The sequence below is a fragment of the Physcomitrium patens genome, chromosome 3 (assembly GCF_059467195.1).
Source record: "Physcomitrium patens ecotype Gransden chromosome 3, ASM5946719v1, whole genome shotgun sequence".
Classification (NCBI taxonomy): domain Eukaryota; kingdom Viridiplantae; phylum Streptophyta; class Bryopsida; order Funariales; family Funariaceae; genus Physcomitrium; species Physcomitrium patens.
Window position 1 is genome coordinate 18,044,481 of NC_143412.1, and position 70,008 is coordinate 18,114,488.

At 35.2% G+C, this 70,008-nt stretch overlaps 7 protein-coding genes and 1 long non-coding RNA gene across 15 annotated transcripts; 3 read left to right on the forward strand and 5 right to left on the reverse strand.

Moving 5' to 3' along the window:
• The first annotated feature begins 13,291 nt into the window (after positions 1-13,291).
• Positions 13,292-20,727, forward strand: LOC112280213 (putative transmembrane GTPase FZO-like, chloroplastic). The gene is made up of 13 exons (XM_024515438.3): positions 13,292-14,077; positions 14,429-14,602; positions 14,966-15,527; positions 15,880-16,481; positions 16,754-16,822; positions 17,068-17,265; positions 17,600-17,731; positions 17,918-18,004; positions 18,114-18,554; positions 19,034-19,201; positions 19,610-19,867; positions 20,123-20,238; positions 20,415-20,727. The coding sequence occupies exons 1-13, from the start codon at positions 13,829-13,831 to the stop codon at positions 20,692-20,694; spliced, it is 3,336 nt and encodes a 1,111-aa protein (XP_024371206.1). The 5' UTR covers positions 13,292-13,828; the 3' UTR covers positions 20,695-20,727.
• Positions 20,728-21,261: 534 nt separating this feature from the next.
• Positions 21,262-23,287, reverse strand: LOC112280214 (uncharacterized). The gene is made up of 5 exons (XM_024515440.3): positions 22,966-23,287; positions 22,490-22,613; positions 22,110-22,351; positions 21,670-21,771; positions 21,262-21,512 (listed from the first exon to the last, which is right to left on the reverse strand). The coding sequence occupies exons 1-5, from the start codon at positions 23,070-23,072 to the stop codon at positions 21,380-21,382; spliced, it is 708 nt and encodes a 235-aa protein (XP_024371208.1). The 5' UTR covers positions 23,073-23,287; the 3' UTR covers positions 21,262-21,379.
• Positions 23,288-24,473: 1,186 nt separating this feature from the next.
• On the reverse strand, positions 24,474-27,353 carry LOC112279508 (protein Dr1 homolog). 6 transcript variants are annotated; one of them, XM_024514018.3, is made up of 6 exons: positions 27,233-27,353; positions 26,224-26,356; positions 25,729-25,818; positions 25,421-25,515; positions 25,076-25,144; positions 24,474-24,806 (listed from the first exon to the last, which is right to left on the reverse strand). In XM_024514018.3, exons 2-6 carry the CDS (start codon positions 26,270-26,272, stop codon positions 24,642-24,644), a joined length of 468 nt encoding a protein of 155 aa, XP_024369786.1. In that variant the 5' UTR covers positions 26,273-26,356; positions 27,233-27,353; the 3' UTR covers positions 24,474-24,641. The 6 variants fall into 6 exon arrangements, with proteins under 6 accessions (XP_024369786.1, XP_024369785.1, XP_024369787.1 ...); XM_024514017.3 differs by having other exon boundaries at positions 27,172-27,353; XM_024514019.3 differs by lacking the exon at positions 27,233-27,353 and adding an exon at positions 27,025-27,149.
• A 1,086-nt stretch (positions 27,354-28,439) lies between these two features.
• Positions 28,440-30,389, reverse strand: LOC149989542 (uncharacterized). 2 transcript variants are annotated; one of them, XR_016502212.1, is made up of 3 exons: positions 29,913-30,045; positions 29,400-29,452; positions 28,440-29,253 (listed from the first exon to the last, which is right to left on the reverse strand). It is a non-coding gene; the product is annotated as an uncharacterized LOC149989542 (long non-coding RNA). The 2 variants fall into 2 exon arrangements; XR_016502213.1 differs by adding an exon at positions 30,251-30,389 and having other exon boundaries at positions 29,228-29,452; positions 29,983-30,045.
• On the forward strand, positions 29,603-32,570 carry LOC112279857 (uncharacterized). The gene is made up of 3 exons (XM_024514592.3): positions 29,603-30,303; positions 30,519-31,396; positions 31,688-32,570. Exons 1-3 carry the CDS (start codon positions 29,739-29,741, stop codon positions 32,294-32,296), a joined length of 2,052 nt encoding a protein of 683 aa, XP_024370360.1. The 5' UTR covers positions 29,603-29,738; the 3' UTR covers positions 32,297-32,570.
• LOC112280167 (uncharacterized) lies at positions 31,562-35,302 on the reverse strand. The gene is made up of 6 exons (XM_024515318.3): positions 34,530-35,302; positions 34,146-34,218; positions 33,684-33,747; positions 33,427-33,456; positions 32,538-33,215; positions 31,562-32,144 (listed from the first exon to the last, which is right to left on the reverse strand). The coding sequence occupies exons 1-5, from the start codon at positions 34,713-34,715 to the stop codon at positions 33,032-33,034; spliced, it is 537 nt and encodes a 178-aa protein (XP_024371086.1). The 5' UTR covers positions 34,716-35,302; the 3' UTR covers positions 31,562-32,144; positions 32,538-33,031.
• A 147-nt stretch (positions 35,303-35,449) lies between these two features.
• LOC112280165 (tRNA-dihydrouridine(16/17) synthase [NAD(P)(+)]) lies at positions 35,450-37,984 on the forward strand. Its single transcript, XM_024515315.2, has 3 exons — positions 35,450-36,319; positions 36,648-36,754; positions 37,061-37,984. Exons 1-3 carry the CDS (start codon positions 35,543-35,545, stop codon positions 37,869-37,871), a joined length of 1,695 nt encoding a protein of 564 aa, XP_024371083.1. The 5' UTR covers positions 35,450-35,542; the 3' UTR covers positions 37,872-37,984.
• Positions 37,985-39,148: 1,164 nt separating this feature from the next.
• On the reverse strand, positions 39,149-42,475 carry LOC112280166 (ras-related protein RABH1e). Of its 2 annotated transcripts, XR_002969254.3 has the most exons (7): positions 41,894-42,475; positions 40,903-40,973; positions 40,635-40,723; positions 40,411-40,522; positions 40,201-40,291; positions 39,605-39,812; positions 39,149-39,418 (listed from the first exon to the last, which is right to left on the reverse strand). XR_002969254.3 is itself a non-coding variant. In XM_024515316.3 (6 exons), exons 1-6 carry the CDS (start codon positions 42,014-42,016, stop codon positions 39,666-39,668), a joined length of 633 nt encoding a protein of 210 aa, XP_024371084.1. In that variant the 5' UTR covers positions 42,017-42,475; the 3' UTR covers positions 39,149-39,665. The 2 variants fall into 2 exon arrangements, 1 of the variants encoding a protein (XP_024371084.1); XM_024515316.3 differs by having other exon boundaries at positions 39,149-39,812.
• Positions 42,476-70,008: the final 27,533 nt, after the last annotated feature.

Below are 70,008 nucleotides of genomic sequence, written 5' to 3' on the forward strand. Positions count from 1 at the left end.
CAATTGGATGCCTATAATAAAGTTTAAGCAAATAGATTGAATATAAATTGTAGAAGAGAGTAATTTATTATAATCAAATCTAGAAATCTAGTTAAAATTGCACACAATTATCTATGCTTGAAAGTAATCAACTGCATTGGACCTCTTTAGTTTTATTTTAAAAATCTACTTACATGTAGTTGATTGTTAGTGGAGTAGCTAGTGTATAAAAATCCATATATTGCTAATCAAATATGAATTAAATTCATCTTTATTTTTTTTATCATTTAGTAGCCTTAAAAGAATCAGCTTCTTATGCATATGTAATAAATTTTAAAGGCATATTTGATATGGTAAAAAGAGCATATTTAATATGGAAGAGTTTGTTTGCTTTGTTGTAAAGACAAAATAAAGTGAAGTTATAATTGATTACTAAATCTTATAGCAAAGGAACTCTTCTACAATGTAACAAGATTGTTGAAGGAAAATTAAAAGAATAGACAATGATAGTGAGCCAACATTAGAAAAGCTTAATGTGCCTTGATTATGGAAGAGCTAAAGAGTTTGTGAATAGTAGCTAAGATATGGTATGACTTCTAAGTTGGACTACGAATCAAGAATGTACCAATGGTAGGATAGAAAGACAACTATTGATTGATTAGCCGAGAGTAATTGATGGCATACAAAGGTAATTACAAGGTGACCAAAACATAGTGGTAGTCATAGAAGTGAAAATATATATATATATATATATATATATATATATATATATATATATTATAAAATCATTGGAATATAATAATACCATCATAGATGATAGCATATTAAGAAAAATAATAATCTCAAATTGACCAAAATTAATATAAGATACTTGTGGTGGAATTAAAAGAAACAAAACACAATAGATTAAAAGCTTGATTCTATATGAAAGAAAAATAAGGACAATTGAAACAATATGTGACAACTTAGTTATTTGATAAAATAGAGAATTAGACTAAATATTGGTATTAATGAGGCTCATAGTACCAAAATGGAGTAGATTTTAAATTAGGTATTTTTTTAGAATACATCTTATGAGATCAAAATTTTGCCATTGCTTAGCTTTTTGAATTTGTAGCCTTTTGTCACAAAATATAGCCAAGAATAATACACTAGTATAATTATCATTAAATTTTATCTAAAAAAAAACTAATTTTTTTGCAAAGTATTTGCTATCAAATACTTTGAGGTGAGCAATATCTAGTTTTTGTGATTGTGCCAAAGTTTGAATAATGTTTTATACTATAAGATGGCTTTGGTAGGATTTTGATTTTAGAGGTAGGTTGTACAAGTACATGACTCTCTTCAGTTCAAATTTGCTAATTTTTCTTTGTAAAACATCCATTGAGTGACATTGAATTAGACACTATTATTTTGTTCTACAATATTATTTTGCCATGGTATGTAGGTGGTGGTGAGTTGGTGCTAAATTCTATTAATGCAAAGATACTGGTCAAAGTTGGAAGAAAGATATTTCTTTCTTAATTTGACTAGAAAATTCTAAGCTTGTGATTAATTTTATTTTTGATTTAAATATAGAAAAATTAAAAAATATAGAAGTATTTTATTTTTAATAAAAAAAAATATAACATAGAAAAAAAAAATTATTAATAAAGGTAACATAATATTTATAACCAAATAATTTTGATGTTCCTACTTATCTAATGAAATCAAAGTGAATCAATTTAAAAGAATAAATAACACAAAATATAGATATTTTTAGAAATTTTATAACCATTTATTTGTTGTAAATGCATATAGAATATAAGTAAGGTAACACTTTCTTGAATAATAATCTTGTAACTATAGAGCTTTAAAAAAATTATTTTAATCTATTTAAGTTGATATAACCTAGTCTTTGATGTTAGAAGTAAAAATTCTTTTTAGACATAGTGATGTAGGTGTGATTAGAGAATATTTTTGAAAAATAAGTGGCAATGTGTTGTGGTTGTATTTTCTTTTTTGATTGATGATAAGACACGACAATTTTCATTGGAAGTTTGTAGTAAAGTCAAATGTAGATCTTAAGAAGTATTAGATTGTTCAGCCTTAGTAGAAGAGTTATATAAACAATGGTACATACCTTAAGTAGCAAAGAGGCAATAATTCTTCTTTAGATATCAAATCAATTAAAATTCGTTATTAAGATATAATTCATTTTTACCAGATAAGAATATTTTAAAATTAATATATATATATATATATATATATATATATCAAGTGATATATGGCTCTTATTTTAATAAACCATTATTTTATTTTATTATTTTTTTTTTTATTGACATGATTTCTCAAAGTAAAATATTTATATAAGGTATAAATTGTTAAAAGTATTTTTTTTGTAGTTTTTGACTTCTATGTTGATTTTGACTTCTTATTTTCATGAAAAGTTGTTATTATATTTGTGGCAGCTTTAAATATGTTTTTTAAAGCAATCCAAACTCCAATGCTTCATTTTCTTACAATGAAGGCATAGGTGGTTGATTTAGATCTAATTTTTGGATTCATATGGTCTTTTGTCAAGTGCTCCAAAGTTAATTTTGATTGTCATTTATCCTTGCTTTTGTGTCTTATAAAGAGTCCTTGTAATTTTAAAGAGAAGTTTTTATGGCTATCTTTTCTTAAAAAAAGAATGCAAACAACTTTTGTAGGATTGTTATCTTTATTGTTTGCAGTATTTGAATCATTGTGCCATATTGAAATGGTATAGACTTTATTAAAACAAAGATTTCTAATTGTCATAGAATCATCACTTCCATAGAGTGCCATTTTTAGAGTAATGTTTTGAAGTTTTATAGATGTCATATTATTATTTCTCTTGCTTTCATTTTTAATATTATATTTTTTTATATGTATACTTGAATTATAATATTATAAATATAAATTATATTTTATAGGATCAACTATGCTTATATGCAAGATTATGGAATTATCTACGCAATCTTAGATAGCTACAAGTATAATGTGATCCTTCTACTTTTAAGAGACCATAAATACTTCATTTTTTAGTAGAAATTTTATTGTTGTATTTAGATCTATGATTAAAATTGATTCTTTTTCTATGCTAAAGATTAACTTTCACATTTCTTCTATTTTGTACTTCATTTGTATCTTTTGTGTTTAGATTGTATATTAAAAGTTATTGAATTTTAGCTATTCTTTGGTGGTGAGGCTTTTTGTAGCCATGCTTGTAAAAAAAGGCTTATTGATGCTCCATCTTCTATGCAAAAAATCTTCAATATATTCTCTTTTTTGTAAACTTTAGTTTATTATATTTTAAAATATTTTTCTAAATTTTAAAATTATAATTTTGATATTGTATTCAAAATTTTAAATTTTTATTGTTGCATATCAAAATTTTAAATTTTGATATGCATGTTTTAAAATTTTTATTTTGAATAAAAGTTTTAAAATTTTAATATCATATTAAAAATAAAAATTTTAAAACTTACATATCAAAATTATTACATATCAAAATTTTAAATTTTTATTTTTAATATGATATTTAGTAATTTTAAATTTTTATTATAATTTTTATTATTTTAAATAAAATTTATAAATTTTATTTTTTTGAAAAATACATAATTAGATATTATAATAATAATTAATACTATTAATTATTTAAATAAGAAGAATTAAGTAGAAGTAAGTAGAAGTATATAAATTTGATAATATCTTGTAGAAAAGCTTCTTAGAAGCTTCATAGATGCAAATTTAATTTTATATATGTCTATAAGTAATTGATAGGTTGAAAACTTAGCCATCAAATTGGCCATGTATTGAATATGTTGTCAACTTGTGGTACAAGTTGACCATTCAACGCACATATAAAAAACTTACTTCACAAATTAGACATGTGTCTTACAAGTTGGACACATATTATAAGTCTTATAGAATGTTAGTATATAGCTTCTAGTTAGATAGTATATACAAAGACATGAGTATGGCCTTCTTCACTCTTATCAAGATCTTTCTTGTTTTTAGTCTTATTTCACAAGTCTTTAGTCTTTTTATCATTAGCAATAGCCATTTTAATTTTAATATTATACCATCTTCAAGTGATTATTTACTCTTTTTTAGTGACAAAAGAATATATTAATCTTTTGGTTGTTTTGTGATTCATGTTTTTAAAAGTTTGATAAGAGTATTAATTTATTATTCTTATCTTATTTTAGAATTGTGTGAATTAATTCATTTATTTTATTTTGCTTTAAAAATTATAAACTATTCACCTTTAAACTAATATTTTTTATTTTTTATATTAATTTTTTTAAAAAATAATGAGCTATTTATTTAGATAAATTTTTTTATTTGATATTAGAGGTTGAAAATTACCCTCTTTTGATTAGACTTATGAATTTGTTAAAATTGTTTGTTATGGAAATAGAAGAAAAAATTATAGATACTATACTTGATAAAAGTGAGAATAGATTTGTAACTATTATAAATCTTCATGAGCTTGTTAACATTCTTAGGATAGAAATTTCACGTATTATCAATATTAATTATAGAGATATTATTCTTATATTTATAGAAATAATTGAAAAATATTAATAAAAATCAAATTCCTATATTTATAATACCAATCACAATGAGCTACAATATATGTTGTTAAATTCCAAAATTATACTTGTAATGTGGATTAGAATGACAAAGCCCTTATCAATTAATTTTAATATGGATTAAAATATAATATCAAATATTTATTATTAAAAATGCCAAAAAAATCCATTTAAAACTTTTATTACTTAAGCCATTACATGCAACAACTAACTTTTTAAAAGATGTTTAGAATAAAGATTTGGATAGAAAGGAACAAGTCAAGACAAGATGACGACTTTTAAGTTTTTAAAAACTTATTTATAAAGACCAAAACCTATATAAATTAATATATTATATTTTAAATTTCTCATTAAGCAAAAAAAACTTTATATTGCAAAGAAGTATTGTGTTTATTTATAAAGAACTTAAGTATACCACTCAATATTTTTCAAAGAAATATTAAAATTATAAAATAAAGAGCATGTTTGTTAAAGAGGACAATATTTTGAAAAATAAATTTATTTAACTATAATAGAAACTATGCGATTAAAATCTTGTACAACATCCAATAAAGATCATATTCTTTCTTAAAATCCCTCACCTTGCTTTACAATAGGTGTTTGTGTAGGACCAAAAAACTACAAAGTCTTTGTTTTCTAAGGTTCATAAATCTCAGCTTTTTTTATAAACAAAGATTTTATTATATTAAAAAAAAAAAAAAAAAAAAACATCTTTAGTAAAGAAAACTAAACATATGCATGTTGAAGTCATAAATGGTTGTTTGTTATTTTCTAAAAATGTCACTTATAAAACCATTCTTATAAATGTTGCAACAAATAGTCATGATAATTTAGTAATATTTTATATTATTAAATCTTCTTTTAATCTAGTAATGTTAGGTTTATGGCAATAAGAGAAGTATAATATTCAAATAAATTGGATTTTTTGTAAACTTAATTTTTTCCATAGGAAAGTTAAGACTTCTATTATCCAAGTAGAAAGTCATAAGTTTAATACAACCAAATTTTTATTAGTAGGTGCAAGAATTTTTATGCATGTTAAAAAAATAAAATAAAATAAAATAAAATGTTATTTATGCCACACCCATTTTTAATGGTAGTATGAACTAAAATAAACCCCCAATAGTTAGAAGTCTCTCCTAATTCATGACAATTTAATTATCTGTTAATTCTATTATTTTATTATTATTATATGATTAGTATTCAACAACCCTTAGAACTCTCTAATTGTGAGCTAAATAAACCCCTCTAGTAGGTGATCTATTCTAGTTCACAACTATTAACTAACTAGTAGTTGGTTACATAAAATGCTTTTTAACTCTTACTAAAAACGTTTTTTAACAAAATCTTTGTTTATAACAAGCTGAGATTTAATTCTTAATAAACCAATATTCATCTATAATTGTCATCCAATTTGATTTAAATTCATCCTTGATTTCATCCAAAAATCTAACACCATTAACCCTAATCACCTCCTTAACCTAACTCGTCCTAAGCACTTGTATCCAACTGGTGATTTCTAACTGGTAATGAACGTGAGGAAGGGCCGCCACTCCACTGGGCGCTCCTTCCCGTATACCAGCTCTGTCGTAAGCTAAATTGCCCTGGGTTTGAGACTGAATGCTCCTTCGATTCTTGAATTCCAGATATTGAGTCAACTTCTCTGCATCTACTACATTCGGTAAGTTGTGCTGATTGGCGACTACAAAATCGGAGCTCTTGCAATCAAGGTGTCTGCGAGGAGGTCCACGGTCTTAGTTGTAATCTTGAAGTTCCTCCAACGGAACGCCGGATGTGTCGCAGTCGGATATGCACAGAGCCTTGCGCGGAGGCAGACCAACCTTGGTCCTCGTTGTCTCAGGAGAATTCAATAACTACTACTCTGTCCTTCGGACTAGACGGACTCTCTAATCTCAATTTCCGTAGATCGAAGTAGCAACAAAACTTGCTGTTGTTCACTGCTGTGTCTGGTCTCTTCAAAATGGTTCCTCTCCATACCCTCCCTGGTTCTTTCGGACTTCTACCGGAGATGGATTAGCCCGCTCTGTCGGTGGTCTTCCACATCGATGACCTGATGAACTTCAGTTGCAAGGAACTTGGAGGTTCTGTAGTTGGAGAGGAATTGCAGAACTCTAGCGCGATGAACGAGAGTTCTGTTAATGGGGGCGAGACAAGCAGTTCATCTCTGTTGAAGTAGGAAGCGATCTAGTAGGTCCTGCTCTTCGGGACATTGAAGTGAAGACAAACCTCTGTGTACAATATGATGGTATCGCCGACCTCGAGTGGCTCTCTACGTTCGTTGAAGACTCGTTCACAGAAAGCGAACCCAACCTCGGTGTTGGAGACCAGTAGAACCTCTTCAGAATTCCCTAGTCCAGATTGCTGTCGACAACAACTAAGGTCGCTGCAGTCGAATTCGGATTCCAGTCATCGACATCTTCTACTATGGTATTTTTTTTCCAATTGATCAGGGAGATCGGCGTGAACGTGTTGATCGTGATCTCTTGCTCTCTCTCCTTCCCTCGTCTTTTTCCTCGTGCTGTGTTGTTGGCGTTCGTGCTCACTTTGTTCTTGCTCTGATTCTGGCTCTGACCACCATTATCCGTCTTGCATTGCTTGAAACCTCGCGAATCCTCGTCGTCTTGTTTATGAGCATCCACCGTGTTATCGTCAAGCCTGTCCTTTGATGACACGATTGGGAGCAAGGCCAGGACATGCACCAGCCGGGACTTGTTGGCTCCTTGAATGCTGCAATGCAGCACTTCGAGGAGGAAGGAAAACAAAACCGCCGGAGAAGGCCGTCCACACGCAAGACGATGCCGCCTCCAGCGAGAGCAGCACCTACAATGCACAGCCTCCACAAGGCGCGGAGCTTCCAAAATCTAAGATTAAAAAAAAAAAAAAAAAAAAAAACACACACACACACACTTACACACACAAACACAAAAAAGAGCGAGGGTCATGGGGTCAAGCACCTCTGCCTCGGAAGGCAGAGGTCGGCGATAGCCGCCGCTCGAGAACCGTCCTCCGATACTCACCAATCCGTACGCTATATACCAAGTATGTTACATGTATTCCATATCCATATTGTACCACATATGTATTATCCAGACATATACATACCATATCCAGCCAATATTTTGACTATATTCAGACCGTCTTATACTATCTCCATATCGTATTAGTATCTCGTATTATTGGTGTATTGTATCTTGTAAGGTATTCCATATATTATCCATTATGTGGTAAACTATATACCGTATATCTTATAGTATTTGGATCCAAATTATATTAGAATTTTGACTATTTTAGTTTCTTTCTAGATGCTAAAAAGATACCCATTTGATGCCTCCAAGATGCCTTACACATGAGAATTTCTACTTGATTTTCTATAATAAACCATATTTTCTCTACTAACACTATTTTGTTTATATCTAAAATCCCCTTCACTAATTTTCATCTAACAATTGAAATTTTGATACTTTAATTGCATTTTTTTATTCTAATACAACCTATGAGTTGATTTGATGACTCACATGTAGAAAGATTTCAAGTGGCATTTTGAACCATTATAAAGATTATCAAGATATTTTTGAAAAGAAGATTGTAAATATTCTTTCAAAGCATTGTTTTTATTATTACTTAATTGATTTTCAAGAAAGAGCTCAATCACCATTTGGACCAATCAATAGCTTATTACAAAACAAGTTGGCTACACTCAAAGAATATACAAATGAAAACTTTGTCAAGAATTTTATATACCATTAAAAATCTCTAATATGAGCTCTTATGTTATTTGTGAAGAAAAAAGAAGGATCACTATGTATAAGTGTGGATTATCAAGGACTTAACAAGATCTTCATAAAAAATAAGTGTCTTCTATTTTTAATATCAAGACTTTTTGATTAATAAAATTAAGCAAAGATATATACAAAATTAGATCTACAAAGAATATATAATTTTGTATATATGAAAAAATAAAAAATAAAAAATGAATAAAAGATTACATTTTGAATCAGATATGAGAATTTTAAATACAATGTTATACTTTTTAGACTCACAAATGCACCACCTTCTTTTAAACATCTAATATATGATTTTTTTTGAGAATTTTTAGATTTTTTTGTTATCTAAATGACATTTGAATCTACTTCAAAAACTCAAAAGAGAATAAACTTTATTTTATTGTGTGTTAAAAAAATAAAAAAATAGAGGACTATATGCCATGATTAAGAAGTGTGTTTTTCATTCAACTCAAGTTGACTTCTAGAATACATCATTTCAATCAATAACCTTGTAATAGATCTTAAGAAATTTTAAAATAACATATATTAGAAAGTTTTAAAAATAGTAAGAGATGTCTAATATTTTTTAAGATTTTTCAATTACAATTAGATTTTTATCAAAAACTTTTTTCAAGTTGCAATGTTACTTATATGTTTGACTTGTTAAGACAAACTTAAGTAGAATAAAGAAGCTAAAGCATCATTTGAAGCTTTAAAGGTAACTTTTCTTACAATCTAAATCCTATGTTGCATTAATTTTTTTGATGCAATTTTTATAGAAACTAATATAATAGACTTTGCTTTAGATGTGATATTGTTATAAATAAGTGTAAATGTTAAACTTCGTCTTATAGCTTTTTATTTAATAAATATTTTAGCAATGAAGATCAATTATAAAAAAATCTAAAATAAGTTTTTTTATATTTATAGATTTATTTTAATAATAGTGTTATTATCTAGAAGGTATTTCTAGTTTAGTGATTGTTTATAAAAATCACAAGTACCTCATATATTCTATTTTAGCTTGTATTCTAAATTATTGCCAAAATTATTGGAACATATTTTTGTCAAGATTTGAATTTAAGATAACTTATTGACCAAAAAAGTAACAAGATTTGTTAAATGATATTTTTAAACATTCTAATTTTTCATCAAAAGAAGGAAATGAAAATTTTGATCAAAAATAAATAATTCTTTTAAAGTTATAGTAATTTCACCTTTGAATAATGAAATTAAAATAGACTATTCATTCAACCTTTGTTAATTAAGTTTAATTAAGTATATCCTCAAATCTTCTTGTTTATAATATTAAAAATTATCCTTTTAAATTCATGTTATTTTTAATTTTGAATTGAAGAACAATGTATTCTATTTTTAAGGATGCTTATATGTCCTAGAAAGTGAAGCACAATTATATGTTTATTACAATTTTTTAACTACAAATCATTTTGGATACAATACTTTAGAGTTTATATCAAGACATTTTTGGTGGCTTCAAATGTAAAAGAAAATTCAAGATTTTGAACAATCATATGATGTTTATTCATGATCAAAAATTCTTTGTCATTGACCTTATGAAATTCTATAGCCATTATCTATACAAGAACAAACATAGTCTTTCAATTCTATAGATACTTAAAATATACAAAAAAAAATAATAATTTCTTTAAAAAATATGGAATTAAATTCTCATTGATTATTACTTATAATTTAGAAGGAAATCCAAAAAATTAAACATAATCATCCACCAATTTTAAAAGCATTAATTAAAGCTTGTTATAGAAGGATAAAAAGATGGTCTCAGCTTTTGCCATTTGCATGAAGGATTAATTGAACAATTTATAGTTCAATAATAAAATATATGCCTATTAAACTTATAACAAGTCAAAAATATATTATGCTAATTGAAAAAAAACTATTAACTTAGAATGTGCTTTTATAGAAAGTTAAATTGACAAGAGAAGAATTTTTAGCTATTAAGATTTAGCAACTTGAGAAAAAACCAGAAGATGTGTATATAATACTAAAAAGGTTGAAAAAGATAAGATTACAAGATAAGGCTTATATTCACAAAAAACATCAATTTAGATTTAAGGCAATTTAAGAAAGTAATTAAATTTTAGTATATAATTATAGCTTAAACACTGAACATAATACTTTAAAAAAGTTTTCTAAACATTGTTTTGGACCATATGTGGTAATAAATTTTCAATAATAATGCTAGTTGGATTGAAGCAAAAACATTGAACAAATTTCAAATCTATTTTTAAATATATTTTTTTAATTTTAAGTAGAAGTAAATAACTAAATAAAGAATTATTGTAGCTAAAAGATCAATATTAAGGTTGGAGAAGGAAGAGGGTTGACATACAAACAATTAAGGATTTTTTTTCTCTCAATTTGTAAATTAAATTCTTCTTTAAATTTTTGTACTTATTTTTTATTATTAGATTATAATGTGTGTTAAATTTCAAGAAATATTAATGATTTAATCAATAATTATCAAGGTTTTAAGACTATCCTATGGTTGATTGGAGTTGATTAGATTTCGGTTAAGATTTTGTTAGATTTTGTAGAATATCTCTCGGATTTATTAAGATTTAATTATAGTTTTTTAGGATTTATTTTAGATTTTCTTAGGATGTAATTAAGATACTTTTAGGATTTACTTAGAAATTATTTAGAATTTCTTTATAATATCTTTATAGGTTTTTCAAAAAAAACTTTAAAATTTCATTGTAATTTCTTTTGGATTTTTTAAAAACTTTCTCTAAGGTTTCTTTATGATTTTTTAAGGATTTATTTGTAAGGATTTTTTTATAATTCCTTTATGAATTCTTTAAGATTTTGTAAGAATTTCTTTTGATTTTTTATTTTATTTCTTTGATATTTTTTTATGAATTATCTAATGGTATTTTTTAGGATTTGTTAAAGATTCTTTAAACTTTAATTAAAGTTAGATTATAATTCATAAGATTTAATTAAGGTTTAATTAGAATTTTATTAGAATTTTTAGATTCTTTGATTGTTGCAAATATAATTTATCTTCAACAACTAGATGCTAGTAGAGACTATACATGCTCCAATTGGAGCGGTATCAGAGCATACTTTACATCTTTTTATTAGGTGCTCTTTACACACTCATCAACAATGATATTTACTGCCTCGGCATTGATCACATCCTCAGACATTGTATCACATTAATTCAAGTCTTTCTTGTCCTTAAGACTTGTAATATGAATCCTTTGAGTGGCATGTTTGTTTAGATGTGTACAATGAAGAAAAAGCTAATGCCAAGATATGACTCAGAAGGTTGATTTTCCAAAATCCTCAGAAGTGAAAAGGATGAGCTTCCATTAATTTATTTAATAATTTGAATGGCTCACACAATAGCAGGTTACAAGTTATTTTCTTGGTCAATTTGTCTTGGTTGTAACAAAATTTTATGTAAAAGATGTATTTGTGTAAGATAATTTGTAATTCAAGTATTGTACTTGTGATAATTTAAATACACAACAATTTTTATTTAAATATTGTATAAATACCATGCAAAACCTTTTATTAGTTCTTTTGGAATTCATACATAAAACAACATAGGATAACAGTAAAACTACCAAGTTTTCAATTTAAAAGAATTTAGAAACCAATAATTTTTTCTCTTTAATATTACTTGATAGAAAAATAAATGACTTAAAATTGTCTTATTAAAATATATATAAGAATGTACAAAAATAACCAAAAGAGTACTAATACTAACAAAATACAAGTATACACCAAATATGTACACCAAATACTATTTGTACATATAAGAATGTAATAAGGAAAAGAAAAAGGAAAAACAAAATGTGAAGGGGCATTTTAAACCTGGAAGCCCTCTTCAGTAGAACATGGTTCAAAAGCTTTCCCAAGGACCTTGATTGGTAAAAAAAAAGTCTTTCCTTAGAAGTTTTGGTATTTGAATATAAGATGAGGTGAGAAGAAGCCATGGAATAAACAAAAGCATTTTTTTTTTTTTTTTTTTTATTACAAGTATAAACATGTTAGCCTATATCTTGATTTAAATACTCATGAAAAATATAAAATACTTGATTTCTTTTTTTTTTTAATAGTGGTTTTTAGCATTTTTTTGATATGGCTTCTTGAATTTTCTTAAAAACTGCACCTATGAAATAGGCACAATGGAAATTTTTGGAGACAATACTACTCATGCAATGTAGAAAAAGAAGTATGTTCTACTTCATCTATCCTTCTAATTGGCTTTTTGACTTGTTTTTTTTCACATTCAAAACTAACTCAAAGAAGCTTCTTAATTTCAACCAATCAAATCATTTAAAAATTGAAACTAATCAACTCCTCAATTTTTTTTTTCCGAACGGCATACTCTCATCTAACAATCCTCTTTTCTTCATTACACCCAAAAAAAAGAGAAGAACAGAAAACACTCACACTATTCAAATGTGATAAAAGTAACATTTAATTTGCTATGTTGTGAGGTTGAATATTGCAGAAGCATGATACAAACAGCATCCAAGTCTAAGACACACAACCGGAACACAGAACCCAAGGGAGTGTGATGAGGGAGGATCGAAGGGGAAGAGAGGTTTCGGAGGGTCGAAGGTTGTGTGTGTGTTTGTCTCTCTGAATGGGGTGTGTGTGAGTGTGAGACAGGTGGGTTTAACGCGGTGGGTCGTGGAATTCAAGCCCCAAGCTGCAAGCTTGCTTGCTTGCATGGATAGGAGGGAAGAAGGGAGGGGTGAGGGTGGCAATCCCCAAGTCAAAGAGGTGCCGACGTACGTGGGAGCCATGAACCAACGAGGAGGCCAGCAAGGATTGCATTCCATGGCCCCAACGGAGCAACGAGATAAGCCTGGCACTTTCTTTTGCATTTGATTTCGAGTGGAAGCCACGCTATGGCACTCCTCTGCCCTGTGTCCACTCTCGTGAATACAACCACAGCCTCGCCGTCTCGAATGCGGTTGGTCGCTCGGGGGCGATTCCCTTGATATGTAGTTGCCCCAGCTGGTTTCTGTGTGCACCCACATTGTGCAGTCGCCCGTTTCAGGCAATGCTTTGCTCGTGCACTGCGAAGCTTAGGATGTTGAGAAGGTGTAGTTCGAAGCGGCGCTTTGGTTGTGTCGGTTGCTGAAGTGGGTTTTTTTTTTTTTTTTTTTTTTTTTTTTTGTGTTTTTTTTTTTTTTTTTTTAGCGGTACATAGAGGAGGTGGATTTGAATGCGGGGTGTTGGATCGGAGTGTGAGAAGAATTGGAGGTCGTCTTTTGGAATGGATTACGTGGGTGGTTTAGCTGTTCAGGAGGTGCTACTCGTTTAGTTGATATTGTCTTGATTTTAACTCTTCTTCTTCTTCTTCTACTTCTTTTTCTACGAATGAGAATTTCCCACCTCTTCCCTGTAGAAATTGTATTTTCTGGGCTCTTCTGAGGGCTTGGAATTTCGCAGCTAGCCATGGGTTTGGCAGTGAGAACTCCAGGCTTACCCTGCTCGATGAATCCCTCTATCATCGACGTGCCTTGTTTGCCTTACAGTAGCCGCACTGGACCCCCATCCTTGTTGATGTTTACATCCCATCGTGATTCTGTAAGAAATTCTTTAGGAATTGATGAAGGTTTTAGAGCTCGAGGGAGCGGCGTTGGAGCTGAATCATGGCACTCTGGTGACGTGTTGGTGCCGCGCATTTATCCATCTACCCACACGGTGAGAACCGCAATACATGAGAATTCAGAATAAATTGTGCGAATGACTGCCCTCAGTATTGGTGTGTAAGTATTTGTTGTGTGGGCAATTATCCCCTAGCATATTTGTACCAGTACCTCGTATGCAGAAGCATTCTCTTAAAGGGACTGCAAAGTCGTCATACTGATTGGATTGAATTTCAAGCTCTGAGATGAGTCCAAAGTTTGTGGGATATTTGCGGTTACAAGCAGCCTCTCCAGAACCAGCAATGCAGATTCTTCTGTGCTAGGAAATAGGGTATAGAATGGCGTGTATGTGACATGTTTATTATTGATAATGGGAATCTGCTGATTGTATGTATCTGGAGTGCAGAGGCATACTGCGTATTACCACTGCAAGTTAAGTAGCAACGTGCTTAGGTCGAGAAGTGCGAGATCGGGAGCTGGGAGACTACACGTTCAATTGAAATGCAGTAGAGCGAATGCGAGAGTGGAGCAGTTAATGGCTCCCGTAGTTTACATTGTTTGCAGGAGCTATTATACAAAGGTACCAACCTTTAAATCAACGGTTCCCAAATCGAGATCTTGTCAACGTCTCAATATCACCAGTTTTTGAAAGTGGAACGTAGATGTAAAGGATTTTGGGAAGACATCGCATGACTTTGTGCCTAATCGTAAATGAGGAATTCAAATTAGAATCATTGTGCGGACATAGATTTGGGTTTTGAACTTGGAGCTGGTCACCATGAAACACAACAGAGGTTCTTTATTATTTTGCCAGTTTTTTTTGTTGTCTGTCCAGATTTATCCAGAACAGGTTGTAGATTTGCCTAGTCTATTGGATCAGTTTGATGAACAACTCGGTGAATTTACTTGCATGGGCTGATCGCCTCTTTGGTATTCTTTGTAGGCAGGTGCTTTAATCGAGGCGGTCAAGGAGGGTGCGACTAGGACATTTGTGGAAAACAAAAACTATAGATATGGTCACCACGTCCGTCTAATTGTTCATGGATCCCTACACACCCTTTTAGATACGTCTCGGTGCAGGTCAACCTCCAAGAGGTGTGCTGGAGTGGCAAGGTGTTCCGTAGTGGACGGTTTTGAGATGGATTTGAGTTCAGATTCATCACGTGAAGCTGCTGTACCACAATCTCCCAAAGGGGTTTTTCCTGGTGGTGTAAGGAGGGCAGAGGTGCGTCTACCAGGCTTGGTTCTTCGCGTTAGGTTGGAGGAAATGTCAAGAGAAGAACAGAAAAATCTCCTGCTTGAGGAAATTAATACTGCAGTGGCCGGAGGGGTTACAATGATTATTTTGGAAGATAGTGGCGACGGAGGATTAGGAGGTGCCAGGCTTTACGATGCGGGGTGTATGCTGAAGACGATGCTGCGCGGTAGAGCAGAGCTTTTGATAGCAGAGAGAGTTGATATTGCTGCCGCCTCAGGAGCAGATGGAGTCCTTCTGACAGATGAAGGTCTTTTCTCCTTCTCCAACTGTATTCTCTCTCGGCAACGTTACATGTGCATGCTTCTGTTTTTAATAATTTGTACTCCATCCGCAGTGCAATCACTGCAGTCATCAGATATGTTAAGCCTAGATACATGTTCAGCTCAGATTTCCTTCTTCTTTTTCAATAAGAAAGGCTTGATGAATTCCTCTGTATGTCACAAATTGATTAATTTTATATTCTGAAACCGGACAGGACCCTATTCTTCCCCTTTTACAGGCACGTGCAAGGTATCTTCAAATGAAAGGACTAGTCATAACTTAGTTACAAGTTGTAGTTTTGAAAGTTTTCTTATTTTATTGGCAGTAAATGTGTGCAGGATTGCCAGCTGTGGTAGCCAGGAGAATGATGCAGAATTCGGGGTTGGAGACATCTGTGTTGCCTCTTGTGGCTCGTTGTGTTTCATCAGTCCAATCCGCTCAAACAGCGACTGCTGGTGAGGGGGCTGATCTACTCATTCTTGAAGTCAATGACAAGGAAAAAAATCTTGTCAAAGGAGTTTGCGATGGAATTAGCATCCCTGTGTTTTTAGAGATTTCAGGGTCTGGAGTTGCATCTGCCAAAATCGGAACGGACTTCCTTCAAGATGGAGCAAATGGGTTGGTCCTGAGTACGGCTGCTATTACAAAAAATGGAGGAGGTGATCTACCCAATTATGTGTCGTCTTTGGTTGCTTCTGTAAATCTGGCCATCGAAAGAAGAAAAGAAATGGAGAACAGTTATTCGCCAGAAAAGGAAAAGGAAATTAAAGACTTCGACGTGGAGGATGGTGGGGCTCTTCTTGGTCTTACGGAGGACGTTGCAGTGATAAATCTCGACATGGAGGAGGATTCTGTGAAGAAGAAATCTAAGAAGATTGTCGATGAAGAACGCGCGCTCCTCACAGCGATGGTTGATTTCGTGGAAGATGCATCACCTGAGGTGAGTTTCTGAAGTTACTTAACCAGTAGTGGTGGAGTGCAAAGCGCGAACTGCTGATTAGAACTGTCCTGTTAAGCACTCAAATAATTGACGTAACTTTATACCTTCATAGAACAGCTGGAAAAGCGATCAACTTGTTTGCTGAAGCTATTGATCTACCTGGTATATATATATATATGTGTGTGTGTGTGTGTGTGTGTGTGTGTGTGTTGAGTGCATCGCCGTCGAGTTCGTTTGTCACTGTTTCTGAATTGGTTCATGTATGTTTTCAGATGGAGGAAGTTTCGCTGCTAGTGGATGCCCTGAAACAACTGGATGAGTTGTTTTTATCAGTCGTTGTGGTAAGCGTTATCACCTGACCTTCACTTGGTTAAATCCTTTTTGTACTTAACTGAAGATTTTTTCGTGAATACAGAGCTTTATATTTCTTTTTTAGAATTTTCATAGGGTCCAATGGTAGTAGCTTCTTGCTCTTTGGATTTAAGTTCGTTTTGTGCGGTGGTGGTAGTAGTAATTATTGTTGTTGTTGTTGTTGTTTGAGTTTTAACTTAAAAAGTTGCTTGATCGTCTTGCTTGGTTTGGACAGGGTGAGTTCAACTCAGGAAAATCATCAATCATAAACGCACTTTTAGGAAAGAGATACTTGAAAGAGGGAGTCTTGCCCACAACGAACGAAATCACAGTGTTGCGACATTCGACTGATGGAGGAGACGCAGAAGAGCGGGAGGAGCGGCATCCTGATGGGCATTTCTTACGGTTCTTACCAGCTAATATCCTCAAACAGGTTTGTATCTTACTAGCTGTCATAGCATGTGATTCTAGTGGTCAATAGCGTAGTAGGTATTACTTACAGGTTTGTGTATACATGATGCCTTGAAGTGCTATGTAGTTCTTTGTTAAGGAGGTTTGGAGATAATATATGTATGTATATATATATATATATATATATATATAGTTTCCGCTCTCTCCCTCTCCCTCCCTCCCGTTCTGGAGATATTAGCAGTTTTTGGTTTTTGTTGGTATAATTTACGTTAGCTGGGTTTTGAAAGACTTACAAGTGAAAAGAAACATTTCCTGAGAATTCTATGAAAATTGAAATAGCGAGGTGGACAGTGCAGATGAATTTAGTGGACACTCCTGGCACAAACGTCATCCTGCAGCGGCAGCAACGCCTAACAGAAGAGTTTGTGCCGAGAGCAGATTTGATTCTCTTTGTCTTATCAGCTGACAGGGCACTGACCGAGAGTGAGGTATGCCTTCGCTATGTTTAACAAGCGTGAATGTACTATGCCCTAGCTTTTGTTATGCACCTGTTGTACGCTGTAATTTCAAGCTGATAAGTAGCGCACTTGTAGTTCTGAGTTTCCTCTTTTCCTCTTAACAAAATCATTCAGATATGGCACCTTTTCTTAATACTTTCTTTTGATGGTTGGCAGGTGACATTTTTGCGTTACATAAAACAATGGGGCAAGAAAATTGTTTTTATCTTGAACAAATCAGATGTCTTACCTACTTACAATGAGGTATACCTCCTTCCGCCTATGATTATGCATGAAGATTAGCATGGAGTTTCCAACTAAGTTCCCCATTGTGCTTGTACAAGTGCCAATCTGACTAGAGGGCCCTGGACAGGTAGAAGAGGTTCGCAACTTTGTAAGAGATAATGCACAACGGCTTCTTACTGTGGAACAAGCACTAGTCTACCCTGTCTCAGCTCGCCAAGCTCTACAGGCAAAGCTTTCAGCTTTGTTAGAAGATGGCACAGTAGACGTAGCCCGCTTGTCTGAAGACCCCCTTTGGACTACCAGTGGTTTTAAGGAGCTCGAGGAATTTATTTTTGGATTCATGGGGGCATCTACTGACAGGGGTGCAGAGAGATTACGACTGAAGTTGGAGACTCCATTAGGTATCAGCTTTGCTCTTTTGGCGGCATGTGAACAACAGCTGACAGCGGAGGCTTCCAAAGCTGAAAGCGATTTGAAAGTTCTCGAGGATGTGCGGAAGCGGCTGCAGAAATTTGAGGAGGCTATGCTTAACGGTGCAATTCTACAGAGACTAAGTATTTTGGCAGTGGTAGGTGCTTCTCGTTTTCGTCATTGTATCTGGCAATTTGGTTTTTATATAGTTTGGATGATAGGGCTAGATATTTTTATCTGCTGAACTTCCTACAAATCGAGTGTTCTTGTCATCCTACCATAGCTTGCTTTTACACATTAGAACTTGGATAAGAATATAAGCACGTCATTGTGTCAATAATATAGTCCAACATTCAGGTTTAGTGCCCAAGCACTGATTGATCATTTCCAGATGTTTTGTGTGGTCTTGCAATTGTACTATACCCCCCAATGAGCCCATCACTGTTGATAATCTTTGTACCTTTGACGTCAAAAACTAAAGATTTCTGTGTTTTAGAGATATTAGGCATAAGAAAATATTTCGTGTCGGCACATTGAATCCTCAAAGATTTGAGTGTGTAGTCATTGAGTACTGATTTACTTGCGTAATAGCTGTCTGCAAGTTAGGATGTTAAACGATTTCGTTGCAATTTACAGATTGAAGCAGTGAAAGGACGTGCTGAAAAGTTCGTTGATTCGATTCTACGGTTATCTAATGTTGAAGCGATTGGAAAGTACTTGCTTGGATCAGGCGGAGTCCGGTCTATGCCTGTGTCAAGTGGCTTTGACAGCAAAGTTATTGGCTCTGCTGTTACTGATGTTGAGGTAGATACCAGATTCACTGATTTGCTATTATGAGTTCAGAAAAAGGAAGCTCGATGTCTTTGTCTACACAGAACTTGTACTCTTGGTTGTCCATTATTGGTGTTACTGGGTGAGCCTTGCCAATCTTTTTAATGATGGCCTGTATTATGATATATTTCGTAGACAAAAAACTGATGGCATATATCTTCAGATATGCTATGAAATCACGCTTAGTATGTTTTTATCAACTTACTCTCTTCAAGCAGTGCAGTTTTAGAACCTGACTGCTTACCATAATATCACCCCGAATATTTCATATCTTAAAGCTATCATGTGGTGCACTACCTTGCATAATGTGTCTGGCTGCTGACCTGATCCATGAACAATAAGTAGCATTTGTTTTATGTTGAGAGTGGTGGAATGTAACAGAAAGCACTGAAGGAATACAAGGAATGGATGGAATCAAACAGCATCCGCCAACTCAGCAGTTACCGCTCTTTGATAATCAGTAGGTGGCCGCAAGTCAAGGAAGATTCTCAGCATAATGTGGAAAGCTCACCAGTAGTTGACTTGCGGAACAGAGATTCAAAGCACATGGCTGAGCAAAGTAGTCGTAGTCTGACTACGCTAATGGACTTCGACACTAACGCCGCCATTATACTTTTAGAGCAAGAGTTTAAGGAAGTGGTAAGCCTCATTGATTCCATTTTACGTAATTTCTTTAGCTTTCTACACAAGATCTGATACACTTTTTATATTAAGACAGATATTACTGTAGCAGCTGGTGACAGAAATACGAGAAAATGCTTGGGAGCTACTCCTAACAACGTGATGTGATCAGGCATTGGCTGTTTTGGGTGGAGAGGGTAAGAAAGGAAATTTGAGTATATGACGTGTTGCGTTGGAACAATGGACTAACCGACTGTATGAAAATTGTGGTAGGTCGTCAGTATATTTAGTGGGGTTGGAGCAGCGGGAATCTCAGCGTCCGTATTGACATCCATTTTGCCAACCACTCTGGAAGATCTCATTGCTCTTGGAGTGTGCTCAGCTGGAGGGTAAGATCTCCTCATCATGTACAGCACCTAGTGGTTCCGGATGTCTCTGTTCTTGCGGCTGTGAGGTTGCTGTTAGCAATTATGTATTTTCTTCACCTGCACCCCGTCCAAGGTTGATGTTGGTTCCCTGTTTCATTGCGACTTTGTGAGGTGGAATCTAAAAAGTGATTCAACAGGTTGGTTGGAGTCTGGAAGTTACCTTCGCAAAGGGAGGTTGTGAAGAAGAAGGTGAGGCGGGTTGCAGACTCTTTAGCAAGACAAATTGAGGAAGCTATGAAAGATGACCTGCAAAAATCTATTGACGCTGTAAGAGCTGAAGTGGAGACCTTGACGGCCCCTTACCTTAATGCTGTTGAAGAAAAGTTACGCCGCGTAGAAATTTTGCAAGAGGAATCGCAGAAGTTGGATTCTGAACTGAAAAGATTAAGACAGAGTGTACAGAGTATTGGAATATAAGCCTCACAAAAATTTGATTTTTTCTTTATCAAACACGGCATGCCCATCTCTAGAAGTCTTTCTCTATGCATCCTCCAAAAAATACACAATTCTGTGAATCCAGTTGGACTAGGGAGTGATGTGCAGAGGGTGTGGTAGATTTGATGAATTGCAGTGGGAGAGCCAATATTTGTGAATAACATCTCCAGGGCTGAGTTGATTTGGTGGTTGAGATCACTACGAGATCCTGTGGACGATTGGAGGGTAAGTTTACAAGTTTAGTTTCCGTGGAGCTGAATGGCGATTGTTTTGAAGTGTTCTATTTTGCAGTTTTGTTTGTTACTAGAAGTGAAAAAGTGAATAAGTTGATGTGTAGATTGTGAATTAAAAGTCTATTGTATTGAAAGAGAATGGGCTTAGTTTTCAAGTAGAAGTTAGATAAGAATAAAGTGGAACCAAGTCATTATATTAAATAGAAAATTTTGTATTGTAATAAAAAAAAATTGTTTATAATACTTTAAATATTCATTGTTTCAATCTTACATACTCTTATTAAATATATTACACATGCAAGCTTGACACAATCTATCATTTACAAAACATAATTCTTTTCAATTTTGAATGAGCACATGAATGATGGTTATAACAGAGATGCGTGGAAGTGTAGGAAATCTCGGCGGGACGTTCACCTAATACAGTAGGATTTTTATCGATTTTTGTGTTGAGCAATACCCCCCCTTAGTTTTCGTAACACAAAGTCACATGCTGCATTCCCTCCGGCAAGAGTAGTGGGTCGCCGGAATTCAACTCCATGCTTCTGTGGTTTTAACTGATCGAACCTGAACCAGGCGCACCTCACATAATTCAAACAATTGACTTTGAAACATGTACCAGCTCCCTCGTATGCACTATAGAGTACATTTTCCTCCTTGTAACTATGTAACCAGCACACGAGCTCAAGATTACCTGTAGATTGTATTCTGATGGAAGACTTACCACATACTATCCAATGCACAAAATATAGGCGTCAGTTGTGGGTTGCCTTCGGCTGTGAAAACAGAATGGTAGAGACAACGACGCACTCTAGCCCTATGGAAACTGCAGTGCAACAGTATGATCCTGTCAGTGCTTGAGCGTTACAAAAGAGTTGCAGTCTACACAAAACTTGATTGAGTGTTGCTACACCAAAATGAGTCAAATCTGGTAAACACATTCCTTCATTAGGTATGAATTATTCACACTACACATCCCAAATACTAGCAATATAGATCAGGTGTAATGGTGTTGAGTAGGTAAATTGAAGGTCAGTGGGCTGCATTATATTGCTAGAGGGGCTTGAGAACAGAAAAGGTTGGCAAGCTCTCAAAGATTGAAACTAGATGCATTTGACGCGTGAGAGAGCATTTAAGGAGGGTACGATGAAAAGTTATGCTTACTCAGGCTTTTCATAATGCTCGACCACAAAAGCTTTCCCGAAGTCTGCCTCCATGTGCTTCAACCCTTTCGACACAAGCCGGAACTTGTCAAAGCTTAGCAACAATGCAATCCTTTGGGCGACACCCACAGCAGCTGCCGAGCTCTCACCTACTGGCTTTCTTATAATTTCCATGACCTTCTCGTGGTCGTTCTTGAACCATGGAAGCAAGGTTTGATATGTCCCTTGAACCAAACAAGCTATCTTGGATACAATTCAACACAAACTGGCCTCGATTAGTGTCCGGTTAGTCTAATGTTGAAGATGAACATAACAGGAAAACATACGGCTCTAGTTCCGTCCAAGGATTCACTTAAATAGGCTTAAGCAGACAATACATACTTGTAGGTGTGTGGAAGCTCGGTCATCAACTGCCAAGGCTGCGTGTCGCTCCATGCCGGATTGATACAGCTCTTCAATCCGGTGCACAACAACTGATTCCCTACCATTGAGCTGCGGATACTCCCTGTTCAATAAAACCCAAATGCTTCGCTCATGACAATCACGACATAATCCCGGACAAACACAAGCCTCTAGCAACTAAGATTCCCAGTAACAAGAACATCACATTCTCCTGTCCAGCACCAATGCAATCGCAGGGAGATTATTGAAATTTCAGAAAATGTTGACAAGTATGTACCCATTCTATTCTCCCGAATCCCGAAGCTCAGCAGAATCATGCCATCAACTCTGTTTCCAAAATGCGAGATTCAACCCTAAAGCCATGAACGCAATACCGTCTTCGTAAAGACATCCTCACGAGACGAAATGCACATAGAGACCACCGTAACATCAGGAAGAAAAAAATCCAACGTTACCTGAGACAATTGGAGAGGGAATTGATGAAGGCCTTTCGAGGCAGCCCCGCCATATACACCTCTGCGGATCTAGTCACCCATCGCCACACCCTCTCCCTCCACCGCATTGTTGAGCTCCTCCACAACTGCCCACGCCAAGCAAGCCACCCCACCAATAATTACACAAATTCCAATTTTGCGACTGAATTCAGCTCATAGCACGCATTTTCTCCATAACCCAGTTATTTGGTAAGATCCTTGCTTCAGTGGCGGCGATTACAGCACCATCGCCATTCCGAAGCCGCTGTTGCTTCCATGCACCGCAGGAGTGGCTCAGAAGTCGATGACGTCATCTTGTTGACGTGGAGCCCAATGCCATTATATCAGTAGGGGACCAATCCATCCAATATAATCGTGGAGACTGTTCACACTATCATAGTTTTGGTACGAATGTGCATGATCTCGTACCTTAATCAATTTAAGAAACGTAATCAATTGAAATAGTCCTTAAATGTTAAATCTTCCAACACAAATCTATGGTCTAAATGCATGGATTTATTTTTTAATGCAAATATATATATCAAATGAAATCAAACCAATGTTTGGATGATTATTTTCGATATGTCAAATATTGGTTTAAAAGATCATTATGATTGTGCACCGACAATTAGTTAATACAATAGTTACAAATTTTTATACAGTATTGCAATGATAATTTTATTTTTGTGGATGATTATAATTTTTTTAGAGTAATTTACAAACAGGATTATATTTTTTTCAACATTAAATTCAATAATAAATATCATTGTTAATGCGTCACTATCGAGTTGTTAAATTCTCACCCTCCTAAATCACACAACATGTTCATATATATAAATTGTTGTACAAACACTTTATACATTGTCCTTGCTCACTCTTTGTATATCTACAATATACCCAAGTTGCATACACATTTGTACATTGATTATTGTTATGTGCTTGATTTAGTTCTAAAATATTGTAAGGGTCTTCTATAAAGTCAAATGCAGGTATCTTCAAGCTCTAGAGTTCGTTACAGTCAAAAATTGCTTACCTACCAATTTTAGCAGTCTATGCTGTCTAACTGGGACAGTCAGTAGCTCCAGAAACCTATTCCTTTGGTAAAAAAAGGATTGCTACTAAACAATCAGTAAATTGTTTTCAACACACGCACCAGATCTTTTGAACCGATATCTGAGAGGAGCTCACCACTCATCAACCTCAGTTCTCGCCTTTAAATATACCAACGAACCCACTCTAACTACACCTAATAATAGTTCATTATCATTCAAGATGGAAACCCACTCTCACTGCGTTAGACGGTTTGTTCACTTTTGAGTAGTGTAACATAAAGCCAGCTAAAAAACTGCTAGAGATTGCTAATTTAGTGCATTTGTAATCACTAACCTATGAGTTCCAACGGCTACATATGAGGTAGAAAGAATCAGGGGTTTTTAGAAACAAAAATAAACAAGTTGCAGAGCAACGACTTGTTGAATGAGGCTGGGAAATGAGGCAAAATACAATTCTGCAGTCGGAAATGAAATTATACATGCTTCTTGTCTTTACAGTTTGAGAATTGGACATCGCTCACAAAACATCGAGCTCACCAACTCCAAACAAGGGTATAAAGAAGAGAATCTCTTTGTACAAAGATAGTGTTGTTCAAATAAAGAGTCCTAGTCGGAGTCATTGGCTTGTGCAGCAGGCGCAGCTGCTCCACCACTGTTCATGCGCGCACGAGCTTCTGCAAACATTCTCTGCTGAGCAGCTATAGCCTCTTCTTCAGTCATGCCCCCTCCTCCTCCTTCCTTTGCCCATCTTCCTCCTACCTTAGGGGATTCCTGAGCAAACAGGTACAGATATCATATATTAGGTTACAATATTGCATTCAAGTTTAGTTACTAAACAAGTACTAGATAAAACTGCCAGTTTCAGATCTAATAAGTGAATGTACTGAGATAAACCGTAGCTTAAGCTCTAGTCTCTACTCAAATATTCCTATTCGCACGAAATGGTTATCCGCAAGAAATCAAGTAATCGTTCGTATCTAGCTTCCTAGAGTCGAAGTTCTTAAAACTGGCGAATAGCGCTAAACCAAAACGAACCGTACCAGAGACTCATTCTTGTGTTGCTCGTAAGCGGCTTGTACTTCCCCTATGTACTCTCCGAAACCCAGGATCTGCATGGATTTTCATGTCAGTTTAGATTAAAAACCAAGTCACACAAAGTTGTCAAAACTTAAAGGCGAAAAGAGCTGCAATAACATACACAACATTCTATCATGAGCTGAGGCACAATACCAACATAATCATGAGAAGGGATGAGTCTACAAAGACTGTGCTGCAGAATGCAAAGTCCTTTCAAGACAACAAACACCTGAAGCTGGCATACTGCTAGGCACAATACACCATGTAATAAGCATTTACAAAGATATAGGACATGAAAAAGAGAGTACCTCAAGGGCTCGCAGAACATGCTCTGGAGCTATCGTACGCTTCTCATCCTTGCTGCAGATCTCATTTGATTCAGACGAGATCAAGTTGATGAACTCTGCAACCACAAATCACCACATCAAATTTGCGAAAAGGCCCTGACGAGGGCAAAAAGATGTGAGGGGATGTGTGGGTGCGTGTGGGTGTTAATAAGCTCCTGCTACTGAAAAGCACGCGCTAACATTACCCTCTGTTTGCAAAAATTATTTACGCGCCCTAAAAGGATTGTGCGGAACCAAAACATGGAAAATAGAGCAGATGAGAATCTAACCAACACAACATTCCACTAGCAAATCTTGTGCATCTTTGGCAACCCGGACATCTGGGGGCAGCATCTCTTTGATGATTTTAGTCATGGTAGCTGCATGCAAAAGCATTTATTCTAAAGTAAGTTTGAGAATGCATGTATGCCAACACCGACCATCTTCTGGCCCAGCAATTCATTAATTTTGGCCAAATCCAACCATGACACAGAAGCAGGTAACTCGTTTAAAATAAAGGTGTTACAAACATTAGTATAAGCTGAAAAGTTGAGCCAGGAAAGCCTTGACAAGCCACTCAATCAAGGATATCTAGAAATATACATTTACTAAACAGGAACTAGGTAAGTGAAAATCCGTAACCTAAAACAACCAAACCGACGACTGAGACCGAATGACAAAAGAGAAGTTGTATGGAGCTTAACGTAAAGAGCACCAAGCAAACAGAATAGATTATCAGACAACCAACTGATAACGAGAAGCCACAGCAGATACGATTTCAGTACCTTTAGGTAAGGAGACATCATCTTTTGGACGACTGCCGGCAGTATCCATGGCTTCGAACACCCCGGAATAACAGTTGAGGCAACTGTCAATGACGTTTGATCCGATGTTTGTCAAATCTGAAAATCCAAAATCCTGTATTTTGCAACAAATGTATTTCGTTAAATGGACATATTGAGCAACAATCATGTATACATGTTACAACTCTCAATCTATAATTCACATTTGAATAGGTGGCAATGCGAAAGCTGGATCCTTCCTACACTTCCCACATTAACTACATAGTTCATTTACAATGAATCTCGAGAGCCAGAATCGACATGGACCGAGTGCAACATGTGTCTCTAACAGGCCCTTATCACCGAGAAAGAGAACAGACTTAATGAACAACTTCGCAATTATTTTAATATAAACCAGTCAAGGTTGCGCATTTATGATTTATCACACGCAAAAGTACCAAACATGACACGAGGCCGTCCCTTCAAGATTCTATTCTATGTTGCCTCTTCTAAGGCATCTGCACTCTCGTACTGCAATGCAGCAATAGAGTAGTTATCAACAAAGACGTCAATCTCAGTAACCTTCGCACGGAATCCCACAAATAATGAAATAGATCTTGGTTCACGCTCTCCCAAGCACGAGCCGACAAAAATGATTAATGAGAATAACTCGACTAAGAGACCTCTTGTTTCAAAAAACACGCACAAGATGCCCTGCACTGCATCATAAATGCCTTCAGATTCGACGGATCCAGCAACTAAGACTTGTACGAGAAACATACGTTCCGCAGAGAGAACCACAACCTTCGAGGTCAAGAGACACAATAAACAAAGGCGACGAAACACTCGGTGACATCCAAACTATGTGACGCAAACTAAGAAAAGTGTTTCAAGCATCGCATAACACATGCGACAACGAAACCACAAGAACAGAAGCAATACAGAACATACGCATATTTCCGGAGGCTTGGTGATGTATTTTACTCCCGAACTCAAACTAGCATGTCCATACCGACAAATTTTCTCAACCGCGCGTCACCGCCGCAGGTCCCCGACGAAGAAGTACGTAGCTAAGGCGAATGAACACAAAATTTCGGGAGAAAATTCGCCAATTTCTTCAATGAAATGAGCGTACACGAAACCCTGGAAACCCTAAATTTTTTGCAGGCATACACGCAAGACGACCGGATGCAGCAGGTTACTCGGTCGCACGATATCGTTGGTCTTGACGACTTGGAATGGACGAAGACAACCACGTCGAACTATCGTTAACGAAAAGTTTGAGCATCGTCAACGATCTCTCGGCTTCCTATAACCCACCTCGCTTTTTACCCACAGTAATTTGGAAATATGGATTACCGTGTGTTCCAAGTAATCTAAATAAACCATATTATTAAATTATTTTTGAATTTTAATAAGGATGTCTAAAATATTTCATACATAAAGAAATGCAAAAAAAGAATAATAGTATCTTGCTTTTGGCTGCTTATAGAAATCATTTGTTTGATTACTAATAAAATAGTATTCTGAGATAAACATTAAAATTTATTGAATAAATTTGTATATATATATATATATATATATATATATATATATGTATATTCAAAATAAATTTATCTTGTTTTAAAATACAAAAATTATATATATATATTATATATATATTTATTTATTTATTTATATCAGTATTCTTTTTCTACGTTGGTTTATAGATTGTACAAATATTTATCTTTGTATGTCTATATTGACCTTAACAAATTGGTCAATAAATCTAAAAATATATGCTATTAAAAAATTAAATTGTTCTTTTGTTAAATTTTAGTGATTGATATACATCTATGAATATTTAATGATACTTTTAATAAAAGGAAATAAGAATACTAGTAAGAATTTTTGATGTCAAATAAAACAATTTCAAGATTTTGACCATACATTTTTTAAGTGTTACAATTTTCTTATACCATAGATTGTAATTATGTTTAAATATTGATAATACACCTTTTTAAAGATCATTCTCTTAGAAAGTATGCATGCATAATTTGGGATTTTATTAAAAGTTCTCAACAAACAAACAATCTTCAATTGATGATTTAAATCTTATGCCAAAATTAATGTTTTTATAAACTTTGCATTCTATTTTGCACATTCTTTACAATTTTTTTTAATACATTATTTAAAAAATCATGTATCAAAGATTTTAAAAACGTGTGCTCTAAAAATAAAATAACGTGTTTTAAGCTTTAACAAATAATTGATTTCATTGATACTAAAGCTTTATAATGTTACTTTGCTGCAAGTCTTGAGGGCTACAAGCTTCCATGAAGCCATTGTGTGCTGCTTACTTCGGCAACTTTAGATTTCAACTCTGCGAAGAATGGAACATGCAATACCTCGAATTCGAGCACTATTAATTCATCACCCATTGATTTGCAAGGTTTTGGATCCATGCTGCTGTGAATCAAGATCATGGACTTTGCTTCGATTTGTGGCTTGATCTGATCAACTTGATACTAAAATGAGTGTGATGAAACACAAAATGCGCAAAGTAGGTACTCCGGGTTCTGCGACAAACCGATGTCGGTAGTATTAACTGTTGGAATTTGTACCAGTGGAACGTCGTGTGACATAAAAATCCCAGAAATGAGAAACCAGATGGCGCAACTGTTTCAGTGTTTAGCGAAGGAAATGTTCGTTCATCCTCGCTCGATTCAGTTGCAACGGAGACATCAACAAAGGGAGTTGCCTTCCTCTCTTCAATCTGATATTTTTTCTCCAAATAGCGTTTCTGCAATGGTCATTCACTACAACATGACGTGGCGCGCAGAGATTGAGAAAGCCGAATGGTAGGTTATTTGCATGCTTCTTCGCAAGGGGTTTGTGTCCGCACCCCTTTGTCTCACCGTCGAGGTTCTTCAGTACGCTCTCAAGCGACAACGGATGTGGTCATGACTGTTACCCAGCTCTTGGATCGTCAGATTTCAATTTTTTCTGCCTCCCGGGGCTGTTGCAGTTTACGTGCATCCAACACAATTCTACCTGTTGTTCTAAATCCAACGATTTCCATGCCATCAATCGCACGATGCGTGTTCTTAGCAAGCACATCAACATTTTCACACGAAATCACTCTTCGGTGCTTCGGGAGGTCCATGTGTCCGGCATGGATGTGAGATGTGGTTGCTTACCTTGAGGGCTGCTCTGTTGATGAGCGTGAATTCCACCACCATTGTCAACTTTTCTGTCAAAAATAACCCATGATGCGCAGCACAGTCGTTAGAAGGTGACACTTCTTTAATTTATCTTTATTAAAGATGACTCTTCGGTGCAGTAAATGTCGACACGGTGTTCTTCGAGTAACCTTCGAAATGTCACTTTGACACAGAATACAAGCACCAAAGAACCAATTATCTCCGGGTTTTCATCATATAGAGGCAAAAAGAAAAAAAAGAAAAACGAACAAACGAACGGACGATAAATTAAAGTAATAATCAACAGAAATAGTGGGAAGGGGAAAATTTGTGGGTATGGCAACCCCAGTGCCTGGAGAAGACAATCACAGCACTACAGAACAAGGCCCTCAGATTTCTGGCCCTGAGTCGGAAACATCAGTTTCGAGACATGTAGATTTGACCCTCAATGCTGCAACTCCGATCCCAATCTACAACCCATATATGCAACAAGTGGGGCCACAGAATTACCCTTCATTCCAAAGAGCAGATTCTCATCAATCATACTATGATCAGCAAGATTACGCGTCTAACAGCATACATGAAGGAAACGTGTACACGGCACCAGCGGAGTTGCGTCGCGGTTACCAAGAATACCATCCACCTGCGGAAGAGCAGATACAAGGATATCGGGGACGTCAACAACAAAATAACTTGGAGCGAGCAGAGGGTTATGTCGACAGTGAACAGACCGCATTTGAAACTAGACAGCAAGAGCAACTAGTACTACCTCGGACATTATCTCATATGAGGCAGAGAATCAGGAGGCGGAACAGGACAAACAGGGGGCGTGTTTCAAATAACCGCACCGTCGCTGCAGGCGCTGCGAACAGAGAACGTAGCGCTTCGACCAGCATCACAGGTGATTCGACAGCGTGCAACTTTGGTTTCTTCATCGCTAACATTCCTCATGTTGCACAAGCATTGGAGGTGTTTTCACGATTCTAGAGATATCATAAAGAAATTCCGAACCTTTCAACTTTTGACCTGCTTTGAAGGAGAAAGTGAGAAAGGAAGATATCACTGACTGCGATGGGTCTTTTGTTATCACTTCTTTCTGATTTAATCTATGTCCAGGGTCTGTGACAAGTGGATTCATGCCACAAACTCCCATCGAAATTGAAGGGAGTCAAGAAAGGTTGTCCCGATTAACTTCAGCAGTGACAGAAATCGAAGAACCGTTAGGCATAGGGGACAGCTTTAAATGCAACATTTGCTTTCAGAAGGCGAACGAAGCAGTGGTTACATGCTGCGGCCATCTCTTCTGCTGGCCGTGCCTGTACAGATGGCTACATGTGCATTCATACCACAAGGAGTGTCCAGTCTGCAAAGGGTCAGTGGCCGAATACAACATTACGCCAATTTATGGGCGTGAGAATGCTCTAGCTGAGGCCGGAATGCAGGATGGACTAGGGACTGAAACAACACCTCCGCGCCCTGTTGCAAGGAGAGTAGAGAGCGCAAGGCAACAAAGAGATAGAGAGAGGCGTGACCGAGAACTTCGGGAAGCAGAAGCTGGGGAGAGAACTAACCAAGAGCATGAGCAAGTCTTACAGGTTGAGAGGGTAGCTACAGAAACTGAAGGTCAGCCACAGGCACGCAGTTTTGACATCCCAAACTCCGAGGTCACACCCCTTAGAGGTGTGGATATCCTGCAGGCAGGTGCGGAAATTGTATCCAGATTGCAGGACATGGAGCGTGGCATGAATGAATGGGATAGAGCGGAAAACGATCCAACAGAACGGTCTCAAATCAGCCACTGGCGGGGTAGACTACCCTTTACACGCGAGCAGCTCCGGCAAACTTCGGCAAACTCTCACTCAAGGAGTGCCACACATGAGGATCCAGTGGTAACAGGCGGGGCAAGACAACAAACACTGTCACCCAGTGCCCCTCTGTCACAAGAGTGGGAGCATATAATAAACAACGCTCGTCTCGTGATGGATCCATCAGAGGTAATCCACAGAACATACAGGACGACAGGGTGTGTTTCATGTGACATGCACGGTTGACGGTTTCCTTTCATAGGCTGCATCGTCACAGTGACCAGGATCCTGTAACCAGTTTTTTGTTTGCTTGAAAAATCAAGGTGAATTCAATTAAGTCATGCTTTTATAGGATTTTTCAAAACAGGTGCCACTTTACCCATAAAACAATTTGAACAGCAAAACTGGGTAATTTTTACGCCAGCCAAAATCCACTTGGTAGCAATTCTATCCTCTCTGAAACCAGGCTAATTTGTGCAGGCCGCTTCATGGATAGCATTGATGCATGCATTCCTAGCAAACACGGAAGAGAACTCAGACCCCAACACCGTGGCCGCACAACAAAGGAGGCAAATCATAGCTTCTGCTGTTTCCCAACTATCTCAACCACAGGAAGACTCCATCAGCAGCTTGGCAGTCAACCCCTCGCAAGTATCAGACTGGATCACCACCATGCGCACCCAACTCAACAATATCGCGCAACTATTGCAGAACTTGGAGCGACCGATTGAAGGAAACCTAAGGCCCCAATCCACAGCTACTCTAGATGTAGGAAACCTTATCACAATCCAGCTTGATGATACTGAAGGTCTAAACCCAAGTGAATTTCTTGCTGAGCTGAATGCAACCGCATCACCACAGGAAATCACCTCTGGTTCTGAACAAAATCCAAATCTTGTTGAGTCGTTAAATGCTGCTTGGGGACGGGAGAGCGATCCTGAGAGAATTGTGCCATTTACTCAATCGGTTAGAAGGCCCAGGAGGAGGATGGAACATGAAGAAGCTTCACAGGTGATTTCTCAGGAAGGAGCAGAAGCACCTCATGAGGACCAATTGCAATTGACCCGCAAACGGAGGAGATTGGATTGATGTTTCTTCAAAATACAAGATACCCCCTGAAAGACTCATTGACTTGTATCTATATGTTCCAGAAATCCCATTGGAACAACACAGAGATTGCGTAGATGATTCTACTCCTCAGCACAGTCATCGAAGCGAACAAAACCTTCACAAAATGTGACATGTACCTTAGATTCTGACAGGTGGTCTATGTAAGTGACAAAGGTGGTAAAGATTTTATGTATAAAGGTAATAGTGGAGTTACACATACCTCAAGGCCCCCAAGAGAGGTTTTTCATCCTTATTTGGCAGCTCCCCCGATCCAAAAGCCTACGTTCCGATTAAAATCGCTGCAATATAGCTTTCACTGACAACTAGTATAGCACCTGCCTGACTTCTGGAACAAATACTTCTGATCCTGAAACCTTATGAATCGATTCAATTTATAATTCCAAGTAAGAAAACTTCTAGCTAAAGAGCAGGTGAACCCCATACGATGTAGCCAACGTACATGAAGATTCACATTCCCTCTCTCCAGTTCCTAAAAAGAGGGAAAACTAGAAAAAAAAGTTGGACTGTGCTTGCAGAAGCGAAGATGTTCTCAATCACTACCCTCACTCGAGTAAGTCGTGTAAGTCCGACTGATCGCAATTGTTGACGGGGCTCAAGGTCGGAAAATCGACGAATCAAAAATTCATTTTCGAACTAAAATGAATTAATCTACTCAAGATTGAAATAAAAGATGAAACTAATAATATTCTGAATTCAGACCGAACCCAATACAATCAACAAACCAGCGACCACTAGCCAGAGCATGTGAACCAACTGTAACGATTGAGCAGCACGAACTGCAGTTGTGGAGCCAACGTTTGCATCCAACTCCCACACATTACAGTATCCATCATGAGCTACTTCTACTCCTGCACACTTCGCGTCAGCAGCTCCACACCTGTACATACTTACAAAAATTAGAACACTGATGTTGAAAGTTTCAACAAAATAAAGTTGCATAGCAAACCCAAGTACAATGTAACACTAAAATAATCAGATCTGCATCTGCAACAGAACTATATGGTGCAACTAATGATGCCATGATTCAAAAACAATAATGAATCGCCTTTACCACACGCCATAGAGGAAAGGTATGTGCTGGAGCTTACCAATATGTGATATTATCTGTCCCACAAACCCTGCAGAAGAACACAAAAAGATATCCCATGCTTCAGAAACGATTACATTACATTAAGATCTCCTCAACGACAGAAGAGGAGGGGTAGAAATGTGAATGACCCAACGAACTTATCAGCGAGCATGGAAATAGACAGATCATCCATGAAGAACCGAGCATTTCTTTGAATATTTTCCTTCAAACTAAAAAAAGAAAAAGAAAAAGAGATTAAAGAGAACAGATATGTACGGGTCAGCTCTGAAGCATTGCACAGGGCACGATGTCAACTTTTTCATTTTATGATTGCAAAGTTCTGTTTCAGGACAACACCACAGTCAGTCCTTACGCATACATGAACTAACCCTACCAGTCCATCTAAGGGGCTATCAATGATCCCCTGCCCAATCCACGTAGGATGAACACAAAAGATGTGCGCAATAAGCCAAAGAAATGACTGAGCAGATCGGAACCTACTGAGACTAATTAACATCATTTCTTACATACAGGAAAATGGATCAAACTACGCGCTGAAAGAACTCTGCATGACATGAGATCTCAATTCCAGCAAGGGTTGGCTTGATATTGTGAGTAAAACCCACTACTTATTTGAATGCACGGCGGAGCTTTTACTACTAGTATGTGAGAGTTTGAAATGCGCATTCAAGTGATGTTTTAACCAGCCTCAACCAAATGGATAAAATGTTGTACTACCTGTCGGAGTATCACTGGCGCCACCGCCAGAAGCAACAGATGCCACACCTTGCGACAATTGTCTGTACTGTGTCTGCATTCACACAATAGCAGCCCGATCAAAAATTGAAGGTGGACCCTAGCGATCCCCCGCGTGTCGGCAAAAGCACAGCGTAACAAATCGAATAACAAGCAAATCACTGTGCTCCTACATTAACAAGCCTTGTTGGATAAGTATAAATTCATTATTCAAAAAATCCCTATTCCTCCACAATCGACCATACAGCGCCCACGATCAGATTTTCCTGATCGTGACACCAAACCTCGTAACAGTTACTTGCCATGCAAAGGAATGCCCCGCACCGCTCGCAAACACCCAAATAGCTTCGAAAACACAGCTCGTACCTCAAAGGGAGAATGACATGGAGACGTATCTGCCAAAACTACACCCAACGTCCCCTCCCCCGCGTCCCCGCTAACCGAAGACCACGTTTCCTCCACAGCAGCATAATTCACGTTCGCAAAGAAAAAAAGCATCAGAGACGCGACGCAAAACAAAAGACGGAGCTGCTTCGACCCCGGCGTCGCCATAGGAAAACTTATCTAAGAAAAAATCACCACCAGGGCAACAGAATACCCCTGCACGCTCCTCGTCGAACTCTCTGAATGCAAAAAAAATTGCCCCGCGATCCACAAACTCTCCTAGGGTTACAAACGACGTCAAGGAGATAACAAGCCAATTCTCCAGTTAACTCCACGACGCAACATCACGGCCAGTGCTCATATTCACAACCACTCGTATGCAAGCAACTGCCAAGGAATTCATCGTTCACTCGCAATCCAAGCACTCGTTCTCGCGGAACTTGCAAATTTGGATCCCGCGTGGGGTCGACCGCACCCGCGCTTACCTCGGATTCACGAGATTGCGACCGAACCAGTTTGGTCGTTGCCGGCGAAGACTTTGAGTAATTAGTGATGTAGAGCATGAATGAATGAAACTTACGAATGGATGTGTGATGAACTAATGACTTACGAATCAGGTTCGAAGTAGTCACCACTGATGGATGTGTTTGACTGAATTGTGGTTGGATGTTTGAACGGAGTTGTGGAGTCTCGTCAGCAGACCCAGACTTCTCGTCCAAAAACGGACGGAGATCTCGGCTTTTCAGTCGGCATCGGACGGCGGGGGCTCTGCAACAAAAAGCCCAGAGTGCCGAGCTTTACAAGGCATGATCTTCGCCGCCAGGAGCTGATCAATTGATATGGGACATTTCCACAAACAATAAGCTGGATGATTCCACGTTTAGGGTTTTGGAGCTTCTGGACCACTGGTGATTCTCCCCAACTTGCTGCAATACGGCAGTTGTTATTGAGCTTGTCGTGTTCGTTGGAATCCCTTTCACTGGCAAGGTTTATGGATGAGGGCAGCTGCACGAGCCGGCGAGTTCCTGCGCCGGAAGCGCTCTGTTAGCGGTCTCCTCTCCAGCTGCGCCAAACGTTGGGAGTCGTCGGGGAGCGCCTCGTCTGCTGGTGGGGCGGAAAGACTTCAGTCGCACAATTTGCTTCCCAATGGTCAGGGAGTTGGTTGTGGCAGGGTTTCGCATTTTGGAGTTAGTCCATTTGAGAGGTTTTCAATGAGGAGCTGCTCTGGTGTCGCTCGGGTTTTAACTGCAGACATGGATTCGACATTAGAAGCTGGCCCGGGGGACTTGGGTGACGGGATTACAGCGAGTATGAACTCTACGGAATCGAATTTAGATGTAGAGAAGAAAAACGTCGATTGTGTTGACAGGGGTACTGGTAGAATTGCTGCAGAGCATGTTCAGAATAATCCAGCGTCTGAAAGCCCTGATGTGTCATCTGCGAGCGGGCGAGAAAAGATAGAATTAGCACAAGAGGCCGAGGGCATGAGGGAACTGGTGGAAGGTGCCGACATTGAGGATGTGAATTCGGCAAAGAGGTTGAAGGTGGAGGCAGCTTTTGCTGTTTTGCCTCATGCTGCAAGGGCGTGGGATCATTGGAACAAGCTTGGCGCGCCCAAGTTGATGGTGGCTCCTATGGTGGATCAGAGTGAGCTTCCGTTCAGAATGTTGTGTAGGAAGTATGGAGCCACGGCTGCCTATTCGCCCATGTTACATTCTCGATTATTCGCCCAAGATGCTAAATACCGGCTTAAAGAGTTCTCTACATGCCCTGTAAGTGAAATCATTTTGTCCTCGACCGTGTTTCTTACATAACTTGCAACAGTATAGTAAAATAAGTAAAATTAAAACCATAAGAAGCTTCATCAACGAAGTAGGATTTAATCTTCTTTAGTTGTCAGTGCAATTGGACCAATTAGAAGGAACATGTTATTTCATTCTTGAAGGGTGATTTTTTTGATCGAAACCACATTATGCTGATTGTCTCCTTCTCTTGCATTGAAATCAAAACGAGCATTCTTTATTTCTGGGTAAACACTGTGCAATTAGTGGATCCCACAAAGACTTTTAAGGACTTACGTTTTGGTTGACGACATGCCAGGAGGATCGCCCCCTTTTTATTCAATTTTGTGCCAACAATCCGGACACGTTGTTAGAAGCAGCCAAGTTGGTGCAAGATGATTGCGATTATGTTGACATCAATTTTGGGTATGGACCAACTTCCTTTCCAGCCTTGCTTCACCTTTGATTTAGCACTTCACTTCATCTTGGTGCTGACCGTCATTGTCCAATTCCTTACATTCTCTTTCTATTCAAATGCTTGTCTGGAAAGTTCTTTCAGCATCTTCATATTCTGTCGATTCTTTGAAGCCTATGTGGTAAAGGGGTGGCCAGTGGAAATCGGAGCTCTGATACCCTTGTACTTGTGTATATGGTATAGAGTTAGTTCAAAGCAAGGTGCTTTAAATTACTTACTCAAGTTACGGTCACTTATGACCATTGTTTGTAAAATAGGTGCCCTCAACGCATAGCCAAGAGAGGCAATTACGGAGCGTTCCTCATGGATGACCTACCTTTAGTCCGATCTCTGGTTGAGAAACTCTCATCCGGCTTGACAACTCCTGTTTCCTGCAAAATTCGAATGTTCCCAAAGTTGGAAGACACGCTTGCTTACGCTCGCATGATAGAGGAGGCAGGTTGCTCCTTACTGGCCGTTCATGGGCGCACGCGCGATCAAAAAGACGGTAAAAGTATTAGAGCTGACTGGGGAGTTATCAAGGCTGTCAAATCAGCTCTTCGCATTCCAGTTGTAGCAAATGGGAATATCCGGTGGCTTGAGGACGTAGACGAATGCATAAGGGCGACGGGCGTGGACGGTGTAATGTCAGCAGAATCTCTACTCGAGAACCCTGCTCTTTTTGCCGGTTACAGGATGAAACCTCTCGACTCTTCCGCTGCGGAACCAGACGATCATGATAAAAAGTACTCGCTCAATGAACCAACACTAGTCCTGGAATATTTAGACTTTTGTGACAAGTACCCAGTTCCAGCTCGGATGATCCGTGCTCATGTGCACCGAATGTTAGGCCCATGGTTTAGACAATATCCACACCTGCGCGAGGAGCTGAACAAGCAATTTAGTATTACTACAGAGTGGCTGAAGGGACTAGTTCACAGGCTCCTCGCTGAACACGAAGCGTCGGAGATATTGAGGCAGACTGGCGCTTTAGATCAGGTTCGTGAGAATGGAGTTGCTCAGCCTATAATAATCGATGCGTTGTCTGATTCTTCTGCCTTGCAAACTGCCAATGCAGTTGTTAGCTGAAGCCAATTGGGCCCTCTTTCAATATCGACTGTGCTGGATATGCTTGATAGCAACGTTTATGGACATTCTTTTTAGTATGTGTAAGCAATTAAGACTGTCTTTTGCTTGTCCAATTCTCCTTTATCCCCGAAACGCCGAAGGAGCTGAATAGTGGTTGATGTGCTGAGAATGCACATAAAAGAGAAGTTGTCTTTTCATGTCTATGGATTTCAATTCTCACACTTCAATTTTTCAAAAAAATAAAAGAATTTCTTGTTATACTTGGGTGATAACTTAAAAGTTAATACCATACCATAATTTCTTGTTATACTTGGGTATTAACTTTTATGATACAGGAATGAAGAGAAAACTCTATCTGCTGTTAAGTTAAAATAAATAGAACTGCCAAAGTATGTGCCATTCCTAAACAAAGGTTGAGAATTTTCTGTCATTTGATGTATTTATTTGTTTTGAATCAGTTGGAATTTTTGTTGTGCACAGAAAAGCTATTTACTGATAATGAGATGGTGTTTTTGCAAGTTATGCAGAGCTTTTTGTTAACAATTTCTTTGATTTTGGCCAATGAGAAGGCTTCTTTGTCTCTTTGTCTTATACCTAAACTTCCTTATCATACATAATATGGTCATGACACATTTCTATTTGGTATTAACTTTTTTATATTAAAACTCTTATGTTTCCTTCCTTGCTTCTTTTTTTTCTTTTTTAAGTAAAACTAAATTGACCAGCACAAACTTGTGTATTTAGAATTTTATTTTCTTTTAAATTATTTGATTTCATCCAATTAAAATCCTGAATAAAATACCATATTTGTTTTTTATTTGGTTCAAACGTAAACAATTATTTTTGTGGAATATCCGTGAAATTTGGTTAATTTAATTATCTAATATAATCATTTAAAATGTCTATCATATTGATAGTAATTTATTTGTATACTTTTATTTAGTAGGATAATAGATTTTGTACTTCCACTAACATTCTGATGAATTAGAATAGATTTGATAATAATTGGTCAATATTATCTTTATATCATTGATATAAAAGCTATCATTAATATTTACCACGGGGTAACATTTTAACATCAAAATCTAAGTCAAAATATACATCAAGTCAATCTAATTAGACACATAATAAATCAAGCTTGAAGTTCTCAGAAAGAATTTTATTTTGACTCTTGATCTTCAGATTAGCCGTTGATTTAGTTTTGTTTGTGATAAAAGCCCCATATCATGATTTCACTACATTTATAACAGTTTTTTTCAAAAGAAATTCGCATTCAATTTGCAAGTTTGAAAGAAGGTATTAATTTCGAGGACTTGCAAAGGCGAATCCAAACAAATTTACACTAAATTCTAAATGTGTAGTTTTGAAAAATATAGCTAATCCTAGATCTATCATGAATTGGTGGCATGATGGGAAACTGGCAAATTATTTGTAGCCTATGTGAATGTGCATGGAATGAATTGCCACCTCACCTATGCATATAGCTATAGGCAAGGAAAGTTGGTCATGTGAATGTCTGTTCCAAAATGCTAGTTTATCGAAAAATCCTGATAAGTGGCAAGACCATATGTCAGCAAAACCTTTTTGTACAGCGTTTATCCTATTCACAACCTCTCACAGCGAAGACTTCAAAAATGAAAGCATCCAGGTTTCAAGCTCTTGAGATCCTATTGGCAAGTCCAGAATGGCAGGAAAGGTTAGGCGGACGCAGAAGGCATTGCTGCAGGCCCTACCTAGAGTTCCTCTCGTGAGTTGCACCACGTTCAGAGCAATTCCGTCCTCACCCACAGGTTGTCAACACGCACAACCACCAGCAGTTTGACCTTCTGATTGTGTGTTATTCGACGTTGTTTTCAAGTTGATATCCACGTAATCATCCTGCTTTGACGGATTCACAGACTCCATTCCAGGTAACGCTCCAGCGATTTTCCGGAAAAGGCTCTGTTCACATGAATTCGTTGGAAGAGTTATCACCTCTATGTACACATCGAAGTCTTGCAAATGAGTGTACGCCAGTTCAGAGAGTTGAAGATCCATATTCATAGGAAACAAAATGTTTTGCGACAACAGACGCCCAGCAAAACATACTGTCCGCGACTTTCTGACTACCATCTGGAGAACTGCTGGAACTCTTTCATTGAAACATTGTGTAAATTGCCAAAAGTTCATGGCAGTTGGACGTAATCACAGCTCATATCTACTGACATGCGCGTGCTTCATGTTTCACCTCCGAAAGAATGTGTACATTATGTAGGAAAATTCTTGATAGACAGTTCTAAGTGGTTCACTCTACATTTGGAGACCTTAGAAGGAAGGAAAATGCACTGGCCTTGATATTAAATCCCGCTTTAGCACTGGTCTCAATCATGAGTGCGCTAAGCTCCCGGGCTTTGGTTTCACCTTCTTCAACTGAGACTTGCCTGTACAATCACCAGTCAGATTAATTTCAAGATTAGAGAAGTCTCAGAATTCTACTTTAAAAATACCATGCATTATAAGAAAAGCTGACAGGTAGGCGAGTGCACTTTGGAGTGGTTACCTCTTATCCACGAGATCGGTCTTGTTGCCAACAAGCACTAAAACCACATCCTTTCCTCGCTCGGCACGAACCTCCTCTACCCAGCGAGCGGTGTTAACAAAAGACTGCCTATCTGCGCAAGTATTTCAGGTATAGGTTGATACGATTTACCATCTTTCTAAAAGTTTGATAAACTTGCAAAAAACAGGGGAGAACTTGCAAAAGTGCATCATGAAAGAACTTACTGGAAACATCATATACAATAACTGCCACGGATGAGTCGCGGATATAACTGGGAATGAGGCTTCGGAATCGCTCCTGTCCTGCTGTATCCCTGGATATTCAACATGATGCACTTTAGTTAGTGAAAGCAGAGATCATCAATTTGAGTGAATATAGCATGACTATGCAGAGACCAGAATCGTCGACGGACCATAGCATAATACACTGCATTATTGCATATGATGGAAAGAAAGAAATACTTTTAGATTTCACTTGAGAGAAATAACTTACCAAAGCTGTAGCCTAACTGTGCGGTCCTCCAAATACATCGTTTTGGAAAGGAAGTCAATTCCAATAGTTGGCTGAAAAACAGACATCAATAGTGTAAGAGACATTCATTTGAGCTGTACACACACCTATGTGAAACTCAGTGTATAATTTCGAAGACAGAGATATCTTCTACACGCACACGTCGATCAACGAAAATCACCATTACAAAGTGTTCGAAGGAAACTCGCAATCGCCTTGTAAGATAGTTAACAGTGTTGCTAGCAGACACCCATCGTTGGACAACTCGTAACCGCAACGCAAGAGCTACTAGGAAAATCATTCAAATGCCCGCAGGTCATTCTACTATCTACCATTACAGTTCATGCTTATCAATAGAGTGCAGTTTTGACGAGCTCTTCAGCGATGCTTTATCATGAAACAGACCTTCTATATCATCATGATATATGCTTTGCATCAAGTAAAACTTCAAATGACGAGTGGTTAGGTGGAATACGAATAATTTCTCATCAAATATTCTATATCAAGATCTGTTCCAAACATGATGGGCTCCAACTCTCATATAACAACCTTATGAGGACTTTAATTGAACCAAACCATTTATGTAATCACCTCATGCAGACCAAAGGAGGCTATGCGTGTGACACAATTAGCATGACTGACGCGGGAGTTGTGGACTATGAATCGCGCTGATGGCAAAAACAAAAAACTATGAAATAAAAAAAGACTCAAAAAGAAAAAAATAGAATGAAGAAATTGAGCTCAAAATCCAAGCTACCGTCCTTTCTTCTAAGTTGATCAGAAGGCTTGATGCCGAAATTTAGAATTGGTCGACAATACGAAGTTTCATTTCTAATTTAACAAGCATACCCAGATTGGAAATGTGGTTGTATGGAACTTTTCAATCCACCCACAAGGAACAACGAAAGACAGGAGAGCGAGCAACCGAGCGAGCGAGCGAGAGAGAGAGAGAGAATTTGTTGTGATTCATTACCTGGTACGTCTGGTCAAACTTGTCATACATGAATCGAGTAATGATGCTAGTCTTGCCGACGCTCTGATCACCAAGAAAGACCAACTTGTACTTCGAAAGCGGGGAAATGCTCATCGATCCCATCTCAAGCTGCTAGCACTACCCAAGCCCAAGATGACTTACAAGCTTCTTCTTCCTTCGTAATTCGAAAATCCCGTACACCTGTGCCGGATGCCCTCCAAACCCCTCCTAAAACGCTTTCACGAACCAAAGTCCACAAACCCACTAGCTCCGGCTCCCTAAATCACACCTTCATCGCAATCAACCCGCGAAAGATCAACCTCTTATCGTCACTACACCCACATCCCAAGAACAACCTTCCGGTTCTAAACTAATTCTTCGCACAGGATCCAACCCACTAGCTCACGCTCCCTCACTAACCCAACAAGACACCTCCCTCGGAAACTTGGCACGCAACAAAGAAGAACCCAACAATTCTCTTCCGATCTCCGTCCTTGATTCCTGAAACAACAAAAAGGACAATACGAGATCCAGAATTTGTGAAGCTAATCCAACAGGAACACTCACGAATTCACCCACTTCCAGTCAGAATACAAGACTTCCTCACGTCACCAATCTTAGTAATACCGATGCGGCTCAATCCGCGTCGGTCTAAGAGATTTGGGCAGAACACGCAGTCTACGATGGATCGATCAAGAGCGCGTGTAATAGGAAATCAAGGACAGAGTGGGGGGGCCAGGTGAGAGCGACGGAGGAAGGAGCCAGTCGTGATCTGTTTCGTTCGATTCTGTTCTGTTCTGTTCTTGGCAGAAGCAGCAGTGGCGTTGAAATAGCAGAGACGGGGGAGGAGGTGGGGGCGATGGATCGATCGAAGGGGGGATCTCACCGCAGACAAAGTGTTGCGCACGACATGACACTCTCAATCAATAAATCTGGCGACGCCATCTCCCTCGTCCCTTCTCGTCTCCGCAGCAGCAGCCCGCCCAACGCACCACCACCGCTACGTTCCCGGTCCAGCTGGCAACCATAGTGGCTGCCGACTCTGACGTGGTCTTATCCGACGTGGCTCTTGACGGGGTCCCTCCACACTTGATGTGGAGAGAAAAATAACACGGCGAGAATGTAACGGACCCGGTCGTTTAAGTAGTCTACAGGCGTCTTGGCTGGGGGAGGAGTAAGTTTGTGTCAGTGTTATTCCAAAGTCGCAAAAGCAGTGCCTGTTACTTGCAAATAAACTAGAGTTGTGACGATGATGGTTTGAAAGTTAACTTTACTTGAATTTTACAATACGTGACTCTAGAGGATGTGTTTTGTGTAAATAATTCTTATTAATTTATTTACTTTGGCACAAATGCAACACACTATTTAATATTAATTTAGGGGAATGTTAAATAGATCCATGTTTTTATTAAATAGATCCACCTTTGATGAAGAATATGATAATCATGATAAATGTGGTTGGTTTTTATTGGTTGTAGATCCAGTAATAGGAAAATGAATCTAGAAATCATTATCTTCTTTTTATGATGGTTAGGAAGGGTGGGTCAATTTAGAAAAAAATTGGATCTGTTTAACATTCTCCTAAATTAACTAATCAATAAGAGTATTCTTTTGAAAAATTCTTTGAAACTTAAAATTGCATTAATTGCAAATTTATGTTTATTTTTTATTTTTATATTAAGAAATATCAGATTCAAACTTATAAATAAAAATTCACTACTTGTTACTTTGTATTTTTTCTTGTCAATGACTTAATTTAATCTTTGAATTAACTTGGTGTTTACCAATCTTATTTCATTTATAGTTGCAAATCAATTTGTCACTTAAAAATTGTATTCATCTTATTAAAGTCCTTTGCATCTTAATTTGTGTTACATTATTGTATTTAAGTTTGTATCTAAATTAGAATTTTTTTGGATTCTTAAAGGTCTTTTATATAAATTAAAAAAAATATATATATAAATATATATTTATTTTATTATTTTATCTATAAAAATATAATTTAAAAAATAATAAAATCATAATTATTTATTATATTTTTTTATTTTTAAGAGTTTATTTTATAATTTAATTGATATAATTATTAATATATATATATATTTATATATATATATATATTTATATATATATATATATTTAAACCTCAATTATTGAATTCTTTTAAAATTTACATAAATTATAATGGTATCTTTCAATTTACTTTTTTTTTAAAAGTAGTTTAAACTTTATTCTTATATTAGATTAAGGTTATTTGCCAAATCTTTCATTACAAGATTATCAACTTTTGAGAAGTCAAAAACATCAAGTCATGAATGATAACCATAATTAGTAAAAAAGATGATTGTTATGTAGAAGAATAAATTGTATTATTATAAAAAAACTTTGCTAATAGTAAAACAGTTGTCTAACCATCTTTTTAGTAGTTGATAGAATATCTCAAATATTATTCTAAAACTTCGTTTATGTACTTCATTTTTCCATTGATTTGAAGATAAAAAGCCAAAGTTAGCTTTACATCTACCTTTAGAATCTTAAAAAGGATACAAAGTTTATATTCTTTTGTCTACTTAGTATAGATTAGAATGTTATCTAGATAATAGATGGCAAAATAATCAAGAAACTCACAAAAGATATCATTCATTAGATGTTGAAAAGTAGTTGATAGATTTGTGAATGTAAAATGCATAATATTATATTCAAAATATTCATACTTGGTTGAAAATATTATCTTCTATTCATCTCTTTCTTTGATATATATATATATATTCTTTGTAGATCTTTTTTTGTATAGATCTTTGCTTAATAGAATTGATAAAAAAGTCTTGAAATCTAAAATAGATAATACTTATTTTTAATGGTAATCCTATTGAATCTTAGATAGTCTATACACATTTACAAAGATCCATTTTTTTTTCTTTATAAATAAGATAAAATGTCTTGCTAGAGATTTAAAATGGTATATGAAGTTTTTAGCTAAGTTCTTATTAACTTATTCCTTGAATGCATCAAACTCATTTTCCAATTAATTATAAATTGATCCAAATAGTAATTGAGCTCTATCTTAAAGATCAATAGAACAATCATAGAAACTATATTTTCAAAGATTATCTACGTTTCTTTTTTTGAAAACATCTTAATAATCTTAATGTTAACTTGAAATTTTATGTGAAGTTTTTTTTTCATTAAAAATAAGTCTGGCCTATATAACAAAAGTTGATCCTTCTTTTTATATATGCATAAAAGCTCTTGCACCTACCAACAAGGATTTGGTTGTATTTGACTTATAGATTTTTACTCAACTAGTAAGATCTTTTATTAAACTATAAAAAAAATAAAAGTTGCAAAAAGTTTAGTCTATTTAAGGATTATATTTGTCTAGCCACAATAATCCTAAAATAATTGGATCAAATGGAGATCTAATGACATTAACTATTACCAAGCTATTATGATATTTAATTGCTATAACTATTTTTTTTTTATAAATAATGTCTTTAATAGACAACAAACGACCATCTATGACTTCTACATTCATAAGTTTATTTTTTTTAATTAAAGATATTTCTTGTTTGTTAACAAAGGCTTTATTTATAAAACAAGTTGAGGCTTTTGAATCTAAGAAAGTAAAGATTTTGTGATTTTTAGGTTCTAAATAAACTTCTATTATAAAATAAGGTGAAGAATCTAAAGAAGAAATACGACCTTTACTAAATATTATGTAAGATTTTAATGATTCAATTTTTATTATAGTCGGAAAAACTTGTTTTTTGATACATTTTTCTTTTTAGCAACCATGCTTTTCATTTTGTAATTGTATTGCTTCTTTGAATAATATTGAGAAGTATGCTAAGATTCTTTATAATATGAGCATAAACCTTCCTAATAGTGTTGAGTTTTTCTTACTCAATAAGATGTTTAAAACATGTTGTATCAATTTGCATAGGTTTTAGTCTTAATGAATAAACTTTTGTAAACTTAGAGGCTCTTGCTATGGCTTAATTTGTACATCTCCAACCAAATCTTTGTTTTGGGTGTCTTTCAAAGAATCAATTACTACATGCAATGACTTAAATAATAAATTTCTTTAATAATCTTGCTTTTAGCATTGCCAATAGTAAATCTTTGAAGTTATCTTTTAATCCATATCAAAATTGATTGATAAAGATTTTTTCATTCCAATCTACATTACAAGCAATATTTTGGAATTCAACATTATATATAATAGCTGAATATCAACTTTATTATAGAGATACAAATTTAGTCTCTATTAATATTTTTAATTATTTTTTCTAAAAATATATATAAATACTTTTAAAAATAAATTTAATTTATAAAAAAGATATAAATTTTTTTCTATCAAAGGTGCAAACTAAGAGAAATTATTCCTAGAAAAAAGTGCACCTATGAATGCAACTTGAGTAAATCCATCATGATAATGAGAAGGATGCAACCTTAGATAGACCTTTATTTATCGTAAAGATCTTCAAAATTTTGATCTTATTCTATCAAATGTCTCAAGCTTACTTATCCTTGCATCTTTCATACTTGAAATAACAAGATTTTTTAGATTTTGTTATAAGCTTTATTTATTTGCTTTAATCAATTGTCCAACTTTTCGAAATAGATTTTAAACTTTATTGTTGTCTTCTTTTATACATATCAAAATACTACTTCTATGGTTGATTTTAGAGACATATAAGATTTTTAACTTTAAAGTATTGACAAACTCATAAAGATTTGTAATAGTTATAAATTTATTCTCACTTTTATTAAAAATAGTATCTATGATTTTTTCTTCTCTATACAATTCAAAAAAAAATCTAAAAGTCAAATTAGATGAAAGTAATCTAAAACTTCTTATATCAAATAAAAGTTTCTATAATGAAAGATGGTCTACTCTCTTTAAAGAAAAAAATCAATGTTAAAAAACTAAAAATGAGTTTTAAAGGTGGATAGTCTACAATCTTCAAAATACAACAACAAGAGTAGAGCAATTCACTTATTTCTAATTCAAAAAATGGACAATGAATAAAAATTCTTACATAACTGTCAAAGATATGAATCTCAAAAAACTAAAATATCAATACATTCTCATGACATTTGAAAAGACTAAAGAATTACTTAAAAATAATATTATATTAAATTAGAATGGCTATTATTAAAGAAAAAAGACTAAAAAGTCTTAAAATAAAATTAAGAACCAAAAAAGCATTGACAAGAGTATAAAAGACTTCACTCTTGCCTCTATATATATTATCCAACTAGAAGCTATGTAATGATGTCCTATATAACCTCTAATATGTATCCAATTTGCAAGACATGTGTCTTAACTTGCAAGACAAGTTTCTTATATATGAACCACATTATTAGCTTCTATCACAAGCTATTCACATGTGCAATACATGGCTAATTTGTTGGCCAAGTTTTTAACCTACCAATCAACTATAAATATGTATAAAATTAAATAGATGTTTATAAAGCTTCTAAAAAGCTTTGCCACATGATAATATTAAATCTACCTATAATTATCTTCTAACTAACACTTCTTATTTAGGTTAATATATAAATCAATGATAATATTTTAATTGGTGCTTCAAGTAGAGTTGGAAGTACAACTACAAGTGGAAAACTAAGTATGTATTTTGATTATGATTTTGCAAGCATATTTGAGGCTTTTTCTTTATTTATGTAATAAAAACATATTAAAGATTGTAAAGAGGATATGGCAAACAAGGCTTTATAAGCAGTTATTGATAAAATTGATCAATTCAAAAAAAAATATTAAAAGATATTTAAGGTGTTACATTCAAGAAATAGAATTCAAGCATGTTTTTGAAAAATAAATTATTCAAATATTTGAATTAGATTCTACTCCAAAAATAAAAAAAATCATACAAAGTCCATTTTAGGACATTTTGAAGGTTTATGGGAGGAATTTTTTCAAGCATTAGAGGATGAATTTTTCTTAAAAGATAGTGATTTGGTCACAAAAAAATAATTTTTTGAGTTGATTGAAAGATCTAAGAAGGAGCTTCAAGCAAAAAAATTGTTGAAGAATTTTGAAAGAAAATATTTTTATTTATCAAAAAATGAGAGGCAATTACTAGATGCAAGGAAAGTGGAACTTTTTCTTCAAGTAATTGATAGAAAGTTGTAAGAGAAGTTAAAAATTTTTCTTGAAGAAAAAGAAGAAGAAGATAAAGAAGAAGAAATGACAAAATACTAGTAGAAAGTAGAAGAGGTAATAGGGTTGCTTGTAAAAAGAAAAAAAAAAATGACCTAGTAGGTATTCAAAGACTATTACAAATATATTAAGTAAAAATACCTTTCAACCATCCTATATCTATGATTCAATCTTCAATAACTATATTAAGGAAAGAAAAAATGAACATTGATGAAATTATATGTGAAATATAAGATTTGTAAATAAATTTATAAAACTTGAACAAAAGGGTGAAATATTAAGAGTATCAATTAAACAAAAGTTAAGACCAATGGAAAATATAGTGCATAGGTGCATGTAATGTGATAGCATAGATCATTTAAGAAAAGAGTATAAAGATTTTATAAAGGTACTACATAAAGAAGTTATTTTTTTAAAGAAGATATGATACACTTAAAAGAGAGTGAAAAAAAATTAAAGACAAACTTTGAAAAAGAAGAAATGAAGGTGCTCACAAGAGAAGTATTTAAAGTCTCAAGCAATAAAACATCAATATATTGGATAGGAGCAAATCCAAAAAAATTTAATTATAAATCTTAAATTTCTAAAAAAATCTAATTCTTTGTGGTCAAATTAATAAATTATGCTAAAAAAAGAAATTTTATAAAAAAATAATTAAAAATATTTTAGAGACAATATTTGGCAAATCATTGGATGGAATAATCCAATAGATAATTTATCTATTCATGCATATATTGGAAAAATTCATCATGAAGCAATAATAAAAAAAAAATAAAAGAAAGATGAAAATAATGAAGGACCATGAAAAAAGACTATAAAAGATAAGAAAGTACAACAACAACAAAAAAAATACTATATATAAAGAGACAATGGAGATTTTTTCTATCAAAAAAAGGGATATTATGAAAGAAAATAAAAAGACCACTGCTTATAAATTACAATCAAATATTGAGGCTACTGCAAATTTGAAGAAAATATTAAAAGAATGAATTTTAGGTGAAAATGTTGAATTTAAAATTAAAAAAATTCTAAGAATTACAAAGCATGAATTTCATGAAGTTATTATTGATACAATAAAGAAAAAAAGACAATCTATAGGAGATACTATGACATCAAGTATACAAAGAATAAAACTACGAGAAACAACATAAATGAAGAAGTTGAAATACAAATTTTTAGAGATGTTTCACAAGTTAGATTTTCAAAAGAAAAAGATGAGATTCAAGTATCTAGTCATTATTCTCAAAATCATTTAATAAAAGCTACTACAAAAAATTTAGTAAAATTAGAAGAATTAAAAGTACCAATTGTAGCATTAATTGATTATAGTTTTGAAATCAATTTGATGTCAAAAGAGCTATATAAAAAGATAAAATGGCCTATTGATGCTAAACATGGATGGATGATAAGATCAGCAAACAATTTAAAGAAAGATTTATATGGAACTTACCTAAATATTAAAGTGATGATAGAAGATTTTATTTATAAATAATATTTTTTTATTCAAGATATGTTTACATATATTATTATATTGGAATAATCATATATTATTGCTACATAAATAGAGACAAAGATTCTATATAATTGTTTAGCCTATACAAAAATAAAAAGCTAAGATAAAAGAAAAAAATTCGATTTTTAATTATTTGTACCAATTATAAAAGAAATTGTGATTAGTTGAGAGACAAACCATTATCAAATAAGAATTTTGAAGATCTTGAGGGTTTTTATTGCATACCATTGTAAAAAGAGATTGCTATGGATTAGAAAAAAAGATATTATCTACTAGACTTATTGAATGAACACAAGATTATTTATTGTCATTAAAGACTATTGACAAGATAAAAAAGATGGAAAAAAATTATATTAAAAATATTAAAAAAAATTGAAAAAAAATAAAAAATTGATTGAAAATGAACTTATTTCAAGAATATTTGAAGAAATATAATTAACATATATTATAGGAGCATTAAATTACTTTTTGAAATTTAGATTATGAAAGAGAATAGAATTGTTAATGTATATTTTAAAGAATTTTATTAAGAAATTCTAAGATTTATAGAAAATTTAAGTTATCAAGAAATATATCTTAAAATTAAGTATAAATTAATAGCAAAAAATATCAAATCAAAGTTGTAACAGAGCATAGATAAGATAATTATATAGATAATTACATCCATAGAAGTTTTTAGAATTAAAATTAGGTTAGTGAAGTAGGTAGAATCCATCGTAGAACATTCTAAAAAGAGTTTAGGATGGATATTTAGATAGGATCTACCATAAAACCTTCTAAAAGAAAGTTTAGGACAGTTATCTAAATAGGGCCTACCATAGAACCTTCTAGAAAAAGAATTTAAGGCAGTTATTTACATAGATCCACTACCTAAGAATATTTTAGAAAATCTAGGATACTAGGATAAGATATAAATAGTACTAGCCATAGCCTTTTGGAGCATCTAGTTAGGTATGGCTTTGAATTCTTTTTCTTAGTAAAGTTTGATTTTGCATCTTTTTGTTCAGATATGTTCTGTTCTATTTCTGTTTTCTCAGATTTTTCTTTCATGTCCTAATCTATTTAATTCCTTTCAGTTTTATTCTCATTTATTTTATCTTATTTTGTGAAGAGGCCTTATGTTATTCTGGATTAAAAATATCTTGGATTTTTGAGTTAATCTAGTCCTGTTTCTTTAGTATCAAAGTGAATGTTAGACTGTTTATTTTGGATAGCATGTCAATAGTCATCATTTAGTCCAAAGTTAGTTGTTGTAGTCACACTAGGTATTATATTCATGCTATCACAAGCTACTCTTAAAAAGTCAATCGGAAGATAAGAAAGTATTATAATAGTAAGATCTAGCAGAGAAATTATAATATAAAAGATATGATAGAACAATCCTAGATAGAGGCTCAAATACAACACCTTTTAGGCTAGATAGCTACTTTGCAAGGAAAAATAAAAGCCTCAAGGATAAGACAGTCAACATCAATTAGGTTGAAATTGAATAAGCCTACTACATACTGTCTAGGACAAAAACTCAATGAAAAAGCAATTCAGAGAAGTGAGCCTTCACTCAAAGAAAGATAAAAAAATATAAATAAACAAATATGTATATTGAAAGAGAAACTGGAATAGCTATTGCCAAAGACTAGAAAACATGAAGACTCTTGAAATTAGACTGAAAACAAGAAAGGAGTTGACAAAAGTGAAGAAGGCTTCACTCTTGTCTCTATATATACTATCTAACTAGGGGCTACATGGCGACGTTCTATAGGACCTCTAATATGTGTTGACTTTGTAGGACACATGCCTTGACTTACAAGGCAAGTTTTTCTACGTGTGGGCCATATTATTAGCTTGGTCTTCAAGCTAACAACATGTGTGGCACATGGCCAACTTGTTGATCACATTTTTAATCTAAAAAGTCAATTAAAGACACTTATAAAGTCAAAGCAGTGTCTATGAAGCTTCTAAGAAGCTTCTATATCAAATACTATAGAATTAACTTAATTTGATCTACTTTTACTTCTACCTATTTATATATGTAATTATTGGCTTACATGAGTATATCCGTGACATTATCCCTCCTTCTAGGGACAAGTTCCATGAGGAGCGATCATCATATGTTGAGAAAATCTATGATGCGACGAATTATATTTGCCACATACTCTGATCTTTGTTCTCTTCGAAGATGATAGATAGAGCCTCTCAACCATTCGTAGTGTCCGATACTAGGGCAGGAAGACCACCCAATTATTTGATCATGGTTGAGGCCTTCATAAATTCCTTCAAATAGAATATTTGGAACACCACTAAGAGTTGTTCTTAACTCTAATAAAATCACCAAACATCGGAAGTTCCTTCCTAAGTCGTGATATCAGACGCGTTGTATCTCGCCATCTATTCGGAGAATAACATGTCGTTGTCAAAGATCTTCATCTCGATTGCATCGTCATAAAGGTTGTGACAATTGTAATATCTCATCTAATAGGTCAGCAAATGAAGGTTCTTGAGTTGAATCCACTAGTTGTTAGTTCTCCATCTCTTGAGCGTCACAACTACAAAGAAGCTATAAACAAGGATTGAAAGTAGAATGTTATCTTGCATAGATCTTATTTCTTTTATAAAGAAGGTTTTCATCTTGATTTTGATGGATGTCCTCAATGAAAAGCCTCGACCACCTTTGCTACATTTGCAAGATTCTTTACTAGCTCCCATGTGCATTCACTAATATCATATTCATGCCAATGGACAAGATATTCTAATTTATTTTGGCGCTGCCTTGAATCTAAGACTTCTTCTATTTCAAACTCTTTAGTATTATCCACTTCTATAGAAAGAAGTGGAGCTTGTCGTCTTCTTGGTATGTCCGCTATCTTCTATGGTTTAAGAAGAGACACATGGAATACTGGATGGATTTTTATTGACTCCGATAGATGTAAATGATATGCAACTGGATTGATTTGTACCTAAATAGAAAATGGTCCACGCCTTTTATAGTCCAACTTGTCACAAGGACGAGTGGTCTTGATATTGCGACAAAGTATCCATACTTTATTATCCAAGTGGAATGGTGGTTGTTCTTTTTGATAGACATCTATATTCACCTTTTGTTATACTTGAGCTTCTTTTAACTGCACCTTCATCGTTGCATGAAGCTCTGACAAATGAATCGCCAAATCTTATGCAGCAGGATTATCAACTTTTGAAAAGTCAAAAGTATCAAGTCGTGGATGATAACCATAATTAGCAAAGAAAGGTGTTTGTTTTGTAGAAGAATGTACAGTATTATTATAAGCAAACTCTGCCAATGGCAAAAGAATTGTCCAATCATCTTGTTAGTAGTTAATGGTACATCTTAAATATTGCTCCAAAACTTGATTAACGCACTTCGTTTGTCCATCTTTTTGAGGATGGAATGTCGAAGATAGTTTTATATCGACTTTTAGAATCTTGAAAAGAGTCTGCCAAAATCTTGATACAAATTGAGTTTCGTTATTTGATATAATATCCTTGGGTAATCCATGATAGCGATAGATATTGTGAAGAAAGAGCTTAGCTATTTCTTTACTTGTGATAGATTTTGTACATGGTATGAAATGTATTATCTTAATAAAACAATCTACTATCACGAATATAGAGTCATAAGAACTTGAGATTGAAAGATCCGTTGTCGTGTTGTAACACGAGTATACCGTGAAAATATAAAGAAAGGGGACTTTTATTAATGTTCAGTTACCTCGAATATCGAGAGCAATGACCGATTCTAGTGCCAATATTTAGGGGCCAGTTCAGACACCCCATCACAGTCGGTCAGGGCATACTTACCAATAACGAAATGCTCCGTTCGAGTCCAATAGTGGGAGTCAACAGAATCAAAAGGATTAAATTGATGACTGAGCGAGCCTGACGCAAAGGACCAATTTGATCCAATTACAGGAATATCCAGGTCTTACTACGGGCCTCTTAACCAATATGAGACCTGATTTGGTCGGGCGACTCAATATGGTCCCGATTATAGGGGTTTCGATTCCGTTTCAGGCTGTCTTGGTCTCTGTGCCATTTCAGGGAACGTTGTTCTTGAAAAAAGAACCTTTTTAAAGGCAAAAAATGGAAGAGAAAGCTCTGACGGCAAAGCCAATTCCGGATCCAAGACGGAAGTTTGAAGAAATTCAGAGGCTAGGGTTGAGAGAAAAAAAAAGAGAAAAAAAACATTCAGAAATGGTTAGGGTGGAGGAGAAGATTCAGAGATTCGAGAATTAGGGAGGTTAAGAAAAAGGGAGGATATAAGGTTTTTAGGTAGGGGTCAGAAAAGAGACTTTTGGCGATCAATGCAGAAAGGTCGATGTGTTGTACTAGTGAATCGAGGTTTTAATGAAGTGGGTGTGATTACACTTAATTGTTTTGTGAAATCGAAGTTACGTTTGTGATTGAAGAATTAAAAGGGTGTCTATAGGATTGAGTATGCGGAGTGAATGAAAATTTTTGGGTTAATCTAACAAGATAGTAAATGGATACAAGGTCATGAGTATAAAGTGGTATCAGAGATTAGCAGATTGGGTTGTTCAGGGTTCTTTGTAACGTCTAGAGACCTACCGGCTGGGGCAAAAAGGATTTCGGCAAGCAGTCAAAGGACATCCGTATAGATTTATGGTATATTCTTACAATCGTTTATATTCCAACAGTCAAAAACCGATAGACTGCTTGAATATTAACGAATCTCCATACTACCTTCTACAGCTAGACGCCCGGTGCGTTTTCGAGTAGGAAAGCACGTAATACGACATAAGTGGTGAACCTTACGTGAAAGCTTGAGGTGGAAGGTATTGGATTTCGTTTGATTTTATTTTTATTTTTATGGAGAACGAAAATAAAAATTTTGAAGGATCTTTGGAAGGAGTTTCTCGTGGAGGTTCTTCTAAAGGACAAGGTATGCACATGGATTCGTCTATTGCTAGTATGTTTCAAGCCTTCTCATTATCAATGCAGCAATAATAAAGCAATGATCGAAAAGAAGCTTTGGCAACCAAAGCATTGCAAGCAATGGTCAATAAAATTGATCAATTTGATGGAAGGAATATTTCAAGGTATTTAAGATGTTATGTTTGTGAAATGGAATTAAATGAGGTTTCTGAGAAGAAAATGGTTGAATTATTTGGACTTGCCATGATACCAGAGATAAGAGATCTCATTACATCGATTACGGTTCATTATGGGAATTCATGGGAGGTTTTTTCACATGCATTGAAAGACGAATATTTCTTGGAAGATGCTGATCACGTTACTAAGAAGCTGTTTTTGGAATGGATTGAACGGCCTAATAAGAATTTGTAAGTTATAGAACTACTAAGGGAATTTGAGAGGTAGTACTCTCAATTATCGAAGGTAGAAAAATTGACATTGGAGCCGAATAAAGTTGATCTATTTCTTCAAGCTGCTGACGAAGAATTGCAAGGGAAATTGGAACTCCTTCTTGAAGATAAAGAAGAAGATGAAGGATTGACAACAAAGTGGAAGAACGTTGAAGATGCAGTGGGGTTGCTTGCAAAAAGAGAAAGGAGGAAGGATAGGAGCAATATTTCAAAAATAGTACAAGCATCCAAAGCTCCAGTACATACAACACCACCAACAATGTCTACAGTTCAACCTTCGACATGCTTATCAAAGAAGACAAATATGGGGATGGAAGAAATTATACGAGGAATGCGAGATCTTCAAATCAAATTGGCAAGACTTAAAGAGAATACTTCTACAAACAATTTGAAGAATGTTTCAAAACAAGGATATGTACAAAGATGCATTTGGTGTGATGACGCTTCACATACTAGGAAAGATTGCAATGAATTTAATAATATGATATGGCAAGGAATTATTTGCTGGAAAGATGGGAAGATAGCATTAAAAGATAGGGAGGATCTTCTTCAAACCAATTTTGGCAAGGGAGGAATGAGAGCATTGGTTCAAGATTACTTAAAAGAGCATGAAACAGCAACACGAGAAAGTGCAAGTTATGGTGCTAGAGTAGATGATGACCTTGGTGGAAGTATGGAAACTAGTGAGTTTTGGGCTTCTTCCATTTCTACAATGCAAGAAGGAAAATTACCTCGAGAAGCATTATTGAGGACTGCAGCTACAATATGAGGTGCAACAAGTTGGGAGGATCCTGTTGAGTCTCTTTCAGTTCATGCATATATTGCTAAGAGCCAACATGAAGCTTTGATGGAAGAAAAGAGATGAAGAAATTTTGATGATACGAGAGAAGGAAATTCTTCTAAGAGGCAAACTCGAGGAGACAAGGCTCGGGAGGCAGCTTCACAAGAATTACGTGTAAAGGATACCTCAGCATCATTGGAAGAAAAAACAAGGGAGACAAAAGATAAAGGCAAATCAATTGCTTATAAGCTACTTTCTGACATTGAAGCGGCAACAAATTTGAAAGGGGTGTTGGAAGAACGTATATTAAACGCTAAGGTGGAATTCACATTGAAAGAAGTTTTGAGAATTGCAAAGAAGGAGTTTCATGATGTTATCATTGACAACATTAATCGAAAGAGGCAATTAATGGGTGAAATTGGAATGAGTCATGCTATTGATGCAAGAATATATAAAGATGAAGAAGAGGTTGATATTGGTTACAAGCAACCAACAAATGAAAAGAATGGGTATAATCAACGAGTACATTTTGAAGATTATAGTGATAAGGAAATGAAAACTTTGAGCTATTATACTCGAAAGCATTGGGCGAGGGCAACTACTGAGGTATTGGTGAAAGTAGGAGATATAGAAGAACCAATTGTTGCTTTAGTCGACCATGGTTTTGAAATAAATCTCATGTCTAAAGATCTTTATAAGAAGCAAAAATGGCCAATTGATATGGAACATGGATGGGCAATACGAGCAGCTAATAATACATGGGGCGAATTATATGGAGCTTGTTCAGATGTCAAAATTCGGATTGGAGATGTTGCGACGGAGCAACATTTCTTTGTTTAAGATACAACATCTTATCCGTTGATTTTAGGACAACCTTATATTATGGCAACACGGATGGAAACAAAAGTACTTGACAATGGTTCTGCTTATAGAAGGGTACGTAGCAAAGATGGGAGGAAAGCTGTACAATTTCTAATACTACTTCCTAACCATAAACGGGATCGAGATAGGTTGAGGGAAAAACCATTGCCAAAGATTGTTAAAGGATTTAAGGATTTTGGGGAGGTACCACTATAAAGCAAGATTATGGAGGTACAAAAGAGGAGGTACTCTCGCGAGATGAAGGTGCCTTTGATGCGAGTTTTATTGGTATTTTGGAGAATGGAAATATTATGTATAAGAAAGTTGATGATTTTAAAAGAAAAGAAAGAAAAAGATTATATAATATTGAAGGAGAGTTAAGCAAGTTAGGTACATTGTAAGATGATGAGAGGATTTTAGGTGTTTATGAAGAAAATGGACTGGAAGATTCATTGGAATTGATTACAACTATTAGGTTAGAGGATAATGATAAGATTGTTGAGATTCATTCGAGAGAGGTTTATACCATATTTGAATCTTTTCAAGCACCAGAAGTCACTGTAGAGACGAGATATAAAACGGCAGATAAGAAGGTAAAGCCTGTTGCCGGACCATTACTAGAAGATTTTAAGGAACAAATGGGAGAAGCATCAAAAGAAGCAAGTTTAAGGACATCCGTATAGATTTACGATATATTCTTATAATCATTTATATTCCAACAGTCAAAAATCGATAGACTACTTGAATATTAGAGAATCTCCATACTACCTTCTACAACTAAACGTCCGATGCGTTCTCGAGTAGGAAAGCACGTAATACGACAACGTGTTAACATGAAATACTCAAGGTTCTTGTGTTCTATATACACGGTGACTGGACTGGAAGCGCCTTCTAGATAATGATGCCATTTTTGAAAAGAATCGACAATTACAAGAAGTTCTTTGTGATGGATCTCATAATTGATTTCTGCTGCTGAGAATTTTCTTCAATGAAAGGCTACTGGATGAAGTTTATCATCTGTTCCCATTTGTGAAAAAATCGTACCGAGAGCAAAATCTGATGCATCTATTTCTATAAAGAACGCTTTCAAAAAATCAACATGATACAAGATTGGTGCAGAAACAAACGTTGTCTTCAAAGATTCAAAAGCAACTTTCGTTTCTTGATTCTATTGGAGTTTGTCTTTACAAATCAAACGTATAAGTGGAGCTGCAACTCGAGAGAAGTCTTTGATAGAGATCCGATAGTAGTTGGAAAATCCCAAAAAATATTGGACATCTCTTACTATTTTTGAGATCTTTTAATCTATAATAGTTTGAACTTTCTTAAGATCTATCATTTGAAATGATGTAACATAAGAAATCGACTTGAATAGTATGGAATACACACTTTTTTATCTTGGCATAGAATCCTGCATCTCTTAATTTTTGTAACACATGACAAACATGAAGTTCATGTTCTTCTGGATTCTTAGAATAGATCAAGATGTTGTCTAGATAACAAACCACAAAATTGTCCAAAAACTCTCAAAAAATATCATTCATAAGATGTTGAAAAGCTGTTGGTGCATTTGTAAGTCCAAAAGACATGACGTTGTATTCAAAATATACATACCTAGTTCAAATCTTATTGAGTCCTCGATAATCAATACACATCCGTAATGATCCATCTTTTTTCTTCACAAATAGAATTGGAGTTCCTTCCAGAGATTTAGAATGGCATATGAAATTTTTGGTTAGATTTTCTTCAATATACTCGTTGAGTTCAATCAACTCATTTTGTGATAAACTGTAGATTGGTCTGAATGGCGGTTGTGCTTTTTCTTGAAGGTCAATTGAATAATCATAGGGATGATGTTCTAGGAGTTTATTCGTATTTTTTTTTTCAAATACATCTTGAAATTCTTGATATTGGCTTGGAATGTCGCGTGAAGTCTTTGCACCATTAGAAACGGGTGTGGCATAAATAATATATGGTGATTCTTTCATAATAGCATACAAGAAAGTTTTTGCACCTATAAATACGGGTTTAATTGAACTGGACTTATGACTCTCTACTTGATTAACAACATTGTTGATTATACTTTTATAAAAAGTAAGAGTTCGGAAAATCCAATCTATTTGAGGGTTGTATTTTTCTAACCACAATAAACCTAAAATGACTGGATTAGAAGGAGATCTAATGATATTAAATACTACAAAGCTATTATGACCATTGATTATTACTTCTATAGGAAGGATTTTGTGAGTAATATCTCCAAAAGACAATGGACAACCATCTATGACTTTTACATGAATAGGTTTAGTTTTCTTTACTAAAGATATGCTATGTCTTTTAGTAAATTCTTCATCTAAGAAACACGCTGAGGCTCCTGAATCTAACAAAGCAGTGGCTTTGTAATGTTTAGGTCCTAAAATAACATTTAATGTAAAACAAGGAGAGGGTTCTGAGAAAAGAATAGGACCTTTACTAGATGTTGTGCAAGGTTCCAGCCGCATGGTCCCTATTATAGCTGGATAAATTTATTTTCCAACATATTGACTTCTTTGACAGCCATACTCTTCATTTTGTGGTTGCGTCTTTTCTTTGGATAATATTTAGTAATGTGTTTTGATTCTTCACAATATAAATATAATCCTTCTTGACAACGACAAGTCTTTTCTTGTTCAATAAGAGCTTTGAAACATATTGCATCGATTTGCATATCTTTTACTTCTGAAGATATGTGTTGAGAAGACGTAGGTGTTGCCATTGAATTGTAATAATGTTGACGCCTACTTATGTGACTCTCAGATCGAAATTCAAAAATTTGATTGTCATATTTTACAGCAAAATCAATTGCTTGATTCAATATTTGAGGATCAAATAAATTGAGCATCAATTTTTTTACCTCATATTGTAGTATATAAAAAAATTGGCTAATGAGTGAAGCATCATCCCACTTGGTATCAATCGTAAGTTGTCAAAATTGTGAAGCATATGTTGTTACAGATCAATTTTCTTGTCGCAAGATATGGATCTTATTTGTTGCAACATGAACTGTATCATGTTCTCCATACATAGATCAAAATTCCACCAAGAAAGCTTCTAAATTATCCAATATTGGATCTTGTCGTTTAAGAAAAGATGAAAACCATGATAATGCAAAACCAAAAAGTAGTATTGCAATAAACTTGACTTGTGATCCTAGAGTTGGATAGCTTTGGGGTTGAAGTTCGATTGTCAATTGTACTTGATTGATGAATCCTCAAAACTTTAATCTCGTACCATCAAATTTCTTGGATAAGGCAATTTTTGGTTCTCTAGCATTTGAATGGGAGAAGGGACATGATTTGATATAGATGTTGAGGCAGCTCTGACCATCTTTACATCTCTACTTTCTATTATTCTTCTTCCTCCTTCTATTGGTGAATTAAGTTGATGCATCACAAGCATTAATTGCCCCTGTTGTTCTTGCATTTGTGTCATTGCACTCTTCAATTTGACAAGTTCTACCATAGTAACACCTAGAAAAAAAATGTCTAATATTGCTTAAGACAAATAAGAGAATGGACTTGAGAATAAAGAAAATACTAAAAATAATATCAGTTTAAAAGAAAGTAATCCGCAACTCTTAATACGCTTATGTCTTATCAAGAAAAAGGGGTAATCCACTCTTAATCAAGAAAAGACAAAGCTTTGATATTGTAAGTGTACTCTTGTCAATCTGTCAAGGATAAGAACTCGATGAAAAAGTAATTCAGACAAGTGAGCCTTCACTCAAAGAAAGATAACAAAATATAAATAAACAAGTATGTATATTGAAAAAGAAACTCGAATGGCTATTGCCAAAGACTAGAAAATATGAAGACTCTTGAAACTAGACTGAAAACAAGAAAGGAGTTGACAAAAGTGAAGAAGGCTTCACTCTTATCTCTATATATACTATCTAAATAGGGGCTACATAGCGACGTTCTTTAGGACCTCTAATATGTGTTGACTTTGTAGGACACATGCCTTGACTTACAAGACAAGTTTTTCTACATGTGGGCCACATTGTTAGCTTGGTCTTCAAGCTAACAACATATGTGGCACATGGCCAACTTGTTGACCACGTTTTTAATCTAAAAAGTCAATTAAAGACATCTATAAAGTCAAAGCAGTGTCTATGAAGCTTCTAAGAAGCTTCTATATCAAATACTATAGAATTAACTTAATTTTATCTACTTTTACTTACTTCTATTTATTTATATATGTAATTACTAGCTTACATGAGTATGTCCGCGACACATACTTTGGAACTTTAAGGCAAAGAAGATGTATGTCAATTGCTCTTCAATATGTGACAATACCTCCAATTATTTGGACAAATATCATTAAAGGAATTATATATGCAGCCAACTATTTAAGAAATGCGGTAGCAATTTAGTAGTGACATCAAGTTCAAAGCTATAGAGCTTAAGGTGGATTTTGTGACTAGGAGGAGTTTGAGATTGAGTTTAGGAATCAATTTTGGCCCATCAATGTGAAGAAGATAGCACGTGATTTCTTAACAAATCTTATACAAGTTAGGTTGATGTAAAATTATGTCTCCTGATTTAAGTCTTTATATCTCTAAATTGACAATGATTTGGAGGTAGAGATGATAGATCAATTCCTATGAGGTTTGAAATCTAAATTCCAATGAAAGGTGGAGTTAAGGAATCCACAAACATTTGAAGAAGCAATTCAAATTACAGAGATGGATAATGCTATAGATTTCAAAAATCATGAAGCACGACCTATAGTGCAAAGCCTTATGTCACTATCTAAAATTACAATATAACAATCAATACAAATGGAGATTGATATCTTATAAGTATTATTGATACCACAAAGATGACAATTAATGGTGCAAAAAGAATTGTGCTTCTATTTTTGAGAGTCAAGCCATCAGATCGAAGGTTGCCTAAAATGTCAAAGTACAAGTATCAACAAGACAAGGCAAGTTTACAATCTCAAAACTCATCAAGTTGTTAATAAGTAAAAATATAAAAATAGGATTCTCTAGTGAAGGCATTAAGGGCCAGTATTGGAGGTAGCTATTGTCTCTTAAAGACAAATGGCATAGCCTTAGACAACTATAAAAAGAGTTGACGGGTGCTTCTAATGGGATTACTAAGAGGATAACCATATCTAGTGCTTGTAGATTGTAGTTCTACAAAAAATTACATTTCAATTGAAATTGTTGATTGGCTTAGAATTAAAACCAAGGAAATCAAAGGAAGAAGTTATATCTTACAGATTATTGAGAGAACGTAGTGAGTGAGACGTCAGAAGAAGAAACCTTGAGATTGATAGATACCTATGTCTTAAGAGAGAAATTCAAGGTAACAAAGCTAAGATATGATGTTATCTTCAGTATGCCATGGCTGAAGATGGAAAATAAGTAAGTTATTTGGCTAGCAAGGACCCTCTCTTGTAAAGATAGAAGATGCAAGGTGACTCTTTGCACTTCAACATCAAGTGAAGAACAAAGACAATCTGCAAATAAAGACTTATTTGTAGAGATGACCTTTATGAAGAAACAACTACAATATGAGCAATTAATATATATGGTAGTTCAAATCTTGTATGAGTGGTTGGAAAGACACTTGAAGGGATAGAACGGATGGAGCAACTCATATAAAAATATCATAATGTTTATCCAATCGACCTACTTAGTGGCGTACCTCTTGATCAAAGTACCCTCATTCAAATGAAACTATTGTTTGGAGCCAAATTAACAAGTTGACCAATTTTTTACCTAGTACCAAAAGAACTTAAAAAGTTGTTGTGTCTTATTACATATTATCTTGTTTAGGAATGCACCGAGCACCTAGCTGTCAAAGGTGAGGTTGTATTTTACAAGTATCCAAGAAACCCTAATAGGTTTCACCCATATAAGAAAAATACTATCAAAATTTTAATTCAAAAGTGCTAAAAAATACTCTTCTTAGTAGCTTTAATCATACATAAATCCCAATTATGTTATTACTTTCATATTTAAGCAATTTAGATTTTTCTTATGAGCCCCAATCCTAATCAATGAGCTTTAGTAACCTGTAACATCTAATTTGACAGTCCAATTGATGTAAAATTTTGAATGCGATTGTCAATATAAATCTTCTATATGTTCAAGAAATTTTAGTCCTATCCAACATACAAATTGTGAGAAAACCTCCAAAAATTGCATTGATGTTACTCAGCCGCAACCTTGAAAAGTGAAGCAAAAATCCAAGCAGTGATTTCTCCTTCTCCAATTATTAACTTTAACTCAAAATTGGTTTGCAGCTTGATCTTTAAATCCTTCAAAACCATGCCAAATTTTACCTTGATCCGACAATTAAATCTTCAGATATCATAGAAACCCTTCTCAACCCCAAATTTCCAACTTCTCAAACCCTCTTGTGCTAAAAACTAGATATCTCTAAATCTTGTCATTAGATTATCACAAAATTTTGTATACACTTAGCACACTTAATAATCCAAATAATATCAAATTTTGAACCATAGATGCTACACTAATTGTACGAACTAGCCAAAATTACTAGCCCTATTTATATTATATAAAATCCAAATCACCAATACAAACCCTAACTTTGAATAAGAATTTTTAAGTTTTCAAAAATCCTCCAATAACAACTCTTATGCCTCTAGAAAGAGCTTCAAGCTAACTCTAAAATCCTATCCTCCAATCTTCAAATGAATCCCTATTTTGCCCTAGGCCATCGTTTTAGAGGCCAAAGATCTGATTTCAACCCTATATTACAAACGGTCAACCCTCGGGTATCAATCTAACCTATATTAAGGATTTTTTAGTCCAATCCTATTCTTAACTTAATCCTAGTATCAACTATATTAATTATTTACCTCTTCTAACCTGATTTTATGAATTTATGGTCTTTATAAGGTAGTAGAAGAGTCTCTATAACCTAGAAGGTAAAATTAGTAATTAATTTTCAACCTACTAACTAATAAGATAAGAAAATAACCTAAGAGGCTTTTATAGAAGCCATGTTTAGATACCTCAAATTATAATTGAACTAAGATAATTAGATATTAATTAGAAATTTAGTTTTGATTATAATTTCACTATATAATCATATTACATCACGACAGCGAAAGATATTGGACAAACTCTAGAAGAAAGGCTTCATTTGAAAAAGCATATCACCATGGAAAATACCTATAATCTTTGTACCTAAGAAAGATAGTAGATTTGGCCTTTGCATCGACTATTAAGGTTTCAATAAGCAAATTATTCAAAATACATATCCACTTTCACATGTGGATGATCTTTTTGACCAACTTTGAGATGATATTATGGACATACACATATAAGCTAGTAATTATATATATAAATAGATAGAAGTAAATAGAAGGAGATGAAAGTAAATTAATTCTAAGAAAGCTTCCTATAAGCTTTATAGACAGTGACTTTATAGATGTCTATTGTTGATTTTTAGGTTAAAAACTTGGTCAAGAAGTTAACCATGTACCACATATATTAGTGGCTTAAAGAACAAGCTAATTATGTGGCACATATATAAAAAAAACTTGCCTTGTAAGTTAAGACATGTATCCTAAAAAGTCAACACATATTAGAGGTCTTATAGAATATCATCATATAACCCCTAGTTAGATAGTATATATTGAAACAAGTGTGAAGCCATCTTCACTCTTGTCAATTTTTTTCTTGCTTCTAGTCTAGTTTCAAGAGTTTCAAGTTTTCTTGTCTTTTGGTAATAAGCTATTTTAATTTCTTTTTAATATATGTACTTCCTTATTTTTATTTTGTCAATTTTTTTTTGACATAGATTTTATTGATTTATGCATCATCTTTCAGTTCATGTCCTTGACAAATTGACAAGAGTATATTTACAATATCACAACTTTATCTTGTTTTGATTAAGAATGGATTACCCCTTTATCATAATAAGACATAAGCCTATTAGAAGTTACAAATTACCGTCTTCTAAACTAATATTATTCTCAATATTTTCTTTATCCTTAAGTTCTTTCTTTTACTTGTCTTCAGTAGTATTAGATATTTTTTTGAGTCTTATTATAACAGAGCTTGTTGAAATGAAGAGTGCAATGGCACAAATGCAAGAGCAATTGAGAGAATTGATGCTTACAATGCATCAACTTAGCTTACTAATACAAGGATCAATAAGAATGATAGGAAGTGAGGATATAGAGATGTCACGGACATACATATAATTACCTATATGAATAGATAAAAGTATGTAAAAGTAGGTTAATTGTGTAATATCTTCTAGAGAAGCTTCTTAGAAGCTTCATAGACGCTGCTTTGACTTTATAGGAGTCTATAGTTGACTTTTAGGTTAGAAACTTGGTCAACAAGTTAGCCATGTGCCACGCATGTTGGAAGCTTAAAGAACAAGCTAACTACGTGGTCCATCCATAGAAAACTTGCCTTGCAAGCAAAGGCATGTGGCCTAGAAAGTCAACATATATTGGAGGTCTTATAGAACATCGCCACGTGGCTTCTAGTTAGATAGTATATATAGAGGCAAGAGTGAAGCCCTCTTCACTCTTGTCAACTCCTTTCTTGCTTCTAGTCTAGTTTCAAGGGTCTCTAGTTTTCTTGTATTTTGGCAATAGCCATTCCAGTTTCTTTCTTAATATACATATTTCTATTTTGTCCTATTTCTTTTTGAGAAAAGTCTCACTTACTCTTTAGCTTTCATCGAGTTCTTGTCCCTGTCAGATTGACAAGAGTACACTTACAATATCAGAGCTTTGTCTTTTCTTGATTAAGAGTGGATTACCCCTTTTTCTTGATAAGACATAAGCGCATTAGAAGTTGCGGATTACCCTCTTTTAAAGTGATATTGTTCTTAGTATTTTCTTTGTTATCAATTCCTCTCTTCTATTTGTTTTGAGCGTTGTTAGACATCTTCTCTTTTCTAAATGCTACTATGGCAGAGCTTGTTGAAATGAAGAGTGCAATGGCACAGATGCAAGAACAATTGAGGGAGTTAATGCTTGCGATGCATCAACTCAATTTACCACCACAAGGAGCAACAAGAATGGTAGGAAGTGAAGATATAGAGATGATTGGGGCTGCTTCAACATCTGCACCAAACCATGTCCCTTCTCCCAGAATGGAACACCCTTCGAGTGTTAGAGAACCGAGAGTTGCCTTGCCCGAGAAGTTTGATGGTACTAGATCCAAGTTTCGAGGATTCATCAATCAGGTCCAACTAGTGATTGAACTTCAACCCCAGAGCTATCCAACTCCAGGGTCACAAGTAAGATTCATTGGTACACTTCTTTCAGGTTCAGCATTGTCATGGTTTTCATCTTTTCTTGAACGACGAGATCCAATATTGGATAATCTGGAGGCTTTTTTGGCGGAGTTTCGATCCATGTTTGGAGAACATGATGCAATTCGTGTTGCAACCAACAAGATCCGTATTTTGCGACAAGGCAATCGATCAGTAACATTATATGCTTCGCAATTTCGACAACTTGCAACTGATATCAAGTGGGATGATGCCGCACTTGTGAGTCAATTTTTCTATGGATTACAATATGAGGTAGAGAAATTGATGCTTAATTTACCTGATCCTCAAACATTGAGTCAAGCAATTGACTTTGCTGTGAAGTGCGACAATCGACTTTTTGAATTTCGATCCGAGAGTCGCACAAGTGGGCCTCAACGTTACTACAATTCAATGGCGACACCGACGTCTCCTCAACACATACCTTCGGAAGTAGAGGATATGCAAATTGATGCGGTACGTTTCAAACCTCTTACTGAGCAAGAAAAGTCTCGTCGTCGACAAGAAGGATTGTGCTTATATTGTGGAGAACCTAAGCACACTGCTCAACATTGTCCAAAGAAGCGACGTAACTACAAAATGAGGAGTATGGCTGTCAAAGAAGACAGTATGTCGGAAAATGAGTACGTCCAGCTACAATAGGGACCGTGCGGCTGGAATCTTGTACAACTTCTAATAAAGGTCCTATCCTCTCCTCAAAACCATCTCCTTGTTTTATAATAGATGTGCGTTTAGGACCTAATAATTACAAAGCCTCTGCCTTGGTAGATTCAGGAGCCTCATCTTGTTTTTTAGATGAAGAATTTGCTAGATGTCATAGAATATCATTAATACAAAAAACTAAACCTGTACACGTAGAAGTCATAGATGGTCGTCCGTTGTCTTCTGGAGATGTAACTCACGAAACACTTCCTATAGATGTAGTAATAAATGGTCATAGTAGTTGCGTAATTTTTAATATAATTAGATCTCCCTCTAATCCAGTAATTTTAGGCTTATCATGGTTAGAAAAGTATAATCCTCGAATAGATTGGATTTCTCGTAAACTTGATTTTCCTCAGAGCATTAGTAACAGTTCTATTAACCAAGTAAAAAACCATGAGTCTAGTATAGTAAAACTCACACCTATAGGTGCAAAAGCATTTATACACGCAGCAAAAGAAGGATCAACTTTTGCTATTTATGCTGCACCTATTTCTGAAAGCGTAAAGACTTCAAGTGGCATTCCAAGTCAATATCAGGATTATCAAGACATTTTTGAGAAAAAGAATGCAGATATTCTTCCTGAGCATCGCCCATACGATTGTTCAATCGATCTCAAGGAAGGAACTCAGCCACCATTTGGACCAATTTACAGTTTATCACAAGATGAGTTGGCTGAACTCAAGACATATATTGACGAGAATTTAGCGAAGAATTTCATACGCCATTCAAAATCTCCAGCAGGAGCTCCAATTTTATTCGTAAAGAAAAAAGATGGATCTTTACGAATGTGTGTTGACTATCGAGGACTCAACAAGATCACCATCAAGAACAGGTATCCATTACCTTTGATATCAGGACTCCTTGACCAGTTAAATCAAGCTAAGATCTATACAAAAATAGATCTAAGAGGAGCATATAATCTAGTACGGATCAAAGAAGGAGATGAATGGAAGACTGCGTTTCGAACCAGGTACGGGCATTTTGAATATAATGTCATGCCTTTTGGACTCACGAATGCACCAGCTGCTTTTCAACATCTCATGAATGATGTATTTCGTGAATTCTTAGACAATTTTGTCGTCTGCTACCTAGACAATATCCTGATTTATTCTAAGAATGTTGAAGAACATGAAATACATGTTCGTCAAGTATTACAAAAACTCAGAGATGCAGGATTGTACGCCAAGATGGAAAAGTGTGTATTTCACACTACTCAAGTTGACTTTTTAGGATACATCATTTCAAATGATGGTCTTATGATGGATTCTAAGAAAGTCCAAACAATCATGGATTGGAAGATTCCAAAGACTGTGAGAGATGTCCAATGTTTCTTGGGATTTGCCAATTACTATCGGATCTTCATCAAAGACTTCTCACGAGTTGCAGCTCCACTTACACGCTTGACTAGTAAAGATAAATTCCAATGGAATCAAGAAGCGGAAGCAGCATTTGAAGCCTTGAAGACATCGTTTGTCTCTGCACCAGTCTTATATCGTGTTGATTTTTCCAAGGCATTTTTTATGGAAACAGACGCATCGGATTTTGCCTTGGGTGCAGTTTTATCACAAATGGGAACAGATGACAAACTTCATCTGATAGCTTTTCATTCAAGAAAATTCTCAGCAGCCGAGATCAATTATGAGATCCACGATAAAGAACTTCTTGCAATCGTGGATTCCTTTCAAGAATGGCGTCATTATCTAGAAGGTGCTTCTAGTCCAGTCACTTTATATACAGATCACAAGAACCTCGAGTATTTCATGTCAGCACGCGTGTTGAATCGTCGTCAAGCTCGTTGGAGTATGTCTTTGTCAAGATTCGACTTCATTATCACTTATCGGCCAGGAAAACAACAAGGTTTGTCCGATGCCCTGTCTAGACGTTCTTATTTTGCACCAAAAGAAGGAGATGCAGCTTTTGAGCAACAAAGAACGGTCCTTTTGAAACCGGAGCAATTTCATCTCTGAGCAGTGAAATCAACATTGACTGTTGATTCAACTTTTCTCAAGCAAATCCAGTCCAGTATGTCCTCAGACCCTCTTGTTCATGATATCGAGAATAATTCTTCCAAGTCTCATGATTCTTCTAAGTTTGAGTTCAAGAATAATCTATTATATTTTGAAGGACGCCTATATGTTCCAGAAGGAAAAGCACGTTTGCGTGTTCTTCAAGCACGTCATGACTTTCCAGCAGCAGGGCACTTTGGATATAATAAGACTCTGGAACTCATATCAAGAGATTTTTGGTGGCCACAAATGTGGAAGTCAGTCAAAGACTTTGTACAATCATGTGATATTTGTTCAAGATCAAAAATTCCTCGTCATCGACCTTACGGACTTCTTCAGCCATTATATATACCAGAACAACCATGGTCTTCTGTTTCTATGGATTTCATCACAGATCTTCCAAACTCAAGATCTTATGATTCTATATTTGTGATAGTAGATCGTTTCACCAAGATGGCACATTTTATGCCATGTACAAAATCTATCAGAGGTGAAGAAACAGCTAAGCTTTTCATTGATAATATCTATCGCTATCATGGATTACCTAAAGATATCATATCGGATAGGGGAACTCAATTTGTGTCGAGATTCTGGAGGACTCTTTTCAAGATTTTAAAAGTGGACATAAAGCTATCTTCAGCTTTCCATCCTCAAACTGATGGACAAACAGAGCGCGTAAACCAAGTCTTGGAACAGTATTTAAGGTGTACCATCAACTACCAACAAGATGATTGGACAAACCTTCTGCCATTGGCAGAGTTTGCTTATAATAATACGGTACATTCCTCCACGCAACAAACACCTTTCTTTGCCAATTATGGCTATCATCCACGACTTGATACTTTTGATTTTTCAAAAGTTGATAATCCTGTAGCAGAAGATATGGCAAATCGGTTGTCAGAGTTACATGCAATAATGAAGGCGCAGTTGAAGAAAGCTCAAGAACGACAAAAGATAAATGCAGATGTATATCGTAAAGAGCAACCACAACTCAACGTGGGTGATAAGGTATGGCTACTTCGTCGCAATATCAAGACCACTCGACCTTGTGACAAATTGGACTATCGTAGGCTTGGCCCCTTTTCTGTTTCTGAACAGATCAACCCAGTTGCATATCGGTTACATCTACCGGAGTCAATGAAGATCCATCTTGTATTCCACGTGTCTCTTCTTGAACCATATAAGACAGTGGATATACAAGAAAGAAGACAAATGCCACCGCCTCCTATAGAAGTAGATAATAATGAAGAATTTGAGGTGGAAGAGATATTAGACTCAAGGCGGCGCCGAAATAAGCTGGAATATCTTGTTCATTGGTGCGGATATGATATTAGTGAGCGCACATGGGAGCCATCCAGGAATCTAGCAAATGCATCAGCTAAAGTCAAAGTTTTTCATCA

What these genes read in the sequence shown, in the direction of transcription:
- LOC112280213 (XM_024515438.3), top strand. Translation starts at nt 13,829, where the DNA reads ATGGGTTTGGCAGTGAGAACTCCAGGCTTACCCTGCTCGATGAATCCC. An exon ending in CTGCTGTTACTGATGTTGAG is followed by an intron (nt 19,202 to 19,609) that starts GTAGATACCAGA and finishes GGAATGTAACAG; the next exon opens with AAAGCACTGAAGGAATACAA. An exon ending in AGCAAGAGTTTAAGGAAGTG is followed by an intron (nt 19,868 to 20,122) that starts GTAAGCCTCATT and finishes AAATTGTGGTAG; the next exon opens with GTCGTCAGTATATTTAGTGG.
- LOC112280214 (XM_024515440.3), bottom strand. Translation starts at nt 23,072, where the DNA reads ATGCGGTGGAGGGAGAGGGTGTGGCGATGGGTGACTAGATCCGCAGAG. An exon ending in GAGCTTCCACACACCTACAA is followed by an intron (nt 22,352 to 22,489) that starts GTATGTATTGTC and finishes ATTGTATCCAAG; the next exon opens with ATAGCTTGTTTGGTTCAAGG. An exon ending in GAGCATTATGAAAAGCCTGA is followed by an intron (nt 21,772 to 22,109) that starts GTAAGCATAACT and finishes GTTGCACTGCAG; the next exon opens with TTTCCATAGGGCTAGAGTGC.
- LOC112279508 (XM_073532827.2), bottom strand. Translation starts at nt 26,948, where the DNA reads ATGATGCAGTGCAGGGCATCTTGTGCGTGTTTTTTGAAACAAGAG. An exon ending in CGTGTTTTTTGAAACAAGAG is followed by an intron (nt 26,357 to 26,903) that starts GTCTCTTAGTCG and finishes TGCAAAATACAG; the next exon opens with GATTTTGGATTTTCAGATTT. An exon ending in TGATGTCTCCTTACCTAAAG is followed by an intron (nt 25,819 to 26,223) that starts GTACTGAAATCG and finishes TTTTGCATGCAG; the next exon opens with CTACCATGACTAAAATCATC.
- LOC112279857 (XM_024514592.3), top strand. Translation starts at nt 29,739, where the DNA reads ATGGCAACCCCAGTGCCTGGAGAAGACAATCACAGCACTACAGAACAA. An exon ending in CGCTTCGACCAGCATCACAG is followed by an intron (nt 30,304 to 30,518) that starts GTGATTCGACAG and finishes ATCTATGTCCAG; the next exon opens with GGTCTGTGACAAGTGGATTC. An exon ending in TCGTGATGGATCCATCAGAG is followed by an intron (nt 31,397 to 31,687) that starts GTAATCCACAGA and finishes TAATTTGTGCAG; the next exon opens with GCCGCTTCATGGATAGCATT.
- LOC112280167 (XM_024515318.3), bottom strand. Translation starts at nt 34,715, where the DNA reads ATGGCGACGCCGGGGTCGAAGCAGCTCCGTCTTTTGTTTTGCGTCGCG. An exon ending in CATGTCATTCTCCCTTTGAG is followed by an intron (nt 34,219 to 34,529) that starts GTACGAGCTGTG and finishes GTGTGAATGCAG; the next exon opens with ACACAGTACAGACAATTGTC. An exon ending in CAATGCTTCAGAGCTGACCC is followed by an intron (nt 33,457 to 33,683) that starts GTACATATCTGT and finishes GTTCTTCTGCAG; the next exon opens with GGTTTGTGGGACAGATAATA.
- LOC112280165 (XM_024515315.2), top strand. Translation starts at nt 35,543, where the DNA reads ATGAGGGCAGCTGCACGAGCCGGCGAGTTCCTGCGCCGGAAGCGCTCT. An exon ending in AAGAGTTCTCTACATGCCCT is followed by an intron (nt 36,320 to 36,647) that starts GTAAGTGAAATC and finishes ACGACATGCCAG; the next exon opens with GAGGATCGCCCCCTTTTTAT. An exon ending in TATGTTGACATCAATTTTGG is followed by an intron (nt 36,755 to 37,060) that starts GTATGGACCAAC and finishes TTTGTAAAATAG; the next exon opens with GTGCCCTCAACGCATAGCCA.
- LOC112280166 (XM_024515316.3), bottom strand. Translation starts at nt 42,016, where the DNA reads ATGGGATCGATGAGCATTTCCCCGCTTTCGAAGTACAAGTTGGTCTTT. An exon ending in TATTGTATATGATGTTTCCA is followed by an intron (nt 40,523 to 40,634) that starts GTAAGTTCTTTC and finishes ATACTTGCGCAG; the next exon opens with ATAGGCAGTCTTTTGTTAAC. An exon ending in AAGCGGGATTTAATATCAAG is followed by an intron (nt 39,813 to 40,200) that starts GCCAGTGCATTT and finishes TCATGTGAACAG; the next exon opens with AGCCTTTTCCGGAAAATCGC.